Source organism: Ziziphus jujuba, chromosome 2 (genome assembly GCF_031755915.1).
Source record: "Ziziphus jujuba cultivar Dongzao chromosome 2, ASM3175591v1".
Classification (NCBI taxonomy): Eukaryota; Viridiplantae; Streptophyta; class Magnoliopsida; order Rosales; family Rhamnaceae; genus Ziziphus; species Ziziphus jujuba.
In genome coordinates this window covers 22,060,533-22,132,621 of record NC_083380.1, presented here as the reverse complement: position 1 = coordinate 22,132,621, position 72,089 = coordinate 22,060,533, and the positions used below count along the sequence as shown (strand labels likewise).

Below are 72,089 nucleotides of genomic sequence, written 5' to 3'. Positions count from 1 at the left end.
CGGCAACATTTAAAAAAAAAAAAAAAAAAACTACACATTTTTGTTTATTTGGAGGTCACGGGTTTGATGAATTTTTGGAGTTGGAATTGCGTGTTGATTATTTATTCCGTATTTGGAGTTTCTGGAGAGTTATTTTTGCTGCTGGATTAAAATTAGTTAAAGGATTTGATACAAAACTTGAATTATAAGAACGACAACCAACACTTTTCTATATTTTTGTTCTCTTTGATTCTTGTTCATATTTGAATTTCTTTTTCTGGAATTTTATTCTTGAATTCATAATCTATTACCATCTGGTCCAGTTCTTCAAAATTCCAAAGTTTTCTCATTAATTTGCTTTATTTTTCTTAGAAAAGTCGTAACTAGGTTTTGTTGAATTCTTTCGGTATTGCCTACTTTTTAGCTACTGTTTTATTGATAAGTTTAATTAAAACATACTTATGATCTAAATGTTGTTTTGTGGGTGTTTTAATTAGAACTTTGAGTTAATTCTTTGAGTGAAAAAAGCCAAGAGAGTGTGAGCTTAAAAGAGGGTAAAAGCCGAAAGTAGTGTGCAAACACGAGTGTCGAGACATTGTTTGAGTGAAACACGTGAGGGGGTGAATATTGTGAGGATTTATTTTATTTTTGCACTATTTTACTAACATGGCAGATTCTAGTATAAGAAGAGAAGACACACCATTGAGAATTAATGAAGAAGAGTCCGTAGGATTTCATGGTGATCCACAAGCTACCGGGAGTGGTGAGCAAACGGAATTGAAAGCTGTTTAGAACAATTACAGCGAGTGAGTGCTCAAGTTGAGCACATGAATCAAAGGATGGGAAGGCTAGAAGTTTCCCAAGAAATGCCGAACACAAGAAATAGGCAAGAATTCCATGAAGGTCGAGGTCGAGGACGAGGGGGCCGTGAGAGACCGAGAGAGGAATTTAAGGAGGAGAATTTCGGTGGAGACTTTGAGGAAGGCATGGACGAAACCTTTGCTGTCCAAGAGAGAGCTAGTTTTGGAAGGTATAGGAGGGAAGAAACAGATGATAATCTTAGCAATATCAAGATCAATATCCCACCATTCATGGGAAAAAGTGATCCCGAGGCATATTTGGAGTGGTAAGAAAAGATGGAGATGATATTCGACTGCCATAATTATTCAGAGGGTAAGAAGGTGAAGTTGGCAGCAATGGAGTTTGGCCATTATGCACTCTAATGGTGAACAAATGAGCAAGGCACCCGGAGGAGAGTTGGTGATGACTTGATCACTACATGGCGCCAAATGAAGGGAGCCACGAGGAAGCGGTTCGTGCTATCACATTATCATAGGTTGCTGCATCAAAGGCTTCAATCCATATCTCAAGGAAGTATGTCCGTGGAGGATTATTACAAGGAGATAGAGATGCTTATGATGAGGTTAAACATGAATGAGGATAGAGAAGCAACCATGGCAAGATTTCTTGGTGGTTTGAATTGTGAGATAGCCAACCAACTAGAATTGCAACAATATGTGAAATTGGAGGAGATGTTGCGTGTGGCTATTAAATTGGAGCATCAATTCAAGAGGAGGGGTGTAGGCTCACGGTTTGGAGGAGTTTCCAACAGCGGAAGATCAATTCCAAGTGGCTGGAGAGACAATCCTACCTTTGAAAACAACCCAAAGCCAAAAGTGGGAGAAGAAAGTTCAAATCAGCCAAGGAGAGAGACTAGAACCGAATCTGTCCAAGCACACAATAGTGAAGGTAAATATGATCCTAAGCCTTCTAAAACTCATGAAATTGTGTGTTTTAAGTGCCAGGGAGGAGGACACATCGCTAGCCAATGCCCGCATAGGAGGATTATGGTGTTGAAAGGTAATGGTAAACTAGAATCCGAAAGTGAAGAAAGTGATGCTAAAACTGAAATTGAAGATCGAGAAGTCAGAGATGATGAGCATGAGGAACCCAAAACACTCCAACCTTCAAGGGATGACTTGAGCTTGGTTGCAAGGACAGTCCTTACTGTATACAAAGATGAGGAACAAATTCAAAGAGAAAACATCTTCCACACCCGATGCGAAATTCAAGGTAACATATGTAGTATGATTATAGATAGTGGAAGTTGTGCAAATGTAATTAGTAGCATGGTAGTTGATAAATTAGTCTTAACAACTATTAAACATCTAGAACCATATAGATTACAATGGCTAAATGATAGTGGTGAGATAAAAGTAAATAAACAAGCCAAAGTAAAATTCAGCATTGATACATATGTGGATGGTGTATTGTGTGATGTTGTTCCTATGCATGTGGGTCATTTTTTTTTAGGTAGGCCATGGCAATTTGATAGGGATGCTATCCATTATGGTATAGAGAATAGCATTGTATTTAAATTTGAAGGGAAAAAGTTTAATCTGGAGCCATTAACTCCAAAGGAAGTATTTAGCGATCAACTTCAAATGCAACAAATGAGGGAAGCCAAAAGGCTCAAGGAGAAGGCTAGTATGGCACCAACGGTTCCACCATCCATTCAAGAGGAGAAAGGTGAGCTTGCTGTCCAAGGTAAGTCCTCTAAAACCCAGGTTGAGTGGAAATATTTTAACAAACCCGAGAGAGAGAAAGTGAGAGAAAAAACCGAGTGTGAGAGAAAACAAATGCAAACCGTGAGTGGGAAAGAAAAAGAAAGGAAAGAGAAGAAAAATAAATTTTTTTATCTTAGCTTTGATGATAATAAAGTAATTATGAATAAGAAATCATTGCTGCTCATGAATTGTAAAGATACTTATATAAAGATGTTTGTGTTGCGTAGAACTTTCTCTGCATTGTTGAGAGCTTTACTTAGTGGAAATTCGAAAATTTGGGAAATACTGTTTGCTAACTTTAAAAAGTGTAATTTTTACCATAATGAGCATGTATTTCTAGATATTTTTGTAATAGTGTTTGACCTGGGAGAATTGGTTTGGTTACACTTATGAAAGGAAAGGTTTCCTAAACAAAGAAAGTCAAAGCTCATGCCGCCTATTTATGGACTTTTTCAAGTTTTGGAGTGAATTAACGAGAATACCTACAAACTTAATTTAATAGGTGAGTATAGTGTTAGTGATGCATTTAATGTTGCTGATTTAACTCCTTTTACTTCAGGTGATGATCTTGATTTGAGGACAAATCCTTTTCAAGAGGAGGGGAATGATGTGATTCCGCCCGAGCCCGTTCAACCGATAACCCGCTGGGGTGCTGACCTGACACGGATGAAGACTAGGCGAATCACAAGAGCTCAAATTAAGAGATTTAAGGACAACTTGAGAACATTTATACAGGGGGTAATCAATTTCAACAGAGCTTGTCCATACTTGAAGATACAAAGCCTATTCTAAGCATCCAAGTGGTGGAAGCCAATACGGACCCGGATAGCAGTTTTGGTGCAAATATGGACAACGGGCAGCATGAAATGGTTCCAACTCTTTATGGATTCAATACATATGTCTAAGAGGATATGGAATCAAGTCAAGGCAGCTTCAAAGGCATTCAAAAGGGGTTGTACGGACAGCTTCAAATTTGGCCTATTTTTTTACTATATTTTGTGCTGGCTTTACTGTATTTTGTTGAGTGGGCTTTTTCTTCCTCTTCCAAGCATGGGTAATATGTGGGTCTTCATATTTAGCTTACTTGGTATCCTAAAAAGCATATTGAAGATGATTTGGAGTTCAAATTGGTCAAAGATTGGTCAAAGTCAACTTAGTCAAAAAGCTAGTATTTTAGTTTCTTAATTTGATGCTACTTTTTGTTTTAGGAAATTATCATTACTTTTTAGTTTTTGTTTATTTATTTTCTGGAAAAATAAGTTGAGGAAAGTTATTACTTTTTTATTTCATTGTAAATTAATTAATTCCTAATTCAAAATAAATGAATTAATTAATCCAAATTAGATTAGGAAAGGAGTGAGAATTTCGGCCACCATAGGAAACTACTTTGTATGGCCGATTTTCCCTTTGTTTTTAGGGTTTTATTTTGTGGCTTTGTAGCCTATTTAAAGGCTTATTTTTCAATAAGAATGAAGCTTGAATTTTATACAGAAAATTATTTGTGAGATTGAATTCTCTTTGTTCTTTTGAACACCAAAAACACCATTAGTGAATGAGTCTTTTAGTTTGACTTATCAATAGGCCTTCCATCACCTATTGTGGCGTCTTCATTATATACCAAGGTTTCTAATCACCGGTTGGTTAGGGGTCAAGGTGACCATTAGAACTTGAACATAATTAGATCCGGGCTAATATAATACGGGTTTAGGAGCAGGTCGTCCTAGGCTCGTATCAATAAAGAGAGATTACCATTGCATCTTCATGTGTGTTAGCTTTGATGTAGAGGGTAGGCTCATTATCACTTCTAGAAAAGCCTTCATGAGTGAGGTAGTCATCAATTCTTGCATACCAAGCTCTTGGAGCTTGTTTGAGCCCGTACAAAGCTTTATGAAGCTTGTACACTTTCTCCTCCTCTTCTTCTATGATAAATCCTTCAGGTTGCTCAACATATACTTCTTCTTCTAATATACCATTTAGAAAAGCTGATTTTACATCTAAATGGTATATTTTCTAAGATTTGTTGGCTGCATATGCAAGTAGAAGTCGAATGGTTTCATGTCTTGCCACCAGTGCAAAAGTCTCCATATAGTCTACACCATATTGTTGAACGTAGCCTTTAACAACCTGATGGACATGACCAAGAGCCCTTCAAAGATGGAGCCCAGATCCACTTCAAATGTCTACAAGACCCATAACCCGAGCACGAGCAAAGAGATTGAAAGAGGCACTAAATGGTTTAATCCAAAAGGTGTTTTCAACCCAAGGAAGCAAGTTAATTAGTGAAGATGAACTAAAATTGGTCCATATGATTGGGATGGTGGATGCCAACGTGAAAGAGAGTTTAATGCATGGACTTCTACAACATGGTGATGTGGCATCATATGGTGACATGGCATCCAACTAAGCTTGGCCAAATTTTATAATTTGGAAAATATTAATTTTTATTTATGTTTTGATTGAATTTTGGCATGTTGCCTATTTACTTTCCTAATTTAGTTTTTATTAGGTTTTTAAATTACTTTCCTAATTTTATTGGAGTTGAATTGGTCAAAGAAGTAAAGGCCATTCCAATTAGGAAACTAGGCGCTAAATTAGGAAAGAAAAAAGAAAGTTTTTATGCAAAACAGAGTGAGATGGAGAAGCATATATGAATCATTTAACTAACCCTGATGAATTTGTTTTGCCTAGTTCTATTGTTTCTCTTTTGCAGCAGTTCGATGATGTCTTTCTCGAGGAGATTCTAAAGGGGTTACCACCGATTAGAGGGATTGAACATCAAATTGATTTTGTTTCGGGATCAACACTTCCTTCTCATCTTTATACATAGTTAAAGCTCTTCTAGCAACCAATGACAAGTCCCCACTAACTGGATACTTGTATTCTCCTTCATCTTCATCACCAACATCCTCCAATGGTGGCATGGAATCATTGTCCGACTCTTCCTCTTTAGTTTCAGCGTCTCCACTTTTCTGAATCATCATGACCCTTTTATTAGGACATTAACATGCAATATGACCCCTGCCTTGACATTTAAAGCACATGATATCTCGATATCTAATTGAAGATGAGTCGGATTTACTTGCTTGGATGAGGATGGTCCGACTCTTCCTCTTTAATTTTATTTAGTTAGTAATATGTTTTGTTAATAAATCATTGGTATGCTTAATGCTTTCATAGGCCGGAAGGAATGAATGATTTTAATAATATTTGAGCTTGGAAAAGGATAATATTATGGATCTCCAGTCATTTACATGAATGCATAATTGATTGGAAAATAATTATGTCTCATGCCATATTATTTGCTTAATCTATGCTTAATGAATTTGCATGATTTAATTTATAGGCTAGAAGAAATAAATTAGGTTATGTGAATATTATCAATTGTGAGTGGAAACTACTTATGATTAATTTTGTGATTAAGTGTGGTTAACAAAATTACTAGTAAATTAAATTCACATATTTAAGTAATTAAATTGGAACAGTTAGTGGTGAAATCAAATGCCCTAGTATTCATAATTATTAAACTCACTTTCTTACTTGAAATTGATCTAATTTTAATTTCTTGTTTTTGTTTAATTTAGTTTATTTAATTTTCAATTGCCATCTTAATTGCTAGTTCAAATATCACTAAAACCTAATTATCTTTGGCACTTAATTCTTAATCCCTTGGGTACAACAACCCTATTTTTCCACTTTATTACTTGAAAACGATTCATGCACTTGCGAGTTGATTTTACACATCAAGTTTTTGGCACTGTTGCTGGGGATTAAGGCATTAATATTAATTCAAATTGGGCTTAGGGGTCAAGGTGATCATTAAAACTTGAACATAATTAGATCCGGGCTAATATAATACGAGTTTAGGGGCAGGTCGTCCTAGGTTCTTATCATTTGGTATCAGAGCCAAATTTTGTTCAGGTTTGATCTATCTTTATTTGCTTTATTTGTTTTTGTGTTATTCTATAATTTTAGCATTAGCTTAAGGTTGCATTTATCCGATACACATTCTGCATATTTAAAAAAAAAAAAAATTCATTCCTAGTTGAATTAGGATTTTCTAGTTTTATCGTATTTTTGTTTCCTAGTTTGTTGGTTGTCTTTTATCATTGTTCTTGTTAATTTTGTTTTTGTTGATTTTTCTTTGCTGTTTTAGTTTTCAATATTTGCATTCATATATTCAAAAAAAAAAAAAAAGGAAAATTCGAACAGATATTAAGAAAAAAAAAAACTACACTTTTGTTTTTGTTGGGGGCCAAGGGTTTGGTGGATTTTTGGTGTGGAATTGCAATTTTTGGTGTTGATCTTTGCTACTGCAGTTTTTTTATGTTCTGTGAGTGAAAAAAAAAAAAGCTGAATTAAAAAAAAAAATTCGGTTTGTTGAATTTTGTGTCTTGGAAATTTCTTTAAACTGCTGCATTGTTGACTATTCGTTACATATTTGCAATTGCTGGAGAATTATTTTTGCTGCTAGATATTTGGATTTTGGATGCTTAAATTATTTGGATTAAAATTAGTTAAAAGATTTGATACAAAACCTTGAATTACAAGAACAACAACCAACACTATTCTATATTTTTGTTCGATTTGATTCTTGTTTGAGTTTGAAATTCTTTTTCCTAAATTTTATTCTTAAATCCTTAATCTCTTACCATTTGGTCCAGTTCTTAAAAATTCCAAAATTTTCTCATTGTTTTGCCTTATTTTGCCTAGAAAAGCTGAACCTTTTGCTACTATTTTGTTGATAAGTTTAATTAAAATATACTTGTGATCTAATTGCTGTTTTTTTTGTGTTTTAATTAGAACTTTAAGATAATCCATTGAGAGGAAAAAGACAAGAGAATGTGAGCACAAAAGAGGGTTAAAAGCCGAAATTAGTGTGCAAACATGAGTGTCGAGTTTTTGTATTAAGTGAAACATGTGAGGGAGTGGATCTAGTGAGAATTTATTTTATTTTTGTACTATTCATACTAACATGGTAGATTCAAGGGTGAGAAGAGGAGATCCACCTTTGAGAATTAATGAAAAGGAGTCCGTAGGATTTAAAGGTGATTCCCGAGCTACGGGGAGTGGTGAGCAAACGGATATGAGGGCTATATTGGAGCAACTGGGATGAATGCCCAATTTGACAATATAGATTGTTAGGTCTAAAATATTGATAATTTTATGCCATATTTATAGCTTAATATTTGTTAGTTTGTGTTAATTTGTTATGGAAAGATACTTAATTATGTATTTTTCTTAATCTAGGTAAAAGAGGAAGAATTTTAAGAAAACAACCATAAAAATGGATTCCTTGGGTCGAATTATGGTGGGAAGCAAGATTTGAGCTCGAACGGACTAAGCATTAAAAAGATTCCAAAAAGATACCTTGAAGATTTCATAAAGATTCTATCGGGAATTTCATGATGGAAGTGGATGTCATATGAATCATCACGATCTGAGGATTTCAAATGTCTCATTATTTTTGGATTTCGAGGTGCGAGCAAAGAGTTATCATCATTTAAAGTTTAGAATTTATAAAAAATAATATTCTAGTTAAATCTCCACCATTGATCAAAAGAGAGAATCAAGGCAATTTGAGGGCCAAGATAAAAACAAGTGGCAATAATTGGTTAATTTATCATTAATGAGGCACATGTCATGTCACATGCTTCATTAAGGGTAAATTAGACTAATTAACAATTTTTTTAGGAGGAATTAGATAAAAGGAAAGTAGTAGAGAGCAAGTAATATACAGTTTCCTTTTTACATATGAATTTCGTCCAACCCCTTTTGTGGCCTAAAAAAGGTATCTTCCAAGACTCCCATATTGAAAATAAAGAGAGAAAAAGATTCCCAAGGTCCTATATATATAGCCCCCACCACATTGAAGGAAGATATACAAGTTTAGAGAGTTATTTAAGAGCTTTTAGGAGGCTTAAATAGAAACAAACCAAATTTTGGGAGTTTCTAAGATTCTCTTAAAGGTTCTAGGGTTTTAAAGTTTTAGAGTTTTAGAAGATCAATTATTGGAGAGCTTGGAGGAGGCAGAGAGACGTGGGCTTGCTTGGAGAAGAAGGCTACGACTTTGAGAGCTTTTGGAGGAGAATTTCTTCAATAGTTTTTATTCTCTTTTCCTTTCTCTTTAATTGTGAATCTTATTATTTTTAAATTATGGATGTTGAAATTACTTTTACCATGAACTAATTTTCATAGCTAGGGCTATGATGTAGCCTTAACTATGAAGGTTTAATTATTTTAGCATATGTTGAGTTTTATTTAATTAGTAATATGTTCTGTTAATAAATCATTGGTATACTTAATGCTTTCATAGGCCGGAAGGAATGAATGATTTTAATAATATTTGAGCTTGGAAAAGGATAATATTATGGATCTCCAATGATTTACATGAATGCATAATTGATTGGAAAATAGTTATGTCTCATGCCATATTATTTGCTTAATCTATGCTTGATGAATTTGCATGATTTAATTTATAGGCCGGAAGGAATAAATTAGGTTATGTGAATATTATCAATTCTGAGTGGAAACTACTTTTGATTAATTTTGTGATTAAGTGTGGTTAACAAAATTACTAGTTAATTAAATTCACATATTTAAGTAATTAAATTGGAATAGTTAGTGGTGAAATCAAATGCCCTAGTATTCATAATTATTCAATTCTCTCTCTTACTTGACATTGATCTAATTTTAATTGATTGCTTTTGTTTAATTTAGTTTATTTAGTTTTCAATTGCCATCTTAAATTTTAGTTCAAATATTATCAAAACCTAATTATCTTTGGTACTTAATACTTAATCCCTTGGGTACGACAACCCTATTTTTCCACTTTATTACTTGAAAACGATTCATGCACTTGCGAGTTGATTTTACACATCATAGATCAAAGGATGGACATGATAAAAACATCACAAAGGGGGCCGAATATAAGATTGGATGCTCATGGAGGACGAGGTCGAGGTCGAGGAGGTCAAGGGCGACCAAGAGAGGAGTTAGAGGAAGAAAATTTCGGAGATGACTTTGAAGAAGGAATGGATGAAACACTTGCTGTCCAAGAGAGACTAGGCCATGGGAGGCATAGGAGAGAGGATGTAGATGATGATCTTGGCAATATCAAGGTAAACATCCCACCATTCATGGGTAAAAGTGATCCGAAAGCATATTTAGAATGGAAAGAGAGAATGGAGATGATCTTTGATTGTCATAATTATTCGGAGGCTAAGAAGGTGAAATTGGCAGCAATGGAGTTTGGCCATTATGCACTCCAATGGTGGACCAATGAGCAAAATACCCGAAGGAGAGTTGGTGATGACTTGATCACTACATGGTGCCAAATGAAGGGAGCCATGAGGAAGCGGTTCGTACTATCACATTATCATAGGCTGCTGCATCAAAGGCTTCAATCCCTATCTCAAGGAAGTAGGTCCGTGGAGGATTATTATAAGGAGATGGAAATGCTTATGATAAGATTAAACATGAATAAGGATAGAGAAGCAACCATGGCAAGATTCCTTGGATAAGATTAAACATGAATAAGGATAGAGAAGCAACCATGGCAAGATTCCTTGGTGGTTTGAATCGTGAAATAGCCAACCAACTAGAATTGCAACAATATGTGGAATTGGAGGAGATGTTACATGTGGCTATTAAATTGGAGCATCAATTCAAGAGGAGGGGTGTAGGCTCACGGTTTGGGGGAGTTTCCAATATCGGAAGATCAATTCTAAGTGGCTGGAGAAGCAATCCTACCTGTGAAAGCAAGCTAAAGCTGAAGGTGGGAGAAGAAAGCATCAGTCGACCAAAAAGGGAGCCTAAAGCTGAATCTGTCCAAGCACATAAAAATGAGGTAAAATCTGATCCTAAACCTTCAAGATTAAGAGAAATTATTTGTTTTAAGTGCCAGAGATAAGGACACATCGCTAGCCAATGCCCGAATAGAACGATCATGGTGTTAAAAGGCAATGGTGAGCTAGAATCTGAAAGTGAAGAAAGTGAGTGTGAAACCGAGCAAGAGGAGGAGGAAGAGCTTGAAGGTGAGGCCGAAACTTTGAATGCTTCCCATGTTGAATTAAGCTTGGTTTCTAGCAAAGTGCTGGCTGCATACGAAGATGAGGATGAAATACAAAGAAAGAACATCTTTCACACCCGATGTGAGATCCAAGGTAAAATTTGTAGCATGATTATTGATAGTGGAAGTTGTACTAATGTAATTAGTAGCATGGTAGATGATAAATTAGGCTTAACAACTATTAAACATCTAGAACCATATAGATTACAATGACTTAATGATAATGGTGAGATGAAAGTTAATAAAAAAGCCAAAGTAAAATTCAGCATTGATAAATATTTGGATGTGGTTTTGTGTAATGTTTTGCCTATGCATGTGGGACATATTTTACTTGGTAGGCCTTGGCAATTTGATAGAGATGCTATTCATTACGGTAGAGAGAATAGTATTATTTTTAGATTTAAAGGTAAAAAGGTCAAGCTGGAGGCATTAACTATTAAAGAAGTGTACAAAGATCAAATTCAAATACAACAAAGGAGGATGGCTGAACAACTCAAGGAAAGGACTAATATGGCCCCCACGACAACAACACCCATCCAAGGAGTCCAAGCCATGAAAGACCAACCAGGTAAGTGTTCTAAAACCCAACTTGAGTGGAAAAACCAAGAGAAGGCCGAAATTGGAGTTAAAAAAAATGAGAAACCGGAGAGATATAGCAAGAAACCTGTGAGTGAGGAAAAGTGTGTTATGGCCGAGAGAGAGAGAGGGAAAGAAAGGAAAGAAAGAAAGAATAAAAATATTTATTTGAGTTTTGGAGATGTAAATAAAGCTATCTTGAGTAAGAAACCATTGCTGGTCATGAATTTTAAATATACTTATTTAAAGATGTTTTTAATGCATAGAACTTTATCTGCATTGTTGAAAGCTTTACTTAGTGGAAATTTGAAAAACTGGGATAGATTATTTGCTAATATTAAAAAGTTTGATGAACTTGTATTTTTAGTATTTGTTATGATAGTGTTTGACCCAGGAGATTGGTTTTGGTTTCAACTAAAGAAGGAGAGGATTCCCGAACAAAGAAAGTCCAAGCTTATGCCGCGAGGAGATGGATATTTTCAAGTTTTGGAAAGGATCAATGAAAACGCCTACAAGCTTGATTTACCGGGTTAGTATAATATGAGTGCTACATTTAATGTTATTGATTTGTCTCCTTTTGCTGCAGGTGATGACTCTGATTTGAGGGCAAATCCTTTTCAAGAGGAGGGGAATGATGCGAATCCGCCGGAACATTCTCAACCGACAACCCGTTTGGGTGCCGACCCGATACGGATGAAGACCGGGCCGATCACTAGGGCTCAAGCTAAGAAGTTTAAGGACAATCTTGTTGTCTTTATCCAGGAGGAATTCATATTCAAGAGGGTTTGTCCATACCTAGAGATCTAATACCTATCTTAAGCATATAAGTGATGGAAGCAAGTACGGACCCGAGTAGCAGTTTTGGTGCAATTATGGAGGCCAGGAAGCATGAAATGGTTCTAATATTTCATGGATTCAATACATATATCTAAGAGGACATGGAATCAAGTTAAAGCAGCTTCAAAGTCATCCAAAAAGGGGTTGTAGGGACAGTTAGTAAATTTGGCCTGTTTTCGCTGTATTTTATGTTGGCTTTACTGTTTTGTACTGAGTTGGCTTTTTCTCTTTCCTCCAAGCAAGGGAAATGTGTGGGACTCCATAATAAGCTTATTTGGCATCCTAAAAAGCATATAGAAGCTGATTTGCAGCTCAAAGAGGTTAAAAATTGGTCAAAGTCAAGTTAGTCAAAAAGCTAGTATTTTAGTTTCCTAATTTGATTCTACTTTTTGTTTTAGGAAATTACTATTAATTTTTTGTTTTTATTTATTTATTTTCTGGAGAAATAACTTTAGGAAAGTTATTATTATATTATTTTCATTGTAAATTAATTAATTACTAATTCAAAATAAAGGAATTAATTAATCTAAATTAGATGAGGAAAGGAGTGAGAATTTCGGCCACCATAGGAAACCACTTTGTATTGTCAGTTTTCCCTTTGTTTTTTAGGGTTTATTTCGTGACTTTGTAGCCTATTTAAAGGCTTACTTTTCAATAAGAATTAAGCTTGAAGTTTACACAGAAAATTATTTGTGAGATTGAATTCTTTGTGTTCTTTTGAACATCTAAAACACCATTAGTGATAAGTGTTTTAGTTTGACTTATCAACAGGCCTTTCATCACCTATTGTGGCGTCTTTATTATATATCAAGGTTTCTAATCATAGGTTAGTTAGGGCTCAAGGTGACCATTAGAACTTGAACATAATTAGATTCGGACTAATATAATACGGGTTTAGGAGCAGGTCGTCCTAGGTTCGTATCAGTTGTATCCTGGGAAATGCTCGTCACAAAATTCTTGCACCAGTGGGGGAAAACATCTTAAGAATACTGTAGTACCATACAAGTATCGGTCAGTTTTACAGAAAGTAGAGCAATTACAAAGAGCTACAGATTCTAATATGTTTAATTATTTTATGTAATTTTATTTATTTTGTATTAATTTTTTTTTCACATGTATTTACATATATATATATATATATCCATTACATTTTTTTTAACAGAAAACAATCCCTCCTCTCTCATTTCCCGTATAATCCCATTTGTTTTTATTTAGTAGAGAAGTAATGAGGAAGGTAAATAAATAAAAAAATTACAATAAAATTCATAGAAAAGAAGTAAATGCGAAGGCCGTAAAGAAGTCAAAAATAAAAGAAAAATATATTGAACCAAAAATGGCAAAAATAAAAGCAGAGCATTTTTTAATTTTTCAGTCCCCGTGCCCCGTTTGGTTACGTAGAAGGTGGTCACATGGTGTCATGTGCTGGGGCCTTTCCCTTTGCCATTGTCTTTTTTCCCTCCCCAAGAACCAGACACATGCTGGTTTATTCTGAAAATTTCACATTTGAAAGCCTTAAAAATCTTCACTCTCTCTCTTAACACTGTTCTTCTCAGATCACCGTCACTCCCCCCTGTTATTCCCGATTCTTTATTGTTGGTTTCCTTTTTCGATTGAGCTATTATAGACAGTTTGATTCTTGCCCCTCAATTCAATTCTTGTAGATTCGGGGTGCGCAGCTGAAAAAAAACAAAAGCAAAAGGAAGAGAGGGGGAGAGAGAGAGAGAGAGAGAGGAGGGAGGGTGATATTCATTCAAAGTTGTTGTTTGATTGTATAGAGCATAGCTTCAGTTTCATATCATATTATTAATATTATTACTATTATTATTTGGGGTTTCTTTTTTATTTTTTATTTTTTTTTATTTTTTTTTTTTGGGTATAGGTTCTAATAGAAAATAAACATTTATGTCTAACCCAAGTGAGACAAATAAGGATGATATTGTGCGAAGAGGCTTTGTCTGGTAGTTTCTTGGTCGAATCTGGGATATGGGTCGGTGTGAATTCTTGATTTGGTGGTGAATTGTGGAAGGAATTGGTGAAAGATGCGTCGGCGGGCTGCCGAGTACCGGCGGCCGGTTCGAAGGAGGTTTCCGTACTGGATCTGGGTTCTTCTTGGATTGTTCTCTATTGCTGGCTTCTTCTTGTTTGTACTCCACCATAACCAGAATGAAGATCGGATTGAACAGCCAACACGGGTAAGGATACGTACAACACTTTTGCTGCTTTATCGTGTTTCTCGAGTCAATATGTCTTTTAAAAAGGATAAAATCTTTGAATTGACTACACGTTTCTGAAATATTATGAAAATTTATGAATTGGATGTTTCTTATATTGTTTAAATTTTTTTTTTTTCCGATTTTGATTTTGAAACTTTTGCAATTTGATGTTTTACTCTGTGCAGTAGGCTTTGTTATTTTAATCTCATAAGAACTCAAAGTATATGGAATTCTGTTGAATTAGATGTTTTGAATAACTATTTAAATTGGAAATTCTAAATATATTTCTAGTTGGTTGAGATTAACTAACTGATTGTTTTTGTAAACATGGTCATTTGGATGGGCTTCATATGATTGAACCTTACCCTGTTAGTTTTTCCAAAGACAAAAAGGCAGCCAATAATGATAATTGAAAACATCGTAAAATAGCGTAGGATACCTCTACGAGTCTAAAGTCCTTAGCTTCAGATATTGTACGAACTTGATCTTATAGTAGTTTCTTTTCCTACCTGTTGTGGTTCTTAATGCACAAATTTTGCATTTGCATTTTTGTACATATGCCGTCTAAGTTGTACACAAGATTTCTGTAATAAATTTTAGGTTTGAGTTTCCTCTTTTCTACATTGCTCTGTTTCAAAAACTTCATGCATTTATTTTTAATAAAAGGAAAAAATAAAAAAAATGTGTTCCTACGATTCTAGTTTGTAACTCTGTGCAAATATATCCCGTCATGAGGAGAAAATGAACAATCAGATGCCAGTTTCTTGAGCATGATTCCAAAACATAACTTTTTACTATGTCCTCTATAACCTATAAAGGTGCTTTGTTCTCCTGAACTGTTTTGTCCTCTTATTTCTTTACGTGTTCATCATTTTGACTGAGGAAAATGAAAATTTGAATGTCTTCCTTATTATCCTAAAATATTAGTTGTTACTTTTTCCATTATCATGTATAAAGGTTCAATTATTCTCCTGAAAACTGTTTTATCCTTTCATTTCTGTTTTGGCAAGGTCCTACTTCTGTCATAATTATGTCATCTGTTATGTTGCCACATTCATTAAACTTATTATCCTGGGATCTACTAATTAATTATGTGACTATCAATCCTCCATGTCTATGGTGGTATAGGTTTTGAATTAATGGCGTCTTTATCTTGCAATGTAATTGAACTTGTCCTATAAAATCTCTGCTTCCTTTCTGCAAGCTCAGCTAGAGGTCTGTTTTTAGGAAATTTCATGTTAGACGCTCCTAATTGTTAGAGGTCTACATGTGAAGCTTGTGCAGGTGTTCTTCTTTTTGCACACGTGGCTATTCCCCTCATGCCAGGGCGTTATGTTCTTCCCCTCTACCAAACTTAAGTAGTGTTTTAGATGACTAATTGTGAATTATTGATTTTTGATAATCTTTTGTCAATTTGTATAATAGCATCAACACCATAGAGCTACATGAAGTGGTGTACAAATGACAATAATTACTGTTACTTATTGTGCATTTCTGAATAGTAGCCATCTTGAGGAAGCTTCATTTCTAGAGATATGGATGCATATTCATATGGTTTCCTTATGTGTATATATGTATGTATTGTATGTATTGTATGTATATATTCTTAATTAAATTGATATAATGATCCTCAGGTAGGTTAATTAGTGCGAAAGTGAAGCTCTTTGTTTTGAATTTTGTGTTTGGGGTTCTTTAGTAATGGGCTTATATTTGAAGTAAAAAACTTATGTTTAGTCTTAAGGAAATGAAGCTATCTTCCTTTCTTGTGGCACAATAATGATATTGATGGAATATTTGTTTTGAACGAGGGGGGAAGGAAAAAATGAAAAATCAATTAGGGTGGGAAAAATAAAATAAAAAAGAAAACTACATTTATCTTTTAAAAATGACTTCCAGGTCAGTAAGTCACTACTTTTGACTGCTGTTCACCAGCATTGTATCTTTGTCTTAGCATCATTGCCAAACTACTATAACCACTGCCACCACCACAGATTTAGACCTTTCTCTAATGCGAATGACCTTCCATTTATCTGTAACCATCCTTGATATGGATCCTCACAAATGTTCACTACTGCTTCTTTAATCAGTAACTATGTCTGATTATAGCCAAGTGTAATTGTATGACAACATGTTGAGTATCTGTTTTTACGTTGACTTGTAATAAAGGAGGTATTTTCAATTTCTGGAGTAAAATAATATTTATCATTGTCAGTTTTCTTTGTTTATGTGGAACTTCGCTATTTGTCTTCCATTTAAGAGGAGCCAAAAAGAATAAAAATGTGTTTTGTAGATGATACAAATAAAAACTTTGTTATTGCTGATTTAATATACCATTAACTCCTTTCAGATGAGAAATGTAAGAGAGTTTAGGGTTCCGCCTTGACTTTGGCTACTCATTTTCATAGTTTTCTGGATGGTTAGGTTTTCTTATCTCCATTCTAATTTGTATTACACTATAGAAATAGTATATTTTTGTACATTATACTTTAGAAATAATATATTTTATGCGAGGAAATTGTCTTATGTGACTATTAAATTTGTACTGTTAAATTGATATGTTGTGTTCCTGTGCCAGGAGAGAAACACAGGAATCGAACGGATTGCACACGAAGATTTAAATTTTACTCAAGAAATACTGAGTGCTACCTCATTTTCCCGGCAGTTGGCCGAGCAAGTTACACTTGCTAAAGCATATGTCATTATCGCCAAAGAGCACAACAATCTTCATCTTGCTTGGGAGCTTAGCACCAAGATCAGAAGTTGTCAGCTTTTGCTTTCAAAAGCTGCTATGAGGGGTGAGTCCATCACATTTGAGGAAGCAGAGCCAATAATTAAAAGTCTATCATCTCTGATATTCAGGGCACAAGATGCTCATTATGACATTGCAACCACAATAATGACAATGAAATCTCATATTCAAGCCCTTGAAGAGCGTGCAAATGCAGCCACTGTTCAAAGTACAGTGTTCGGGCAACTAGCAGCTGAAGCATTACCCAAAAGCCTTCATTGCCTAAATGTGAAGCTCACAGCTGATTGGCTTAGTAAACTACGTCTACAAGAACTTGCAGATGAGAAGAGAAACTCCCAGCGAGTTATGGATAATAATCTCTATCATTTTTGCATCTTTTCGGATAATGTGTTGGCTACCTCAGTGGTTGTCAACTCTACGGTCTCCAATGCTGACCATCCAAAACAACTAGTATTCCACATTGTCACAAACAGAATCAACTATGCTGCGATGCAGGCATGGTTCCTTCTTAATGACTTCAAAGGGTCCACTATAGAGGTGCAGAACATTGAGGAATTTTCATGGTTGAATGCTTCTTTTGCTCCCATTGTAAAACAACTACAAGATGAAGATTTGCAGGCCTCTTATTTTGGGGGATACCAAGATTTGAAAATGGAGCCAAAATTTCGAAACCCCAAGTATCTGTCTCTGCTGAATCACCTCCGGTTTTATATACCACAGATCTATCCACAGCTGGAAAAAGTAGTTTTTCTTGATGATGATGTCGTTGTCCAAAAGGATCTGACCCCACTTTTTTCATTGGATTTGCATGGAAATGTGAATGGAGCAGTAGAAACTTGTCTTGAAGCATTTCATCGTTATTACAAATATCTCAATTTCTCAAACTCAATCATCAGTTCAAAATTTGATCCGCAGGCATGTGGATGGGCATTTGGTATGAATGTGTTTGATTTAATTGCATGGAGGAAAGCAAATGTAACTGCCCAGTATCATTACTGGCAGGAGCAAAATGCTGAGGGGACACTTTGGAAGCTGGGAACACTTCCTCCTGGACTTCTAACATTTTATGGGCTGACAGAGCCGCTTGATCGGAGATGGCATGTATTAGGATTGGGTTATGATTTGAATATTGACAATCGATTGATTGAAAGTGCTGCAGTTATTCACTTTAATGGGAATATGAAGCCATGGCTGAAATTGGCAATTGGCAGGTATAAACCTTTGTGGGAAAGGTATGTAAATCAAAGCCATCCTTATCTCCAAGATTGTGTTGCAACTTAGAATATGCTACTTCTTGATTACCGGTTATTTATGCGATCTTCACTCCTTTTAAAAGCCAATCTGTGATCGCATAATCATAGAGTCCGAAGTAGAAAGTTTTGACTTTGTTAGGAAGTTATCTTTTTACTTTTTTCTTTCTCCATTATAGCAATTTTAAGAGAAAACACATTTGTTCTTATACATTAGAAAGTTTGAATGTACTAGGCAAAGAGTTGTGGGAGATTCATTTTTGTTTTCATTTTCCCCTCCTGCAAGTTGTAGAATTATTTGTTCTCGAGTAATTATTCTTGTAATAATCTACCAGCTTGTCTAAACTGAACCTCCTTTTTATTATTTGTTTATTTATTTTCTCTCTGTCTCTCTCTAGATCTGTGTATTCTTAAACAGCCAACCGAAAATCTGGTTGTTATGGTGAGATAAATTTCAGAATGTTTTAATTTTTTTTTAGATTACATTTCTGGATCCATCTTCAATATTCTTAACTGGTTTTTGACAGTTCATGAGAGGTTTCTTTCATCATGTTTGAGTTTATTCTAAGCTGCACAAGTGTGGTTAGAATGGAGAAAACCATGGAAATTTTTATTTCATAACAATTTGGACAAATAAAGAAGAAAACACTTTAAATTACAGCTTTCAACATGGAAATGCATTTCAATACCAAAAAATAGATGGAAATGCGTTTTCCTGTTGAATGAAAACCGGACAATTTAAATTGGATACAGGGTCCAGACAGGAGTTGGGTCAAATTACAATTATTCTTTATTTTGTGTACCAACTTACTTTTGATAATAAATAACTTTTCTTGTTGAAGATTTATAATGGTAAATCTTTCTTTTGTTTAAACTTTAAGCTAACTTTGAACTTGACATATGGAATTACCATCTTACTTTTCATCATTCTGTATTTCTTATAAGATGATAATTACAACTGTGTATTGAATTTTTTTGTGAAGCACATGACTCTTAAAGATTTTGCTAGATTGTGTTACAATTTTAGACAATGGTTTTGCCAATACCAGCTAAGTTTTTGCATTAGATTATTGATCCATTGTTATTTCCATTTTGTTCACATCCAGAGATATCCAAATGAGATTTGATACATACAACAAAACAACCACGAGTTTTTATAGTTACTACACCTTGTTGGGTAAGGTGTCATTGGGTAAAGCCTTGGTTATTTTTGGTTTATCATGCTCGTGTGTAATTTATTTCAAATGTCAGTTAATCTCAGTTAGCATTTATTAGGTAAGGTGTCATTTGGTAAAGCCTTGGTTATTTTTGGTTCTATTTAATTGTGTGTAATTTATTTCAAATGTTAGTTAATCTCAGTTAGCATTTATTAGGTACATTAAATATAATAAACTGAAAGAGACCAATTTACCCAAATAAAATAAAGAAAAAGAAAAGAAAAGACCTAAAACAAAAAATAAAAAAAACTCAGGTACGTACCTAATTGCACCAAACTGAGCTAGCTCTCATTTCATGGTGTTATTAAAATTTTAAAGGAATGGTTGAACTTGTGGAGAAACCATTTTTCCATGGTTTTCCTATACGCCTGGATTCAAACCTTCGGGCCAATTCGAGTTAAACAAGACATTCAAATCTGTATCAATTTGAAGATGAAAACACATCATTCTCAAGAAAACCTCACATGATCCGACTTTCTTATGGCTGTATACACCTTATACACAAGGAACAAGGAACTAATATATATGTGTGTGGTTTTATATTAATCTATATTGATTATCTTATGAGGTCCTTTTGGCTGTATCTATTAACTAACATAATAAATAATACAACCATATCAAGATTATCAGAATCAAATCATATAATTAAGATCACTGTCAGTGAAACATTAATCCTTGGGTTCTGCAATGTCAAAGCTAGCTTTCAATTCAACTTTATTTGCAAGCATACTTGAAAAACATTTCTTTCTTGAGTCATCAACAACCTCTAAGCTAGGTTTGGCAAAATCTCACACGAACCCATATGATAATTTACGGGTTTGGATTGACGATATTGTGTCGGGTTCATATCAGTGTCATCCAATAAGGCCCAATAAATTAACGGATTTAAATGGGTGAAACATGATAAACCGATTAGACCCATTAAAAATGGGGTATTTTGGTAATTACATAAGTTTTATAATATTAAAATTACTTAATTTATCGTTAAACATGTATTAATTTGTTCTTTTTTAGTTTAATTTTTAAAAAATCTAAAAATAAACAAGAATTTTTGTAATTTTTTTAAAAAATTATTATTTTATTATTTCAAAACTAAGTAAAATTTCAAATTTCAAATTTGTATTTATTATTAATGGGTTAACGGGTTAGATGATGGGTTATACGATAATTTATCGAATGGGTTCGGGTTGATACGAACCTAGGACGACCTGCTCCCAAACCCATATTATATTAGCCCGGATCTAATTATGTTCAAGTTTTAATGGTCACCTTGATCCCTAACCAACCTGTGATTAAAAACCTTGGTATATAATGAAGACACCACAATAGGTGATGGAAGTCCTATTGATAAGTCAAACTAAAACTCTTACTCTCTAATAGTGTTTTAGGTGTTCAAAAAAACAAAAAAAAATTCAATCTCACAAAATAAATTTTGAATATTATTAATGGTGTGTTCTTCCTAAAAAACAAGCCCTTTTATAAGCTAAGAGAAAACAAAATAAAATCTTAAAACAAAAAGGAAAAACCGGACATGCATTGAAGAATCCTAATATGGCCGAAAGTTTCCTCCTTTCCTAATCTAATTTGGATTAATTAATTTCTTTCTTTATTTTGAATTAGGAATTAATTAATTTACAATGAAAATAATAGAATAATAACTTTCCTAAACTTATTTGTCCAGCAAATAAAAAAAAAAAGTAATGGTAATTTCCTAAAACAAAAAGTAGAATCAAATTAAGAAACTAAAATACTAGCTTTTTAACTAAGTTGACTTTGACCAATTTGAGTTCCAAATCAGCTTCTATATGCTTTGTAGGATGCCAAATAGAATTATTATGGAGTCCCACATGTTGTCCTTGCTTGGAGGAAAGAGAAAAATCCAACTCAGCAAAATACAGTAAAGCCAGCAAGCAATACAGCAATTTTTGGCCAAACTTTGAAGCTGTCCATACAAGTTGGTTTTATTTCTGCCTTGACTTGTTTCCAGAACCTTTTAGTGATATTTATTGAATCCATAAAGAGTTGGAACCATTTCTTGCTGCTCAAACTCCATAAATGCACCAAAACCGCTACTTGGGTCTATATCCGCTTCCACCACTTGTATATCCAAAACAGGTCTTGGATCTTCGAGTATGGACAAGTGCTCTCGAGAATGAATTACCCCCTGGATAAAGGCAGCAAAGTTGTCCCTAAACCTCTTAGCTTGAGCCCTAGTGATTGGCCTAGTATTCATCCGTATTGGGTTAGCAACCTAGCGGGTTGTCGGTTGATACGAACCTAGGACGACCTACTCCTAAACCTGTATTATATTAGCCTGGATCTAATTATGTTCAAGTTCTAATGGTCACCTTGACCTCTAACCAACCTGTGATTAGAAAACCTTAGTATATAATGAAGACGTCACAATAGGTGATGGAAGGCCTATTGATAAGTCAAACTAAAATACTCATTCACTAATGGTGTTTTAGGTGTTCAAAAGAATAAAGAGAATTCAATTTCACAAATAATTTTCTGTATAAAATTCAAGCTTGATTTCTCATTGAAAATAAGCCTTTAAATAGGCTAAGATTACAAAGAAAAAACCCTAAAAAATTAATTCAAAACCGGACTCAAAGTGTGGAGAAAAAGAAAGTAGAGAAAAGGAAAGTGGCTAATTTTTCCTAGTTTCCTAAACTAATTTGGATCAATTAATTCCTTTATTTTGAATTAGAAATTAATTAATTTACAATTGAAATGCTAAAATAATAACTTTCCTAAACTTATTTTTCCAACAAATAAATAAATAAAAAACCAAAAAGTAATGGTAATTTCCTAAAACAAAAAGTAGAATCAAATTAGAAAACAAAAATACTAGCTTTTTGACTAAATTGACTTTGACCAGTTTTTGACCAATTTGAGCTCCAAATCAACTTCAATATGCTTTTTAGGATGCCAAGTAAGCTAACCATGAAGTCCCACACGTTGCCCATGCTTGGAAGAGAAAGAAAAAGCCAACTCAGCAAAATACAGTAAAGCCATCACAAAATACAATAAAAAACAGGCCAAATTTGAAGCTGTCCATACAATCCCTTTTTGAATGCCTTTGAAGCTACCTTGACTTGATTCCATATCCTCTTAGACATATGTATTGAGTCTATAAAGAGTTGGAACCATTTCATGCTGCCCATTGTCCATATTTGCACCAAAATTGCTACCTAGGTCCGTATCGGCTTCCACCACTTGGATGCTTAGAATAGGCTTTGTATCTTCAAGTATGGACAAGCTCTGTTGAGAATTGATTACCCCATGTATCTTACTCTCGGATTTGTTTAAATTTTTTCCACTCAACTTGGGTTTTAGAGGACTTACCTTGGACATCAAGCTCACCTTTCCCCTTTTGAATGGATGGTGGAACCCTTGGTACCATACTAGCCTTCTCTTTGAGCCTTTCGGCTTCCCTTCTTTGTTGCATTTGTAGTTGATCTCTAAAAACCTCCTTCGGGGTCAATGGCTCCAGCTTGACCTTCTTACCTTTAAATCTAAAAACAATACAACTCTCTTGACCATAATGAGTAGCATCTTTATCAAATTGCTATGGTCTACCTAATAGAATATGTCCGGCATGCATAGGCACAACATCACACAAAATAACATCCACATATTTATTTATACTAAATTTTACTTTGGCTTGTTTATTCACTTTCATTTCACCACTATCATTAAGCCATTGTAATCTATAAAGTTCTGGATGTTTAATAGTTGTTAAGCCTAATTTATCAACTACAATGTTACTAATTACATTTGTACAACTTCCACTATCAATAATCATACTACAAATCTTACCTTGAATTTCACATCGGGTGTGGAAGATGTTCTCTCTTTGAATTTCATCCTCATCTTTGTATGCAGCAAGTACTCTCCTAGAAACCAAGTTTAATTCAGCATTGGATGCTTTCAAAGTTTCGGGTTCATCCTCCAAGTCCTCCTCCCTAGGCTTATATAAAGCGTTGGGTCACTAACAGACAAAAACTGGGGACTGGCTTGGACACTGATTTAAAACTTCTTAGAACCATAACTTTTTATTCGTAACTCAGAATTTGGCGTGCCGCTAGTCTATGAACTCGTATCGATGAGATCTATACCATGGTACCTTAGTCAAACCAAAAATATTGGATATTGAAAAAGTCAACTTGAACCCATATATTGTTCACTTGGTCAAGCTTGGTCAAACTTGTTTAATCATGTATATTTTTTTTTGGTACGGGGTATTACAACCTACCCCCCTTAAAGAAATTTCGTCCATGAAATTCATACTTTAGTTTTGGAACAGGTAAGAATACTCCGCATTTGATACTCTCGCTCCCAAGTCGCCTCCTCGACAATTTGGTTTCTCTAAAGAACCTTCACCAAAGCTATAATCTTGTTGCGAAGCCTTTTCTCTTCCCTTCCTAAAATCTGCACTGACTGCTCCTCATAAGATAAGTCATCCTTAAATTCAATCTCCGGTGTCTCCAACACATGTGATGGGTCTGAGATATACTTGCGGAGCATGGAGATGTGAAAAAAAAAACACATCATGGACTCGAGAAAGCTCCTCCGACAAGTCAATCCTGTAAGCCATTGGACCTATCCTCTTACTATCTCATACGGTCCAATGTAGCGAGGACTTAACTTCCCTCGTTTTCCAAAACGTACTACACCTTTCCAAGGAGAGAGCCTTAAGAATATTCGATCGCTAACCTCAAACTTGAGATCCTTCCTACGCACATCTGCATAGCTCTTTTGCCTGTCTTGTGCTGCTTTCAACTTGGCCCGTATAATATTGACCTTATCCACTATCGCCTGTACAATCTCAGAGTCTAGAAGTTTCCTTTCACTAGTCTCATTCCAACATAATGGAGTCCGACATTGTCTCTCATACAACGCCTCATAAGGTGACATCTTCAATGTTCGAGTGATAGCTATTGTTGTAGGTAAACTTTGCTAAAGGTAGAGATACTCATTCCAATTGACCTTGAACTGTAGCACATATGACCTCAACATGTCCTTTAAGGTCTGAATAGTCCTCTCAGATTATCCATCGGTCTGAGGGTGAAAAGCAGTACTCAAATTCAACTTGACACCAAGTTCATTCATTAATCTTCGCCAAAATCTTAAAGTGAACCATGGATCTCTATCAAATATAATCAATATTGACACTTCATGCAAGCTCACTATATGATTCATAAAGAGTTCCGCTAACTTTTGAGGAGAAAACTTCTCACGAAAGGGTAGGAAATGTGCAGACTTAGTGAGTCGATCCACGATCACCCAAATACCGTCATGCCTCTGATCTGTGGGGGGAAAGCTTGAATACAGAATCCATCGTAATGCGCTCCCATTTCCATTCTAGGATGGGTAAGGGTTGTAGAAGTCCAAAAGGCTCTTATCTCTCTACTTTCACTTATTGGCAAATGAAACACTTGGATACATAATCAGCAACTTCTCTTTTCATCCCTACCCACCAATAATGCTTTTTCAAGGTATGGTACATTTTGATGCTACCAGGGTGCATGGCATACGCAGAACTATGCGCTTCATCCAGTACTTGCCTTTTCAGCTCTTCATTTGTGGGAACACAAAGCCTAGAACCAATCACCAATGCTCTATTGTCTCTGATAGTGAAATCTGACTTCCCCCTTATTTAGCTTTCCTTCTTATACTCATTAAGTAAGGGACTTCAAATTAGACCTCAAAAACACAATCCATAAGTATTGGTCGTAGTCAAAAGCTAGTAAAAAGTCTTCATGAAATATGCATGCACAAATTAACACCCAACTGTGCAACTCAAACATCAAAGAAATAGTGCAATCATAATCTTTGAGCAATCTATCCGTCTCCTTTGCATTAAGTTCAACTCCTTCTGAGGAAACAAATACTTAGTGCTCCTATGATCAGTAAGGGTCCGACAAGCAACTCTATACAAGTAGTGCCTCCAAGCTTTCAATATAAAAATCATTGTAGCAAGCTCTAACTCATGAGTCGGATAATTCAGCTCGTGCTTCTTCAACTGTCTAGAAGCATAAGTAACAACTCATAACTTTCTAAAAGAAAATCCATCCATCAATTAAAAAAGAAGGCTTAGAACTTAAATCTAATTTCCTCAAACCAAATACTAGTGTCACAAAGTTAAAATGTAAATTATTCTCTTTGCCTCCGATTACACTCTTAGTACTTGCAATTATAAGATCCATGTTCCTCATTGACTATCCAATTTCTTTAACCTTGACAAACACCTTTCTTTTAACCAAATTCATCAAAGTCATAAAACAAAGTTCCTTATATTTATTCCAATGGAGAGCTTTAGATTGCTTATAAAGCCTAAATAAATCCTCAAGATTGTCAACACCAAGAAATATGAAGCCAAAAGATCAAGTCCGAGTCCTCTCATCATCTCAAATGTCATTCTTGAAGATACCTCAAATTCGTCCAATTTCAAACAAACTCCAAGAATACATACCTCAAGCAATAAGGAAACTTAAATCTTAATTCTATTATCACAACCAAATACTATAAACTAGTTACTAGATTCTCAAATCATAAGAAAACATTCATTACTTGCTTATATTCTAGTTATGCCCCAAAAATCATATTCCTTAGGAGATTATGTTACCATCAAGAATATCAACCACCTTAGATCCATAAAACATCATCGATATAAAACCCTCAGTCTTCAAGAAAACAAAATATCAAAACCAAGATCTAAAATCATCATCCAAAAGCAGATGCTACAAAACCAACTTATGAAATTCACCACTTAATTCCCAGCAAATTGTCCAACACAAGATCACCAAAATGCATAAATAAACTTTACCTATACTAGATTCTAATATTAAGAACCTTAATTTCCATGCAACGAAGATAACTACTCTTAAATACCTAACGAGGTTAGAAGAATCCTCCTATGGATGTGGAACCTTTCAGGTAATACCCCTAACGAACTTGAGTCATCTCGACTAGTGTAACATATTCACGTAAAAATAAAGAGTGTGTGGTCCTTGAGCCAATAAAATATGTCCGTCACTACCAAGCATAGATAATGTATCTGTCACAACATCAGAGTGATCCTCCTAATTGATCATAGCATATACCTTACCTCTGGTAAGTTGTCATCCCTTCTGACAGAGTGCCTTTGGCTGTGGATGAAGACTGTTGTCCAGTGTTGGTAGAATCTCTTGAAGTCTGGCCTATTTATGTATCATATACTTTGTACCCATCAATCAGTTGAAATTATGCACTCGGTCGTAAAGCTCTAGCATGACCATATTCTCGATAAGGTTAATCATTTTTAAAGTGTTCCGACTGCTTGTAATGAAAGCATGATCCATCCTATTGGCACTACCCATCATCAAACCTACCACATAAGCTACCTCGAACTGCAGATCTCTAAAAAAAAAAAAAAAAAAAAAACTGCTATCGTTGTTCACTATCCATTGTCTTGAACCCTGAGTGGTGTCTTAACTTTAACTTCTTAATCTTAATAAAGGTTGGAGAACAAAGCTCAATGTGAAATGTAGTCTTAAACTATGTTCAAGGGTGATGTCTCCTAATCCTTTCATACGTCCACCACTTCCTCAAGTTTCCTTCTAGCATAAAGCTAACTAATGGGACCTTGTTCTCATCCGGACATTGCATAGGATCTATGGAGCCATCGCAACCAACTGCTCCAAGTCTACAAGCCTACTTAACAGAATACCTAATAAACCCACTCCTCTCAAGTGATCAAGCCAGACGCTCGACAAGATGTTCCTCATAAGTGGGTGCATCCGTACTTTCGGCTGAAGCTTGCTGAGACCTACATCTACCTCTGTGCGCCATAAGGAAAAAAAAAGGGAACTATTTCCACGAATAAAAGAAATTAAATCAATGTTAAGAAATAGGTTAGGAAACTATGCAAAACACAAGATGAGTTGCACAGCAATGCGCAACCCCGAGGAATTTAGAACCTAAAGCTCTGACACCAAGCTGACAGTACCCACCCCGGGAACCCTCTCAAGACCTCCCGGGCGATCCCGCCTAGTGAAGTCCCACTGGACAATCCGTAGAAAATATCCAATGGAACCTCGCATTAAAACGTAGATAATCAAACACCAGCATTAACATTAATACCTCAATATATATATATATATATATAAATAAGTCCGCAACCAGCCTACTATACTACAAGCCGTAACTACACACATGAGTACCATGGTCTCTACTGAGTCCCATAATTAAAATTAGAGCATTCTAAGAGTGTCAACAAAGTTTATGAGTACAATAGGTGAAGAAATGATAAATACGGCTGCTGTAGTGGAAGGAAACAAGCGATAAGCTATACGCGAGGTAGACTGCTACTAGCTGACTGGGCCAAGGGGAACGAATTTAAAACAATAAAACGTGAGATAAAGAAATCTCAGTGAGTGGCATAGTATAATAGAAAAATAATGATTTATTTCTGAAAAATCTTTCTCTCAAGACCTCTCATTCCACTCGTTGAAAAGTTTCCCGTTTAAAAATCATTTCACAAAGCCCAAACTTGTACCCCAATTAATATCATAAAAATCGATGCTCAAAAGTATGAATAAACGATCATTGTAATATTATGAAATGTCTCAAATCCAGATATAAATATTTGAGCATAAACTATAATAAATAAAGTTCCATCAAATAAATTTGAAAATGTAGAAATCACCGCAATATTTGTAAATCAACAATATATACAAACATATACAATATACCATACGATGTGCCAATCTGTAAACCGTGGGATACACCCACCTCACGACCTTCAATATATGAATGGTGTCGTGGAAATAATAAATAACCGTCGGGACATACCCAACCTCATGGTCCGTGGCAATAATAAACCATTGGATGATACCAACCTTACGGCACCGTGGTGATAATAATAAACCGTCGGATAAACCCGACCTCACAGTCCGTGGTAATAATAGATAACCGTTGGATGAAACTAACCTCACGACACCATGGTAAACCCAGCGCGCGGTAATATAATATAATATAATACTGATCCAAGGTATTGGCATTATATGGTTACATCAATTTAAAAATAACCAATACAATATATATGAAACAATCTTGTAAGATTATATATATACTTTTCTAAACGATACTGTATCATAAATCATAATGTAACATTTAAACTTCCACCTCTTAATTAAATACTTCAAAATCTCAAAATATCATTTCATACGAAAACCAGAAATACCACAGTGAAATATATTCACCATAAACCAATTTTAAGCACATAAAAATATAAAATATTTGGTCATGCTTAAAATCATATGATTTTCAATCTGGTTTCTCAAACCAAATAGTTTCCAGAATGATTTAAAATCTCAATTTAATTACCAAGATATTTAAATATCACAAGTCTGTTTATGGACCCATTAAAATTGAAAATCACTTAAAATATTATCAAAAGTCATATAAAATGATAACACATATATGTGAAAGCAAATATTTATATATGCATAAAACAACATTTCAAACAAATGATATATATGTAAAATATTTAAACCACATATATACTATACTATATACCCAAATCATTTAAAAATGATATAACCACTCATAGTACTGTAGATGCTCATGCGTTCTCCTATACAGGATTGCCTCCAAGCTCAACTTGAATGCCTGTAATATAATAAAATATTCCTCAGGCTCCAAACAACTAAACCAGAGACACTTGTATAACCCAAATGTCTCAAAATGATTTATAGTACTACAAAATTGCATAAATTGGATACCGGACAGTCCAATTATACCGCGTGTCATTAGGACCCGGTACCCAAAATTGGGGATTTTTACCCGAAGCCTAATATTTCGAAATCGAACCACCTAATGGGTCCTAATAATATCCAATTTTACTAATTCAACTCCAATTTTAACTAATTTGACTAATTTTGTCCAAATACAGTCCCCAACTTATCCGAAAATTAACTAATTGATCCAAAAATGGAAAAATTATCAAAGGAACTCCAAAATTCACAAACTTTATATTGGCAAAAAGCCCAAGAGACAAGGAACCCATCAGTATGCTCACCTTGGTCCAAAGTTTCCTCCGGTGGCCGGAAAACACTATTAAAGCATCGGCCGAACTTCTCGTTATCGGATCTTTCAAACGGTGAGGAATCTAGACAAAATAACCACGGAAATGAGTTCAAAGGGGTCGAAAATAGTGGAAAAGATGTATGGGTTGGCCTGAAACGGCCAAAAAATGAGAAAATCCGACGACCCACCTCACCGGCCGCTGTGGACTTCGCCAGCCCGATCTAGGCGCATCCGGCCGCTTTTTGTCATGAAATTTCATGGCTAAGCTCGCCTTCAGGTGACCTTCCTAGGTGGCTGGCGCATGTAAGTGGTGGTTGGCCGAAAATGGGCAAAACAGCGGTGCCGCCAGTCTATGAACTCGTATCGACGAGATCTACATCATTGTACCTTAGTCAAACCAAAAATATTGGCTATTGAAAAAGTCAACTTGAACCCATATATTGTTCACTTGGTCAAACTTAGTCAATTTGGTCAAACTTGTTTAATCATGTATATTTTTTTTTTGGTACGGGGTATTACATTCTCTCCTATGCCTCCCACAGCCTAGCCTCTCTTGGACAGCAACTGTTTCATCCATTCCTTCTTCAAAATCATCTCCAACATTTTCCTCCCCAAACTCCTCTCTTGGCCGCCCACGGCCTCCTCGACCTCGGCCTCGGCCTCCATGAGCATCTATCCTTATATTCGGCACTCCTTGGGATGTTTCTAACCTATTCATCCTCTGATTTAAATGGTCAAATTGAGTATTCATCCACTATAGTTGCTCCAAGACAGCCCTCATGTCTGTTTGTTCACCACTTCCCGAAGCTCGGGAACCACCATGGAATCCTACAGACTCTTCTTCATTGATTCTCAAAGGTGGATCTCCTCTTCTCACCCTTAAATCTGCCATGTTAGTATAAATAATGCAAAATAAAATAAATTCTCACCAAATATCACTCCCTCACGTGTTTCACTCAATTAAGAACTCGACACTCGTGTTTGCACACTTGTTTCGGCTTTTAACCCTCTTTAGTGCTCACACTCTCTTACCTTTTTTCTCTCAATGAATTATCTCAAAGTTCTAATTAAAACACCCAAAAAACAGCAATTAGATCACAAGTATGTTTTAATTAAACTTATCAACAAAACAGTAGCAAAAAATAGGCAATACTGGAGGAATTCAACAAAACCTAGTTTTCGACTTTTCTAAGTAAAATAAAGCAAATTAATGAGAAAACTTTGGAATTTTGAAGAACTGGACCAGATGGTAATAGATTATGATTTCAAGAATAAAATTCTAGAAAAAAAAAATTCAAATACGAACAAGAATCAAAGAGAACAAAAATATAGAAAAGTGTTGGTTGTTGTTCTTGTAATTCAAGTTTTGTATCAAATCCTTTAACTAATTTTAATCCAAATAATTTAAGCACCCAAAATTCAAATATCCAACAACAAAAATAATTCTCCAGCAACTCCAAATATGTAACAAATAGTGAACAATGCAGCAGTTCAAGGAAATTTCCAGCAAACACCAAATTCCAACAACCGATTTTTTTTTTTAGTTTTTTTTTTTTATTCAGCTTTCCTTCTTCTTTTTTTTCTTTTTTTTTTTTCACTCTCAGAACATAAACAACTGTAGTAGCGAAGATAAACACTAAAATTTGCAATTCCATACCAAAATCCGCCAAATCCTTGGCCTCCAACAAAATACAAAAGTGCAGTTCTTTTTTTTTTTAATATTCCGCAAACCCCACTCTTCAAATTTTATTTTATTTTTGAATATATGAATGCAAATATTTAAGACTAAAATAGCAAAGAAAAATCAACAAAAACCAAAATTAACAAGAACAATGATGAAAAACAACCAACAAACTAGGAAACAAAAATACGATAAGACTAGGAAACCTAATTCAACTAGGAATGAAATTTTTTATTTTTATTTTTAATGATGCAGAACGTGTATGGGATGGATGCAACCTTAACCTAATGCTAAAATTGCAGAATAACACAAAAACAACTAAAGCAAATAAAGATAGATCAAACCTGAACAAAATTTGGCTCTTATACCAAATGATACGAACCTAGGACCACCTGTTCCTAAACTCGTATTATATTAGCCCGGATCTAATTATGTTCAAGTTCTAATGGTCACCTTGACCCCTAACCAACCTGTGATTAGAAACCTTGGTATATAATGAAGATGCCACAATAGGTGATGGAAGGCCTATTGATAAGTCAAACTAAAACACTTATTCACTAATGGTGTTTTAGGTGTTCAAAAGAACAAAGAGAATTCAATCTCACAAATAATTTTCTGTATAAAATTCAAGCTTGATTTCTCATTGAAAATAAGCCTTTAAATAGGCTAAAATTACAAAGAAAAAACCTTAAAAAATTAATTCAAAATCAGACTCAAAGTGTGGAGAGAAGGAAAGTAGAGAAAAGGAAAGTGGCTAATTTTTCCTAGTTTCTTATCTTAAACTAATTTGGATTAATTAATTCCTTTATTTTGAATTAGGAATTAATTAATTTACAATTGAAATGCTAAAATAATAACTTTCCTAAATTTATTTCTCCAGCAAATAAATAAATAAAAAATCAAAAAAGTAATGCTAATTTCCTAAAACAAAAAGTAGAATCAAATTGGGAAACTAAAATACTAGCTTTTTGACTAAGTTGATTTTGACCAATTTGAGCTCCAAATTAACTTCAATATGCTTTTTAGGATGCCAAATAAGCTGACCATGAAGTCCCACACGTTGCCCATGCTTGGAAGAGAAAGAAAAAGCCAACTCAGCAAAATATAGTACAGCCAGCACAAAATACAATAAAAAATAGGCCAAATTTAAAGCTGTTCGTACAACCCCTTTTTGAATGCCTTTGAAGCTGCCTTGAATTGATTCTTTATCCTCTTAGACATATGTATTGAACCCATAAAGATTTGGAACTATTTCATGCTGCCCGTTGTCCATATTTGCACCAAAACTGCTATCCGGGTTCGTATCAGCTTCCACCACTTGGATGCTTAGAATAGGCTTTGTATATTCAAGTATGGACAAGCTCTATTGAGAATTGATTACCCCCTATATAAATGCTCCTAGTTTGTCCTTAAATCTCTTAATTTGAGCTATTGTGATTAACTTGGTCTTCATCCGTGTCGGGTCAGCACCCCAGCGGGTTATCGGTTGAGCGGGCTCGGATGGAATCACATCATCGGTTGTGCGGGCATGGATGGATTCACATCACGGGTTTATCTATTTTCACACGAAAGCTTAATGGGTTGTGTTTTCGTTAACCTAATTCCTTACGAACACGACATAATATGACATGAAAAGGATTTAACACGACACATTGGTAGGCCTACTCTAAGCCAAGCCTATTCCGAGTGGCTTCCAAAAAAATGGAACTTCATCGAGGGCATGCACTTTATATATAATTATATTTAGCATTTAACCTTATCAGATGCCACTACAAGAAAAACAATGATAGAAGACACAATTTAGTTGTTGTGTAAAATAAAAACCGACATTAAACAATGCATCGCCTGATCCAGCATCTTTAAATTTACCAAAAGAAAAAAAAAAAAAAAAGCTGACTTTTTTGAAAGCGTTGCCTAAATTAAATGATGAAGCTGTCAAAAGCATTACAAAAAATATTATAAAGTACAAAAACAATGTATGCACGACCTTCAAAGAGTGGCACCTGAAGCTATATTTAGCAATGCTTTTTAAGCAAAAACGTCGTTTAGTTATAAATTCGCAATGATTTTTTGAATAGAAGCATCGTTTAAAGAGGAATAAGCAATGCTTTTAATTAGAAAAGATTCTCTTGAAGTTACATTGGCAACACTTTGTTAAAAAGCATCGCCTGATATATTATTTAGTGACGTTTAATTTAATTAAGTGTCACATGATCTTGAAGGCAGAAGCATCATGTGAAATTATTAGCAACATTGTTTTATCAAAGTGTCACTTAATGTTATTGTTTAGCGAAGTTTTCAAAAGAAAAGTGTCTCATAATATTGTATTATTAAACGACATTTTTATTTTAAAAGCATCTTTTATGGTTTTATTTATTATTTTTTAAATAAATATTGTTTTTAATTTTACCAAATCATAATTGTTTAATAGTTTCATGCATTATAAATAACAGACAACAAAATTCAAATATAAGTTTAATAAATATTTGCATAACAAAAAATATTCTAATGAACTAAAAATTAATTTAAATAATAATTATACTATTTGATTAACTAATATATATAGTTATGTATGATTTTTAAACAAAAACAAACTACTTTATTAATTGAGATGAAAGGTTTGAAATCATAATTGATGCCCATTCAGCTCTAGACTAGTTGACATCATTTCATGACCAACTAATACCCTCATATTGCACATGAAAAAATTATATTAAAAAATTATTAAAACATAAAATAATTAATAAAGTATTAATTAGTAGAAAATAATTACTAAAATGTTATAATTATTATTGTTTGTAAGTTTTCATATGGTACATTTCTCATAATGATACCCCTTATTATCATCATAATATAATAACTACATTCTATGCTTCTAGAATGTTTAAGAGTCTAAATTTGTAAACATAATTTAAATATATTATTAGATAACAAGGATGTAAAATAACCAAAAAAAAAGAATGAAATAATGCACACTTTAAAGATAATAATTACCTTAGTGTTGTTTTTCCAGCGAAGCTTTTTTCTATTATGTTTCCTTTATTCCAATCAATGAATGCACTATATAAATATTAATATTTAAATTAAATTTAAATATTATGAAAAGTTATTATACATTTAATTTAATAAAATATTATTTAATTAACTTACTCATCGAGCAAAGATCTAAAATCCATTTAATTTACTAAAATATTATTTAATTAACTTACTCATCGAGCAAAGATCTAAAATCCTTAGGAATATGATTCTTCAATGAATCATAAAACTATACTACTGCTTTGTATAGATCAATAACACCTAACATTCAACAATTGCTAAAAACCCATAAGTTAAATGGTTAATATGTCATATAATTAAATTAATTATGCAACAAAACTTATAATAACTTAACAAAACATACTTTGCACAATATGAAAAGAACTATAGATGACATTGTCTGACATGTTGCCATTTACTCAATATTTTTATAATTCTCTCATGAGAATTTGCCTCTTGATCAATTGGTGCAATACTAGTAGGATGAACAAAACAATAATTTCCTTCTTCTTGTGTGTGCCCTCATGATCAAATTACAAGTGATATAATTTTATATAATTACAATTATAATTAATTGCTTTAAAAAATTAAAAGTAAACGAAATTAAGTTTAAGTTACCTTATGTAGAATAAGATGCATTCGAAAGATAATTCATGTATGTAGCAAAATTCAGTTATGTCCTTCTTTGATATGCACAAATCTTGTTCATACCCCATATTTCTTTCTATCAAATGAAATGTTCATAAATAATTCATATGGACATTATCAATTCAATGTAACAACTTGTGGATTGGTGAGGAAACTATTGATAAGACAACATTATCATCACAAGGTGCTTCCGACATGTGAGACTTAGGTGTAACATTCAAATTAGTTGTAATCGATTCTTTACCTATAGTATGGTTTTTCTTCAAACTTCCCGACAAATATCAATAAACAAAGTGTTAATATAATAATAAAAAAAAATCATTACATACATATACATATAGTTGAATCACAAGGTGCCTCGTCCGATGATAAAATAATAAGATGTCTAGATCATTCAATAAATACCCTTTCTACATCACTGATACGTCTAATATCAAATAATGGTACATGTAATAGGGAAAATCTATCAATCACCTCACCACCAATGACTTCCAAATTTTCATGACCTAACATAACACCATGATACACATCCTATGGGATAAAAGGAATCATAGTATTATGTGCTCCTATATTTTCAACACTTTCTTGTGTAAGATTGCATTTAATACCTGAATTTTAAATAAAGTTAGAAAAACTAATTAATATGATAAACTTCAATAAATAACATTTATTTATTAATTGTAATATATATATATATATATTTTTTTTTTTCATGGCAACAATAAAAATTAAAAGCAATAAAATATATTTATATAGTTCTCATGGCAGTAATGATAACAAAATTAAACATAAAAAATGAACGAAAATAATAAAAATTAAACATATTTATTAATTGTAAATATATATTAATTTTTTGTTATAATACCTCTGAAGATATCATAGGTGATGGATCAATAGGTGGACATCAAGTCTAGTAGCAGGTGGGGTCCATAGATAACATGGTCATCATGTGTATGGTTTTTATGTGTTACCCGAGTATGAGTATGAGAATGTGAAGCACGATGTACTCGAGTATGAATGGTGCTTCTTCATGTGAAGATTATTGTCTAGGTGTATGGTGTTGATGCTATATATTAATACCACGTGTAGATACTGCTCACTAATCTTTTCAATATTGCCTCTTTTTAAAAAAAATGATCTCCAAAAGACCACTAATAATACGTTATAACTTTCTAATCCTCTCACTCTGCACAATTTATTCTTTTTTTTATTTATTTTTTTTTATGAACTTTGCCTAAGTGTATGGAAAAAATTAGTCACTGTATAATCTTTACCTCTACCCCTATGCCGATCTCCACACTCATCGGTCTCCAAATCTTTTACAAGTATTTTATCTAGAGGCAAAGACTCAATTTCTTCTTTTTTTGTCTTCTTCTTTAGCACATTCTACAAAATATGTATATATATATATACCTATAAGTTGCTAGCTCATTCTTCAACAGGCACATGGTTAGAGCCCTGGTCTCCTTCCACTGCTTGGGAGCTTATGGTTTCATATTCTATTTCACTCCCCGATGGGAGTTCTTATATTAAATGATTAGAAAATTACAATATTTAACTAAAAACAAAACAAAAAGTATTCATAGATTGTGCATGGTAATAATGATAACAAAATTAATCATAATTAAGTGAATGAAAAAACATAAACTAAAAACTAAAAAAATAAATATCTATATTTTTATCATAACAATATATAAATTATAAAATTAATCATATATGGTAAAAACTAATAGTTAAACATTATAGTTAGACATTTTTATGTAAATAGATACTCACAATTTTTTCTACAAGATTTTCAATTTCCTTATTATATTTTCCATTTTTTCCCATCCGTACCCATGTCCATAGATGTATTCATTAGTGTCCCTTTCAATTTGCTGCAAAGTTGACAAATAAATATTAATAATACGATGTGAATAAAACAAAAAAAATACATATATACTTAAAATCAAGTATAAAATAAAATTTATCATAGTTCTTTCCAATCTTATATATCCCAATGCACCCATTTTATGGGGATATTTATTTAGTTTTCTTCTTTGTGATTGTTGCTTACTTAGTTCTTGTAAAATTATAAACACACGTACACATTAGATATATAAGTAACTTAGCATTTGAAAAAAATACATATAAATATACCTTAAACTCTTTAGTCATTTTGTTTTAGAAATCTATTCCACTTCTCTTGGGTTATGGATTGATACATCTCGGGTGGATGCTTAAATGCTTAGAGTATCACTAAATATGGACGAACAAATTTAATATACAAATAACTCTAAAAATTTTTCCACTTTACCCCACAATCTTTAAGAGTTTTCTTCTTAAGTGACTTATCTTTATTAGAATATTACTACACATTGAAAACAAATTTAATAACATTAACTAACAAATGAAATATTGCGCAAATTAGAAACTAAACAAAATGCATATGTTTTAAATTAAAAAAATTACAATAAAATTAAATATAAGTTAAATCAATGGAAATAAAAAAATAATTATTCATATATTTTTAAAGAAAAAATAATGGAAATAAAAAATTATCATAAAAATTAATGACAAAAATTACCAATAAAATCAATTATAAGTTAAGTTAAAAAAGGAATAAAATTAAGAACTAAATATGCAATAAATAAATAATGTATTACCTTCATTGAATCCCATAGGTTCTTTTTCAATTATTTTGTCACCACTTTCTAACTATGTATACTAACTAGTATCATACTTTAGACTAGTGAACCTTCCAAATTGTTCATTTGCATCGTTGCCCAGTTGAGAGCAACTCCGAATTCATTATATTCAAGTTTTAAATTTTTTCTTTCTCCAACATCATTCCTAAGACCTTGCATCATTGTAGGCCCTCTTGTTTAATATTCTTTAATCATAATGCTCGGTCTGGCCTCATCACTTGATAGGAATCGATCATCATCATCACCTGTGAGGGCATGTTGATAAAATGGATCCATAAATCTAAGTCAAAGGACCGAGAACAAAAAATTAAATCAAATAACAACATGACAACACTAACAATAATTTAATGGAACAAAAATATAATAAAAAATAATACATGTGCTTATATAACAATAATAACAACAATTCCATGAAATTAATTAACAAAAAAATTAATTAAGCATAAATTAGTTAACAATAATAACAATAAAATTAATAAGCATTAGTTAATGTACACATAAAAAAAATATAATAAAAACTAATACATGTATTTATTATGACAACAATAACAATAATTCCATGAAATTAATTAAAAGAAAATTGATTAAGCATAGATTAATTAACAATAATAACAATAAAATTAATTAAGCATAAGTTAATGTACACATAAAAAAAATATAATAAAAATTTATACATGTATTTTTCATGACAACAATAGCAATAATTCCACAAAATTAATTAGAAAGAAAAATTAGTTAAGCACAAATTAACAATTAAATTAATTAAGCAATAAGTTAATGTATACATAAAAAATTAAAATGTATTTAAAAAAATGTTCATATAATTTTCATACCAATAATTAAAATGCATCTAATTACTAATTTATGTAGAAGGTGGTAGGTTTTTTTATCCAAATCCCTCGCAATCATTATGAACATAACCATCTTCACATTCTTCCTTATTATCACTTTTAATCACACTTGGCAACTGAAAGACAAATGGGGTATGAACCATCATAATATCTCGAAGGACATATTCTTTAACCTATTCATCTTTCACAGAACAGCATTTGTGGTGGACCTAATACTATATACCATTTATAATTAAGTTAATCTTCAACATAAAACACTTGTTGCACTTGTGAAGCCCTAGTGAATGAGTCAGATTTATATCCAATTTATTTAAGTTAACACATGTAAAATCCATCTCATCAATTTTCACACCATTGTTATCTGCCTAATCACACTTGAGTATTGGAATGTGAAACATATTGTAAATGACATCCCATATTTTTCTTATTACCCCATAGTATGCCATCTTAGCTAGAATAGGGTTATTGTCCTTTGTACTAGTAAAATGCTAACTTTTAGCAACTACCTCACACCATTATTCTGGGTGATATGATTATTATCCTTATTTGAATTGTTGAATTGAGCACCTTTAATTTCATATCTTTCATGCTTCATTACTATCCGTTGCAGATCATGTGCAATATCTTAAAGTTTTTGAAATAGTATGATTTGGTTGACTTTGCTCATGTTCAATCTAATTATTGAAAAAATATATATAAATTAATTATTTACTAACCTAAAATTAAAACATTGATGTTACTGAATTATTTTTAGCATACCTTATCACGTAACAAATACATAAATGTGTGCTTGTGTTCATCTTGAAGCCATTTTGCTTTCTTCCTCGATTTTTTTTGTGTAACTTTAGGGCTTCTAAATGAATACTAAAACAAAGAAAAATTATCCAAATTAATAAATATTTACAAAATAACTACTAAATTGTACTTTAACAAACTATATGTACCTCATATATGGTTCCACTTTTGGTAAATTTGAAATACACATCTATAGACTTGCTCCTAAAATTGTTGATCAAGTGATTAGGTTTTTCCACCCTTAGTAGGGGCACCAACATCATCCTTGTCATTCAGTTTTTCATATCTACAAATAGAGTTTCCAATTGCATCTAACCCTTTTGATATTCATTACAAAACTAAATTACATCTTCACAAATATAACTCTCAACAACATAACCTTCTAGGTGATTTTTGTTCCAAGCATAAACTTTCATTGCTTTGATATATCTCTCAAATAAGTACATCCACCTGAAATGTATTGGTCCACACAATTTAACCTCTTGTACCAAATGCATAGTTAATTAACCATTACATTGAAAAACAATGGTGGGAAGAATTTCTCCAGCAATCTATCATTTTGGATTGTGTCCAACTCAGCATGAATGATGGTCTTCTTACTAATAGCATTGAAGAATAAACAAAGTCTTGCAATTGCATGTCTCACATTTGTAGGAATGATTGAGCGAATTGGAAGAGGCAATAGTTGTTACATCAATATATGACAATCATGAGATTTCAATGTTACCAATTTTAACTCCTTCATGGAAATTAGATTCCTAAAGTTCGAAAAGTAAACATCTAGAAACTTTAATTCTACCAAACACGTACAAAATAATTTCTTATCTTGCTTTGATATTGTATAGCAAGCATGCAGTAAGAAAGTTTGATTTCCTTATGGCTTAGGGGCCATTTCTTTTAAATCTAACCAAGCATTAACTCTCACCTTTGTCTTACCAGGAATATTGAGTAATGTATTATATATGCTCTCACAAAATTTTTCTCAATATGCATGACATCTAAGTTGTGTCACACATGTAGAACTTTTCAATACTCCAATTCGAGAAAAAATGAACGTCTTTTTCCAACACTCATTTGAATAATTATTTATTTATTTTTTTTGTTTGTTTGTGTTATCAAAACTCATTCCATTAAACTTAGTTAAGATTTCCTCTTCAGTCAATGGTATTGTGTTAGGTCTAAAATATTGATGATTTTATGCCATATTTATAACTTAATATTTGTTAGTTTATGTTAATTTGGTATGGAAAGATACTCAATTATTTATTTTTCTTAATCTAGGTGAAAGAGGAAGAATTTTAAGAAAACAACCATAAAAATGGATTCCTTGGGTCAAATTATGGTGGGAAGCAAGATTAAGCTCGAACGGATCAAGCATTGAAAAGATTCCTTAAAGATTCCATAAACATTCTGTCGAGAATTTCATGATGGAAGTGGATGTCATATAAATCCTCACTATCTGACGATTTCAAATATCAAATTAGTTTTAGATTTCGAGGTGTGAGTAAAAAGATATTATCATTTGAAGTTTGGAGTTTATAAAAAGAAATATTTCTAGTTAAATATCTACCATAGATTAAGAGAGGGAATCAAGCCAATCCAAGGGCCAAGATTAGGACAGGTAGAGATAATTGATTAATTTATCATTAATGAGTCACATGTCATGTCACATGCTTCATTAAGGGTAAATAAGACTAATTAACTATTTTTTTTAGAAAGAATTAGAGAAAAGGAAAGTATTGGAGAGCAAGTAATATCAAGTTTTCTTTTTACACATGAAATTCGCCCAATCGTCTTGATGGCCTAAAAAATGTATCTTCCAAGACTCCCACATTGATAATAAACAGAGAAAAAGGCTCCAAGGTCCTATATATATAGCTCCCACCACATTGAAGGGAGATATACAAGTTTAGAGAGTTATTTAAGAGCTTTTAGGAGGCTTAAATAGAAACAAACCAAATTTTGGGAGTTTATAAGGTTCTCTTAAGGGTTCTAGGGTTTTAAAGTTTTAGAGTTTTAGAAGATCAATTGGAGAGTTTGGAGGGGGCATAGCGACGTGGGCTTGCTTAGAGAAGAAGGCTACGACTTGGAGAGCTTTTGGAGGAGGATTTTACTTCTCTTTCTCTTTAATTGTGAACATTATTGTTTTTTTCTTTATAATTATGGATGTTGAAATTATTTTTGCCATGAACTAATTTCATAGCTAGGATTATGATGTAACCCTAACTATGAAGGTCGAATTATTTTAATATATGTTGAGTTTTATTTAGTTAGTAATATGTTTTGTTAATAAATCATTGGCATGCTTAATGCTTTCATAGGCTGGAAGGAATGAATGATTTTAATCATATTTGAGCTTGGAAAAGGTTAATATTACAGATCTCCAATGATTTACATGAATGCATAATTGATTGGAAAATAGTTATGTCTCATGCCATATTATTTTGCTTAATCTATGCTTAATAAATTTGCACGATTTAATTTATAGGCCGGAAGGAATAAATTAGGTTATGTGAATATTATCAATTGTGAGTGGAAACTACTTTTGATTAATATTGTGATTAAGTATGTTTAGCAAAATTACTAGTAAATTAAATTCACAAATTTAAGTAATTAAATTAGAATAGTTAGTGGTGAAATCAAATGCCCTAGTATTCATAATTATTAAACTCACTCTCTTACTTGAAATTGATCTAATTTTAATTTTTTGTTTTTGTTTAATTTAGTTTATTTAATTTTCAATTGCCATCTCAATTGCTAGTTCAAATATTACCAAAATCTAATTATCTTTGGTACTTAATTCTTAATCCCTTGGGTATGACAACCCTATTTTTCCACTTTATTACTTGAAAACGATTCGTGCACTTGCGAGTTGATTTTACACATTGTTAGCTCTAAAATATTGATGATTTGATGCCATATTTATAGCTTAATATTTGTTAGTTTGTGTTAATTTATTATGGAAAGATACTTAATTATGTATTTTTCTTGATCTAGGTTAAAGAGGAAGAATTTCAAGAAAACAAGCATAAAAATGGATTCCTTGGGTCAAATTATAGTGGGAAGAAAGATTTGAGCTCCAACGAACTAAGCATTAAAAAGATTCCGAAAAGATACCTTGAAGATTCTATAAAGATTCTATCGGGAATTTCATGGTGGAAGTGGATGTCCACCAAGATAGGTTGTATCTCTATCAAATTGCTATGGACGTCCTAAAAGCATATGACCAGCTTGCATTGGCACCACATCACAAACTACCTTATCTTCATAATCACCAATTGAAGATGCAATCTTCACTTGCTTGCTCACCTTCAACTTTCCACAATCATTAAGCCATTGTAGCTTATATGGTTCTGGATGCTTCATAGTGGGTAAACCTAGCTTTTCAACCATAGTAACACTAGCAACATTAGTATAACTCCCACCATCAATAATCATACTACATACCTTATCCTTGACTTTGCACCTAGTATGAAAAATGTTCTCCCGTTGCACTTCCTTCTTATATTTGTATACAGTTAGAGCTCTCCTAGCAACCAATGATAAGTCCCCATGCCACAGATACTTGTATTCATCTTCATCTTATCACCAACGTCCTCCAATGGTGGCATGCATTCATTATTTGACTCTTCCTCTTCAAATTCAACGTCTCCACTTTCCCGAATCACCATGATACTCTTGTTTGGACATTGACTTGCAATATGACCCCTACCCTAACATTTAAAACATATGATATCTAGATTTCTAGTTGAAAATGAATATAGTTTATTTACTTGCTTGGATGAGGATGGTTCGGCCTTGACTTCGAATTTAGGCCGTGTGGTGGCCCTTTCTTCAAACTTGGGCTAACTTGGTTTCCATGTGGATGGGCTTGCTTTCCATGTGTTTTGAGTAATACTAGGTCTTGTGGTACCCCTTCTCTTGAGTTGTTGCTCTACTTTGATGGCCATGTGCAACATCTCCTTAATCTCCACATAATGATGTAAATCCACTTGATTGGCTATTTCCTATTCAAACTCACCAAGAAACATGCCATAGTAGCCTCCCTATCCTCCTCAACATAAGTCCTCATCATAAGGATCTCCATGTCCTTATAATAGTCCTCGACACCCCTACTTCCTTGACACAAGCTTTGTAGCTTTTGAAAAATGCTCCTATAGTAATGGCTAGGTATAAAACACTTCCTTATCAAAGCTTTCATCTCCTCCCATGTATCTATGGTTCTTTGTCCCGCTCGCCTTCTAGAAAGTGTCTCTTTGTCCCACCATCCAATAGCATAGTTTGTGAATTCAACTGCGGCTAATTTAATGTTTTTAGCCTCCCAATGGTTCTGACAATCGAATACCATCTCAATCCTCTTCTCCCACTCAAGATAAGCTTTTGGATCACTTTTTCCTTGAAATGATGGTATTTTCATTTTAATTCCTCCATAATCATTGCCTTGGTCTAATCTCTCTCTCTCCCACGGAATTGGTTAGTACTCGAACCAATGTCTTCTTCTTCTTCCTTATAGTCATCTCCAACTTGTTGCAAATCTTCCCGTGATGGAGAATTTCTTCCTCTACCACGACCATGAGTGAACCTTTGTGGTGGTTGTTGCTGCGGTGTTTGGATTGATGATTCCATTCTATCGAACCTATCATGGATATGCCCGATCTCCATCCATTGTGCTCTTTGGAGTTCTCCCACCATGGCTTGAATGTATAACTTCGGATCAACTACACCTAGAGTTCCTTCCACACTTTCTTTGCTTTGATCTTGTGACATGATTTTTCTGCAGAACTTGTTAGTAAAAAGGACCTCACAACACTCCCTCACGTGTTTCACTCAAATTTAAGGTCTCAATTCACTTGTGTTTACACTATAGTTATTTTTGGTTTTTACCCTCTATAATTCTCATCTCTCTTGTCTTTTATCATTCTAGTAATTCTATTTGGTTCTTTGCAAACTAATTTCAAACTAAATCAAACTAGCAAGTAACAATCCAAATAGACCTACCAAACAGTTAAGAAAGAAAGGCTTATTTGCAGTATTATTTTTGGCTTGGTTTTGGTGCTCTTCAAATCAACGAAAAAAATTTCACTGCCTGTTTTCTCTTGAAATCTCACTAATTTAATGCCACAAACCACCAGAACAAGAAAAATTTTAAGAACGAATTTTTTTTTTTTTGGCGTTCAAGCAACGAGAACAATCTTTATCAAACTAAAGTAATCATAACTGTACCAAACTTCAATGTAAATAGACCAATCCGTCGACCTCTGAGGGTTTGAAAACAAATTCGGCTAATAAATTTTTTATTTTTATTTTTTATGCTCATTCGGTTTGGTATGATCGGATGAGTGAAGTAGAACAAATAACCGAAAAGATGCAAAGAAGAATGCAGTGATCAAATGGATGATACAACCAAAGAAATAAAAAAAAACGAAGAACAAAAAGAAATAATGACAACAAAGATAGATAGATCAAACCTATGATTAGAAACTAGCTCTGATACCAAATTGATACGAACCTAGGATGACCTGTTCCTAAACTTGTAACAAGATTGATTTAGGCCGTCTAATTACAATTATCAATGGAAGACCTCGACCTTCTACCTATATTTGAGATAAGAACCTTGGTATAGTGAAGACGCCACAATAGGGTGCGGAATAACATATGGATAAGTCAAATTTGAACTCCACAGGCAAAGCTTGAAAAGTTCGATATAGTTCTTAGAGAACCAAGAGAATCACTCTCACTTTGAATCAATATTGTAATCTGATTTATATTCATGAATTATGTGCCTTTAAATAGGCAAAATAAATTACATAGCTTTCCTAAATTTGCTAAAAGTAAAGGTGGCCTAAAATTAGGTTTAGGAAACCTAAGGTTTAGGAAACTTAATTTGAGTACAAGTTTCCTAATCTGAGTGGCCTTTAATTCTTTGACTAATTCAACTCTAATAAAATTAGGAAAGTAAATTAAAATCCTAATAAAACTAAATTAGGAAAGTAAATAGGCAACATGCTAAAATCTAATCAAGACATAAATAGAAATTAATGTTTTCCTAATCATAAAATTCGGCCAAGCTTAATTGAATGCCATATCACCCTCCACGCAGCAAAATGCCATGTCACCACATGGTACCACATCACCATCCATGTCATCATAACGTGCCACATCACCATATTGTTGGATTCCATCTGTTAGGCTCTCTTTCATGTTGGCATCCACAGTTCCAATCATATAGACCAACTTTGGTTAATCTTCAGTAATGAACTTGCTTCCTTGGGATGTGAACACCCCCTGGATTAAGCCATTAAGTGCTTCTTTAAACATTTTTGCTCTTGCCTTGGTTATTGGTTTCGTGGAGATTTGAAGTGGCACTGGACTCCCTCTTGGGGTGCTCCTGGTCATGTCCTCATCACTCATGAAGATCCTAACATGCATATTTCTAGTTTTCTTTGATTGTGTATCAATGTTTAAACAAAATGGTGCTTCTGATGATGCTTTCTGACTAAGAGTTTTTCCTTGGTCTCTTAGAGACAAGGCAAAAGTGTGGTTAAATTCTTTACCTACAAGTACTATCACTACATGGGATGCTATGGAGGCAAAATTCCTAGACAAATTTTTTCTTCCATCAAAGACCGCGAAATTCAAAAGTGATATAAATAATTTTTGTCAATGGGACCAAGAGACTTTGTATGATGCATGGGAGCTCTTCAAGGAACTATTAAGAAGATGCCTACACCATGGATTTCCAACATGGATACAGGTGCAGATTTTCTATAATTGTTTAGATTATGGTAATAAACAATTGGTAGATGCAGCTGCAGGAGGTTCTTTAATGAAGAAGAGGCAATCTGAAGCATTTGAATTAATTGAATAGATGGCCCATAACTACCAATATCTAAGTGAGAGGAAACTAACTGGAAGAAGTTAAGTATGTTAGAGAATCATGGCAAGTGTTAGCCATGAAACATGCAAAACCAAGACCAAGGCAAGGTAAAAGCTGAAATGCCTTGGCCGAAATCATTAACTGAGTTTGCTTCATATTTGGTTTGTATTTTAATTCTAACAAATTGTGTAATCTAGGCTAGATAAGTTGGTGCACAAAGACACCAAAATATGTTGTTTAAAGTATACTAGCCAAATTAGGGTTTAAGGAAAACCAAGCACCTAGATGACATGGAAAGCACCTTGGTGACAAGGATGGTGACATGGAAGCTACTTGGTGACATGGAGCTTCACCATTCAGCCTTTCTCTCAACCAATGCATGGAAGGACATGTGTCATCATGCATGAGGACTACTTCACCATGAAGCAACTAATGAGGCAGCAACACTTGTCAACCAACCATGATGCATGTGGCAAAGTTACTTTACACATGTGGTTTTGCTTCACCATGAAGGACTTGTTTGTATTGGTCCTTAAAACCGGTCATGGTGTGCTTTCACACCTATTTTGTATGCTATAAATATGTATTACAGTTCAATGAATGAATATATTGAATTTTGGAGAAATATACCTTAGTTTCCATTTGAAACCAAGAGAACACTAAAACCGGCCTTGTTACAAATTTTCAGCAGCTTATTACATCAAAGCCGAGATACACCTTCACTCCAAATCAATTTCAATCCTTCATACCTTGTTTTCTTTTGATTAACCTTGCCCTCATTCTTTCAAATTGGTATCAGAGCTTGTATTTCATCAATCCCTCAACAAAAACCGATTCAAAACTCAAAAAACACCAACCGGTTTAAATGGCTTCCTCACATTTTTCAGCACCTTCACCTCCCATGTTTGATGGCCACAACTATCCTGTTTGGGCAATCAAAATGAGATCTTATCTTCAAGCTTATGACCTTTGGGAGCTTGTTGAAGTTGATTATGAGGTAGAACAATTGAGAGCAGGTGCTACTGTAAATCAAATCAAACTTCATAGTGAAGAAAATGCAAGACCTTACAAAACTCTTACAGCAATACAAGCTGCTGTGACCGATGACATCTTCATTAGAATTATGACTTGTACAACTCCTAGACAGGCATGGGAAAAGCTTCAAGAGGAGTTCCAAGGAAGTACAAGATCAAGACAGATGCAGCTGCTCAACCTTAGAAGAGAATTCGAAAATATGAAGATGTTGGAGCATGAAACCGTGAAGGAGTTTTCCAACAAACTTATGAAGATTGTCAACCAAATCCAGTTGCATGGTGAGTTTTTACCAGATCAAAGGATTGTTGAAAAGATCCTTTTATGCCTTCCAGAGAAGTATGAAGTAAAGATCTTAACTTTGGAGGAGACAAGAGACCTTACACAACTCACAGTTGCTGAATTGATCAATGCCTTGCAAGCCACGGAACAAAGGAGGAGTCTTCGGCTACAAGGTGAATCAAGCTCAGGTGAAGCAGCCCTTGTAGCAAATAACAAAGGTAAAAATCAATCCAGCAACCAAGGCCTTTCCAAAGGCAAAATAGAGGCAAGGAAACAACAAACCAAAGAGAGAAAAAGATGAGATATGGTCCTTGCATAATTTGCAAAAAGCAAGGACACATGGCAAAGATATGCTGGTGGAGACCAACTGCTCAATGCAAAATTTGCAAGCAATTCGGTCACATGGAAAGAGTTTGCAGGCAAAGGAACCAAAGGCAAGAAGCTAGACATGCTCATGAACCCGAAGAGGCAAGTGGTGAGCATGCACATACCTTCACAGCAACTTGCAACCTTGCAAGCTCAATTGAAGACTCATGGAACTTGGATAGCGGGTGCACAAATCACATGTGCAACAACCGGGACTTGTTTGTCAAGTTCAATCCAAGAATTGCAACAAAAATCAGGGTAGCAAATGGACAAATCATGGAGGCACAAGGAAAAGGAGATTTGGTCATTAAAACACCAAAAGGTACAATTCAAATTACTAATGTTTTATTTGTACCAAATCTGTCCTAAAATTTACTTAGTGTGCCTCAACTTATGAAAAAAGGATATACTTTGAAGTTCTTAGATAAATGTTGTGAAATATCTAAGGATGAAAAAATTGTATTACTTGTCCATATGAAAGATAATAGCCTTGTAATTAATTTTAATCAACAAAATCAAATGGTTATGAATACCAAAATCCATGAAGAATCAAAGCTATGGCATAGAAGGTTCGGCCACTACAACTATGCCACCATGAAGTAGATGCATACTCAACAAATTGTTGAGAACTTACCACAAATCCTGGGAGATGATGCTGTTTTCCAAACATGTCAACTTGACAAAATCAAAAGACAACCATTTCCTTTGACACAATCGGCAAGGCAAAGGAAAAATTACAATTGGTGCATTCGGATTTGTGTGGACCTATGAATGAAGTAACACATGTTGGGAGGAAGTATTTTATCATATTTATCAATGATTATTCAAGGAAATGCTGGATCTACTTCCTCAAACTTTTGTCAGAAGCTGCAGCCACATTTGAAGAGTTCAAGACACTTGTTGAAAATCAAGCACAAACAGCCATCAATGTAATTAGAACCAACAATGGTGGAGAGCACATATCCAAAACTTTCCAAGATATTTGCAAGACAAATGGCATCATATATCAATTTACCACTCCATACACACCATAACAAAATGGAGTGAGTGAAAGGAAGAATAGAATAATCATGGAGTTGTCAAGATGCTTGCTGCTTGAGAAGTGCTTGCCAAAGAAATTTTGGGCCGAAGCAGCTAATACAAGTGTAAAGCTCCTAAACCGACTTCCAAGTAAGGCAATTGCATCCAATTGCTCATTTAAAAGTCTTTGGAAGTATTTGTTACATGCATGTCCATGACTCCAAAAGAACCAAACTTTGATGTATCTTTGATGCAGGTTGTTGTCTCTCGAGATATTATAATAGATGAGAACTCATATTGGAGTTGGAAGGAGCATAAAGTGGAAGCAAACACTTATATTCAATCAAGAACTCCTTCCACCGATCAAAGTGATTTTGATGTTGAAAATAATGATGAAGATGATGATGACCCGGCCAATGAAGATTATGTGGGAAAGAGAGGCACAAAATCAATTGAAGAACTTTATGCAAGTGCAAGGATGGCAACACCTGATCCTACAACATACAGTGACGCTTCACAACACAAAGAATGGCAAGTTGCAATGGAGGAGGAGCTTCACATGATTGACAAGAACAAAACTTGGAGTTTGGTGTCGAGACCAAAAAAAGGATATGTGATAGGTGTTACATGGGTTTTTAGAACCAAACTAAACCTTAATGGCACCTTGAACAAACACAAAGCAAGGCTGGTTGTGATATGAACCTAGAGCGACCTGCCTCTAAACCCGTAACAAAAATTGAATTAGGACCATCTAATTACAAGTTATTAATGGAAGACCTCGACCCATTACCTATATTTGAGGTAAGAACCTTGGTATAGTGAAGATGCCACAATAGGGTGCGGAATAACCTATTCATAAGTCGAATTTGAACTTCACAAACAAAGGTTGAAAAAGTTATTAAACTCACTCTTTTACTTGAAATTGATCTAATTTTAATTTCTTGTTTTTGTTTAATTTAGTTTATTTAATTTTCAATTGCCATCTTAATTGCTAGTTCAAATATTTCCAAAATCTAATCCCTTGGGTACGACAACCCTATTTTTCCATTTTATTACTTGAAAAAGATTCGTGCACTTACGAGTTGATTTTGCACATCAAATACTAAGGAGAAGTAGAAACAAGCTAAGAGAAAAAAAAACTGACCCTTTTAGCTTCAAACATGCCTTGTTCCTGTTAGAGAATCATGGCAAGTGTTAGCCATGAAACATGCAAAACCGAGACCAAGGCAAGGTAAAAGCTGAAATACCTTGGCCGAAATCATTAAACTAGTTTGTTTCCTATATGGTTTGTATTTTAATTCCAACAAATTGTGTAATCTAGGCTAGATAAGTTGGTGCACAAAGACACCAAAATATGTTGTTTAAAGTATACTAGCCAAATTAGGGTTTAAGAAAAACCAAGCACCTACATGACATGGAAAGCACCTTGGTGACAAAGATGGTGACATGTAAGCTACTTGGTGACATGGAGCTTCACCATTTAGCCTTTCTCTCAACCAATGCATGGAAGGACATGTGTCATCATGCATGAGGACTACTTCACCATGAAGCAACTAATGAGGCAGCAACACTTGTCAACCAACCATGATGCATGTGGCAAAGTTACTTTACACATGTGGTTTTGCTTCACCATGAAGGACTTGTTTGTATTGGTCCTTAAAACCGGTCATGGTGTGCATTCACACCTATTATGTATGCTATAAATATGTATTACGGTTCAATGAATGAATATATTGAATTTTGGAGAAATATACCTTAGTTTCCATTTGAAACCAACAGAACACTAAAACCGGCCTTGTTACAAATTTTCAACAGCTTATTACATCAAAGCCAAGATACACTTTCACTCCAAATCAATTTCAATCCTTCATACCTTGTTTTCTTTTTATTAACCTTGCCCTCATTCCTTCAGTTCCAATTTGTTCGCATCACTAAAGTCCAAACTATTTACACCTCTAACAAGATGGAACAAAGTTATCTGAATTTCATCAAAATTTTAGTAAAAAATGCTCAAAAAGATAAATCAAACTTAAAGAAGCTAAATCAATTTTTAAAGATACATTTTGCTTGAATTAAAAGATGGGTATTTTGAATCAAAAAAAGATTTCGATTAATGGCTTTAGTTTGTTTCAAATTTCAAAAACCCAAACTCAAAAAAGTGCTTACAGATGCAATAATAATAATAATAATAATAATAATGAAAAATTGAAAAATTCCCAAGCTTCCTTAAAATAATCAAATGTGGAGTAAATGAAGAAAAAAACTAAGAAAAAGAGAAACCTGAGACTTAATTGTCCATGGATTTAAGCCACCTCTTTGACCCACTTGAAATTCTTCAACAAACTCCACTAATTTGCACTTCTTCTACAACCTAGATCTACCCACTTCTTCTTCTACCCACTCATGGAAGGAAATTTAGAGCCAAATAGATGGAGTTCTCCGTTCGTGGTGTGCTTCAGATATGGTATGGCTTACTCCTTAAGGTTTACGAACAAGACATGTTAATCAAAGATAAAACATATGCAAAAAAAGTGAATTTACCCTTTAATCTGTTAATAACAATGTGTAACTAATGGTAGGAGCCGAAATTGTAATGTATGAAAGTTAGGGAATCAAAATTGAATTGTGGTAAACCTCAGGGAATGCAGTTGAAATTTTCCCTTTATGAAATGGTTTTAAAATGAAAAGTTTTCAAAAGAATAGATTGCAAGATTTTTAGAGAATGATTTACAATAACAAATTATTGTTTTTTTATTGTACCATGTCACTCATCAAGATATTTTTATCTCATATTTTATTTTTTTATAATTTATTCCCTTAGGTTTAGACAATTATTGGACAATTTACCTCGTACATCACTTGACAATTTATGTATTTCTACGGTAGTAGTATTTATCTTTTTCTTATTTATCGTTATTTTTATTTAGACTTATTTGCATTAATTGAATAACTTAAATATAGAAACTCTTAAAATTCTTTGATATAAATTACGGACACAATAATAACTTTAATATGTATGTAGGGTTATAATCTATAATCTAACAGACTGTAATTATTGATCATAGTTAGGAATTTACATGTTGTTATGGCTCTATCTATATATATTGAGGTATTACTTTACATTGCAAGAGTTTAGTTGTCCACGCTTCAAGTGACGTTCCATTGGAGTTTCTATATGATTACTCAGTGGAACTTCCTTAGACTAGGCCACCTGAGACTATTGAGAGTTTTCGAGGCAAGGCCTATTAGTCCATAAATTGTATAATATATTTATAGGTGAGTATCGTAGTCCATAAAATGAATGATGGTCCATTCATTACATAAAATGATAATGCTACCCATAAATTGTGTAACAGGTCTATAGGTGAATAACATGGATTCAAAAATTATCATTTTATAAAGTGTGAACTTTGTCCATAGATGTCCATAGATAACATGGTCTACAAACTAGTAACGTTCTTGAAAGCTGTAACATGTACCTAATTTTGCAACAGTTCCATAAGTTAGTAACATGGTAAATGATAACATTGTTCATAAATTATGTAACATATCGCTAGGTAATTAGTAGCATAGCTAAAAAAATGAGTAACATTTCATAAAGTGGTAACAATGTCCATAGATTGTATAACATATTTATAGATGAATAACATGGTTCCAAAAATAAATAACATTCAATAAAGAGGTAAATTCGCTCATAAATGTAAAACATATCCATAGATGAGAACATGGTTCCAAAAATAAGTAATATTCCATAATTTGGTAACATGTTCATAATTGTGTAATATATCCATAAATTAACAACGTGGTTCATAAAATGAATAACATTTCTAAAGTGGTAATATTGTCCAAAATTGTGTAAAATGTCCATTAGGTTAGTAACATGGTCTATAAATGGGTAGTGTTGAAGTGGTAATATTGTTTATAAATTGTGTAACATATCAATAAATTAGTAACATGGTGTATAAAATAAGTAACATTGCAAAATATTCTTTTTATATTTTCTTCTTTTTAATATTTTTAATATTTTTAGCAACTCTTTCTACTAATTAATTTAATTTAAAATAAAAATTAAGCATTATTATGATTTTTTTCCATTTCAAATTATGGTTATATAATATATAATATTTAATTACCAAAGAAAAAAAGTTTTTAATTAAATATAAATTATAAGAATAAAAAATAAAACCAAAAAATGGGATTCCGGCCCAAATTAGGCAATTTCTGCCTATCAGCGATTCTGCCACCTAGCTAAACCTTCAGGGGTTATTTGTTTTACTGGATTGGACCAGTCAGGACAGGACTATGTTCCTGTCCTATGTTTGGTAGCAACATTTTGAGAATGGGATAGTTTGGCCTTTACAGTGAATCAATCCCACTTGAGCAGGATTAAATTGACCCGTCTCTCCCCCTGGCTCAGTTTTGTCCGAAGCTCACCAAAGGCTGTTGTTAGGTCTAAAATATTGATGATTTTATGCCATATTTATAGCTTAATATTTGTTAGTTTGTGTTAATTTGTTATGGAAAGATACTTATTTATGTATTTTTCTTAATCTAGGTGAAAGAGGAAGAATTTTAAGAAAACAACCATAAAGATGGATTCCTTGGGTCGAATTATGGTGGGAAGCAAGATTTGATCTCGAACGGACTAAGCATTAAAAAGATTCCAAAAAGATACCTTGAAGATTCCATAAAGATTCTATCGAGAATTTCATGGTGGAAGTGGATGTCATGTGAATCATCACGATCTGAGGATTTCAAATGTCTCGTTATTTTTGGATTTCGAAGTGCAAGCAAAGAGTTATCATCATTTAAAGTTCGGAATTTATAAAAAGGAATATTCTAGTTAAATCTCCACCATTGATCAAAAGAGGGAATCAAGGCAATTTGAGGGCCAAGATAAAAACAAGTGGCAATAATTGGTTAATTTATCATTAATGAGGCACATGTCATGTCACATGCTTCATTAAGGGTAAATTAGACTAATTAACTATTTTTTAGGATGAATTAGATAAAAGGAAAGTAGTAGAGAGCAAGTAATATACAGTTTCCTTTTTACACATGAAATTCGTCCAACCCTTTTCATGGCCTAAAAAAGGTATCTTCCAAGACTCCCACATTGAAAATAAAGGGAGAAAAAGATTCCCAAGGTCCTATATATATAGCCCCCACCACATTGAAGGGAGATATACAAATTTAGAGAGTTATTTAAGAGCTTTTAGGAGGCTTAAATAGAAACAAACCAAATTTTGGGAGTTTCTAAGATTCTCTTAAGGGTTCTAGGGTTTTAAAGTTTTAGAGTTTTAGAAGATCAATTGGAGAGCTTGGAGGAGGCAGAGAGACGTGGGCTTGCTTGGAGAAGAAGGCTACGACTTTGAGAGCTCTTGGAGGAGAATTTTTTCAATAGTTTTTATTCTCTTTTCCTTTCTCTTTAATTGTGAATCTTATTATTTTTAATAATTATGGATGTTGAAATTATTTTTACCATGAACTAATTTTCATAGCTAGGGCGATGATGTAGCCCTAACTATGAAGGTTTAATTATTTTAATATATGTTGAGTTTTATTTAATTAGTAATATGTTTTGTTAATAAATCATTGGCATACTTAATGCTTTCATAGGCCGGAAGGAATGAATGATTTTAATCATATTTGAGCTTGGAAAAGGATAATATTATGGATTTCCAATGATTTACATGAATGCATAATTGATTGGAAAATAGTTATGTCTCATGCCATATTATTTGCTTAATCTATGCTTGATGAATTTGCATGATTTAATTTATAGGCCGGAATGAATAAATTAGGTTATGTGAATATTATCAATTGTGAGTGGAAACTACTTTTGATTAATTTTGTGATTAAGTGTGGTTAACAAAATTACTAGTTAATTAAATTTATATATTTAAGTAATTAAATTGGAATAGTTAGTGGTGAAATCAAATGACCTAGTATTCATAATTATTCAATTCTCTCTTACTTGAAATTGATCTAATTTTAATTGATTGCTTTTGTTTAATTTAGTTTATTTAGTTTTCAATTGCCATCTTAAATTTTAGTTCAAATATTATCAAAACCTAATTATCTTTGGTACTTAATACTTAATCCCTTGGGTACGACAACCCTATTTTTCCACTTTATTACTTGAAAACGATTCGTGCACTTGCGAGTTGATTTTACACATCAAGTTTTTGGCGCCGTTGCCGGGGATTAAGGTATTAATATTAATTCGGATTGGGTTTAGTAGTACTTCGATCATTGTTTTCTTATTTTAAATTTTTATGTTTGTTTCTTAATTTTGGTTTTAGTGTTGCATGCTAGGGTTTTAATTCTTTGCTTGTTTGGCCAACTTGCTTTGAATTTTTAATACTTATTTTATGGTACTTGAAACCAAAATCGTGTTTTTAATTTATTGGTGCTTAGGTTACAAGTCTAGCATACTTAGGGATTTTATTATTATTTTTTATTTGTTTGGTGGAATAAGATTAGGTTTAGCTTACTTTTAGTTGAAATTTTAGTTTGGCATAATTGTTTACTTTAAAAGCATACTTGCACAAAAGGGTTTAATTTTTTGCATTCAATTCGTTTGGTTCATTATTTCCTAGAGTTATTTTCATTTATCTTTTAGTTAAGTGTTAGTTTGTTTTTCTTTATTGCTAATTGATTTTAATTGTTAGATTAGTTAGCAACATTAGAATTCTAACAAAATTTTTTTTTTTTCTTGTTCAATTTTCTAATTTTCTTTCTAATTTATTTTCCTTGCTCTCTTTTTAGGAATTAGGTGTTGTGTATGAGTCATAGTGGTGATCAAGAGTTCAAGGAGGAAGTTGACTTAGAAAATAAACCAGCACCTAGAAAACAAGCCATAAGGGGTACTTGGGTACGTATAGACCAAGGAACTCAAGAAGGTGCAATGGCCAACCAAAGAGAAGATAATTTGCCCATATGCAAGTATGCTGCTCACAAGAAAGTTGGTGATTTGTCTTGCATAAGGAGACCACCCATTGAAGCAAACAATTTTAAAATTGAAGCATCTACTACTTCTTTGCTTAATAACGTTCAATTTTGTGGTTTGCCTCATGAAGATCCAAACATGCATATTTCTAGTTTTCTTCAATTGTGTGATATGTCTAAACAAAATGGTGTTTCTGATGATGCTTTTCGATTAAGACTTTTTCCTTGGTCTCTTAGAGACAAGGCAAAACTGTGGTTAAATTCTTTACCTGCAGGTACTATCACTACATGGGATGCTATGGAGGCAAAATTCCTAGACAAATTTTTTCCTCCATCAAAGACCACAAAATTGAAAAGTGATATAAACAATTTTTGTCAATGGGACCAAGAGACTTTGTATGATGCATGGGAGCGCTTCAAGGAACTATTAAGAAGATGCCCACACCATGGTTTTCCAACATGGATACAAGTACAGATTTTCTATAATGGTCTAGATTATGGTAACAAACAATTGGTAGATGCAGCTGCAGGACGTTCTTTAATGAAGAAGAGGCAATCAGAAGCATTTGAATTAATTGAAGAGATGGCCCATAATAACTACCAATATCCAAGTGAGAGGAGACTAAATGGAAGAAGTCAAGTAAAGGCCGTGGAAGACGTTGATATTAACAACTTAGGAGCTCAACTTGCAACCCAATTCATGAAGACCTTGAACACTCAATTTGGTCAAATAGGGGTGAATTCTATCCAATCTACTAATAATTTTTTATTTTGTGATTTATGTGGTGCTCATGATCATAAAAGTGTGGATTGCCAAGTTGGAAATCCCTTTGCTTCTGATGATGTTAATTTTGTAGGGAACTTCCAAAAGCAACAAAACAATCCATATTCTAACACATATAATCCAGGATGGAGGAACCACCCAAATTTTTCATGGTCTAACAACAACCAGCAAGGGTCTAATCAAGGACAAAGTGCAGGGTTTCAAAGACAACAATTCCAATCTCCATTCTACCAAAAGCCGCAACTTGCACATCAAAATCAAAATTCTTCTCAAGCTCAAACTCAATTTTCTTCACTTGAACAATCCTTGCAAGAGTTATCTAATAATACTAATTCTTTCATGCAGAGAACTGAGCAACAATTGACAAACCATAGTCAAATGTTCAACAACCAAATGGCTGCAATCAAAAGCTTGGAGAACCAAATAGGTCAATTAGCAACTCAATTCCAAAGAAGTCAAGGAACTTTGCCAAGCCAAACGGAGAAGAACCCAAAGGAGCAGGTTCAAGCCATTACATTAAGAAGTGGAAAGCAAGTAGCTGGGCCTAAAGAAAGTGACAAAGGGATGGTAATTCTTGATGATGAAGATGAAGAGAGCCCTATAGACTCAACATCACACTTGGTCACACATGACAACTCAAAATCAAATGTGGAGCATAATGAGGCTTATAGGAGAAAAGATGAAGGTTTAAGTGATGCCATGAAGTCTCCACCAACAAAGTACATACCACCACATGTAAGAGAGGCCGAGAGCTCACCAACTGGATCAAAGAAAGTTGAACCAGCACCTTACCTAACCAAACCTATTGACAAGCACAACGAAAATGAGGAGAAGAATCAAGCCTACAAGAAAACCCCACATCCACCTTTCCCATCTAGGTTTAGGAATGCAAAGTTAGATAATCAATTTAAAAAGTTTCTTGATGTATTTAAGCAATTGCATGTAAATATCCCTTTCATAGATGCCTTAGAACAAATGCCTTCCTATGTTAAATTTTTGAAGGAGATATTGTCAAACAAGAGGAGGTGGGAGAATTATGAGTTAGTAGCTTTGAGTGAGGAGAGTAGTGCTAGGTTACACCATAGGATTCCACCCAAGTTAAAAGATCCAGGAAGCTTTGATATCCCGTGTAACATTGGACATTATAATTTTATGGCTCTTTGTGATTTAGGTGCTAGCATTAATTTGATGCCATATAGCATTTACAGGAAGCTTGGAGTGGGAGATGTGAAGCCTACCACAGTGACTCTTCAAATGGCAGATCGAAGCATAAAAAGGCCAAGGGGAATATTGGAGGATGTACTTGTAAAAGTAAACAAGTTCATATTCCCTGCAGACTTTGTGATACTTGATATGGAGGAAGATGACAACATTCCAATCATTCTTAGAAGACCATTTCTTGCAACCAGACGTGCCCTAATTGATGTACAACAAAGGCAAGTAACCCTTAGAGTACTCAATGAGGAGGTAAGTTTTCAAATCCCTAATGTTGTTAAATTTCCTAATCTTGATGAAATTTCTTGCTGCTTTCTTGTTGATGCATGTGATGAATTGGTAAATGATATGGCAAAGGAAAGTAATTTAGATCCCTTAGGATTGAGTGAGTTATTTGGACTATGTACAGAAGAAGAAAAACAAGATTGTAACATCATAGATATAGCCACCCACTGTGAGGTAGATTATGTTGGAAAGTTTGAGGATTTAGGTGAGAGTGGACCTAGAAAGATGCCGAGTGTGGAGCACCCACCTATAATTGATTTGAAGCCACTACCTAGTCATTTAAAATATGCTTTTCTAGGATTTAATAATACCCTTCCGGTAATAATTTCATTCGCCCTTAGTGAGGACCAAGAAGCCAAACTTTTAGAAGTTCTAAGAGAACATAAAAACTGCACTAGGTTGGACTATAGCTGATATTAAGGGTATTAGCCCCTCTATTTGTATGCACAAAATACTTATGGAGGAAGACCATAAACCGACTGTAGAACATCAAAGGAGGCTTAATCCTAATCTTAAGAAAGTGGTTCATGGTGAGATTTTAAAGCTTTTAGATGCCGGGATTATCTATCCTATTTCGGATAGTAATTGGGTAAGTCCTATTCAAGTAGTTCCTAAGAAAGATGGGATGACTGTGCAAGAGAATGATAAGAGTGAGCTTATTCCTACTAGGTTAGTTACTGGGTGGAGAGTGTGTATTGATTATAGGAAGCTTAATAAGGCCACTAGAAAAGACCATTTTCCTTTGCCATTCATTGATCAAATGTTAGAAAGGTTAGCCGGTAAGGAATATTATTATTTCCTAGATGGTTATAGCGGTTACAATCAAATAGCTATTGCCCCTGATGATCAAGAAAAGACTACTTTTACTTGTCCTTATGGAACTTTTGCCTATAGAAGGATGCCTTTTGGTTTATGCAATGCACCTGCAACCTTTCAAAGGTGTATGATCTCCATCTTTTCGGATATGGTAGAAGATATCATTGAAATCTTTATGGATGATTTTAGTGTATTTGGTGATTCTTTTACCTCTTGCTTGCAAAATTTATCTAGGGTTCTTCTAAGGTGTAAAGAAACGAATCTTGTGCTTAATTGGGAAAAATGTCACTTTATGGTTCAAGAGGGCATAGTTTTAGGTCATAAGGTTTCTAAAAGGGGAATTGAGGTAGATAAAGCTAAAATAGAAGTTATAGAGAAATTGCCTCCACCGACTTCAATAAAAGGTATTAGGAGTTTTCTTGGGCATGCGGGCTTTTAGAGGAGATTTATTAAGGATTTTTCCAAGATAACTAAACCTCTTTGTAACTTGTTGAATAAAGATGTTCCCTTTGTTTTTGATGATGAATGCATGCATGCTTTTAATCTTTTGAAAGAAAAATTAATATGTGCTCCCATTATGTGTACTCCTAATTGGAATCTACCTTTTGAAATTATGTTTGATGCTAGTGATTATGCTATAGGAGCTGTTTTGGGACAAAGGAAAGATAAAAAACTGCATGTTATTTATTATGCTTCTAGAACTTTGAATGATGCTCAACTTAATTATGCTACTACTGAGAAAGAGATGCTTGCCATTGTCTTTGCTTTTGATAAGTTTAGAGCATATTTGTTAGGTTCTAAGACCATTGTCTATACCGATCATAGTGCAATTAAGTACCTCATGAGTAAGAAAGAGTCTAAACCTAGGTTAATTAGATGGGTTTTGTTACTTCAAGAGTTTGACTTAGAAATTTTGGATAAAAAAGGAGTAGAAAACCTAGTAGCTGATCACTTGTCTAGGTTGGAATTGAGTGAGGAAAAAGAAGAAAGAGATATAGAAGAGTGTTTTCCAGATGAGAAAGTGTTTAAGGTTGATGGTATGTTTGATGTACCTTGGTATGCTGACATTGTTAATTATTTGGTTACTAATGTTATGCCGCCTAGTTTGGAAAAACCATATGAAAAGCATAAGTTTCTTAAGGAAAGTAGGTATTACTTTTGGGATGACCCCTATCTTTTTAAGAAGTGTGCCGATGGTATAATTAGGAGGTGTGTTGCTAGAGAAGAGACAATGTCCATTATTAAAAGTTGTCATTCTAGTGAGTATGGGGGGCATTTTGGGACTAGAAAAACCATAGCAAAAATTTTAAATTCTGGATTTTATTGGCCATCTATGTTTAAAGATACTAATATTTATGGGCAAGGGTGTGATAGGTGCCAAAGAACCGGGAACATATCAAGGAAGAATGAGATGCCTTTGAAGAATATCCTTGAGGTAGAATTGTTTGATGTTTGGGGTATTGATTTCATGGGTCCTTTTCCTTCTTCTTGTGGTAATAAATATATTTTGGTTGCTGTGGATTATGTTTCTAAATGGGTTGAAGCTAGTGCACTACCTACTAATGATGCACGAGTTGTAGTGAAATTTTTTAAAAAATACATTTTTACTAGATTTGGTACACCCCGAGCAATCATTAGTGATGGTGGCACTCATTTTTGCAACAAACAATTTGAATCCCTTCTTGCTAAATATGGTGTTAGACATAAAATTGCTACTCCTTACCACCCACAAACTAGTGGGCAAGTAGAAATTTCAAACAGGGAAATAAAGAGGATTTTGGAGAAGATGGTCAATGCTTCAAGAAAGGATTGGAGCTTAAAGCTAGATGATGCACTTTGGGCATACCGGACTGCCTACAAGACCCCCATTGGTACTTCTCCGTATAAACTGGTTTTTGGTAAGGAATGTCATCTTCCCGTGGAATTGGAGCATAAAGCATATTGGGCAACCAAGTTTCTCAATTTTGATCAAGAGGCTGTGGGCAAGAATAGGCTATTGCAATTGGATGAACTTGAAGAATTTAGGATGGATGCTTTCGAGAATGCAAAGATTTACAAAGAAAAGACAAAGAGATGGCACGACAAGATGATTAAAAAGAGGAACTTTCATGTTGGACAAAAGGTACTTCTTTATAACTCTAGACTTAAATTGTTTCCAGGTAAATTAAGATCAAGATGGAGTGGACCATATGATATTGTACAAATTTTTCCAAGTGGAGCAATTGAAATCACCAAACTGGGACATGAAAGTTTTAAGGTGAATGGGCAGCGGTTGAAGCCATATTATGAAGGTGGAGTGCTTGAGACTAGCCTCTACTTGGATGATCTTAATTAAGTTAAAGAGAGGAGTCAAGCTAATGACTTTAAACAAGCGCTCTTGGGAGGCAACCCAAATTTCTTTCTTTACCTTATATTTATCTATTTATTTTAGTTGTTTTTAGTGGTTTTCTTGTTTTTAGGTTGTTTTGATGTGTTTTGTTTGAGTTTTTGCAAGGTTTTAAGATGTTTAGGTGTAAAAGAGCAAAAGACGAATGTTGAGAATTTCAAGTCTAAAGTTAGGTTTTGGAGTATAACCACCTTGAATATGCATTGGAGTACATCAAATTTTTTTCACATTACGAGGAACATTCCATGTCTTCAAAGGGGAGTATTCCTTACCTTTTATTTACTTTTGCTTTATTTTATGTTTTTCACAATGAGGACATTGTTCATTTTAAGTTTCGGGGTGAAAAGCATGCTTTGCATCTTTTAAATCTTATCCATTTAAGTGTTTTTATAAGTTTTCAAAAATGTTAGTTTTAGTTTTTATTTTCCTTCATTATTAAAAAAAAAAAATTGTTTTTGTGGTGTTTTCTTAAGTACTTTAATGAGCCAATGATAAGACTATGATTGAAAATAAATTGGTTTTTAGATGGTGGATTTGTTTTTGTGTATGCTTAAATGCTTGAATTTATATTCACATATTGTTACTTTCAATAAATTTTGAGCATATAATCAATAATGCATAATTTAGATTGTGTTTTGAAGGAGGTTTGCATGAATTAGAGTACTTTATTATTAATTGAACTCTAGAACTTGCTTGATTATTGCTTGAGGCGAAATCCTAGGTGAATGCATTACTAAGAACATGATTTAGGCCATCTTTGTTTAAGTTTGAGCCTTTCAAGCCAACCTAATACATTATCTTCCACTAGTACCTTATTTGAGCCTTTAGGACGCATAAAGATGTATTAGAGCATTTTCTTCATTAAAGCACATTTACTTACCCTTTTTGAGCCTTAAATTTCTTTTTCCTACCTTGAACATACTACAAAGAGAGCTTTAATTGAATTGATATATGCTTGTGAGCTTGTTTGAGTGTTGAAAAAAAAAAAAAAAAAGGAAAAAAAATAAAGTTTGGAGGTTAAGTATTTGGTGAATTTGGCTCTAGTATGCATTTTTGTGTAAATTGGAGGTTTGAATGTGCAATAAGAAGAAAAATAAGTTTGGGGGTTTAGTGGAAAAGAAAAGAAAAAAAAAAGAAATAAAGAAAGAATATGTGTGATTTGAAGAATATATGCACAATAAAAAGGAGAAAAATGATATTGAAATTGAAGTTAAAATAATAAAAGAAGTTCTAATAAAGAAACAAATTTTACAGTAATTTATTCATTGATATTTAATTTTAGCTTTCTTTCTTTGATTTATTATATCCTATCCTTTTCTTTCTTTAGCCTTATCCATTACCCTTAACAATAGAAACCATGAAGTCCTAATGATTTAAGGTGGTGCATTAACCTACATTAGTGGAGAGTGATAATTAAGTCAAGCATATGGTAGTTCATACGTTATTATCAATCTCTAATTCTTGTAAATTTATTCAAGCACATGATAATTAAGTGTATAAATTGATTTCCACACACACACATTGGAAGTATCATATATGTTGGATAGAATATAAGGTATTGAGTTACATAATTACTTTGAAACCATTTGAAAAGTCATATGTTATACAATCTTTGAGGCACCTCATTAAAGTATCTTATGTTCTTTAAATAAAATTTCATTTTCTTATTCTTTTTTTTGCTAGGGACTAGCAAATCTTAAGTTTGGGGGTATTTGTTAGGTCTAAAATATTGATGATTTTATGCCATATTTATAGCTTAATATTTGTTAGTTTGTGTTAATTTGTTATGGAAAGATACTTATTTATGTATTTTTCTTAATCTAGGTGAAAGAGGAAGAATTTTAAGAAAACAACCATAAAGATGGATTCCTTGGGTCGAATTATGGTGGGAAGCAAGATTTGATCTCGAACGGACTAAGCATTAAAAAGATTCCAAAAAGATACCTTGAAGATTCCATAAAGATTCTATCGAGAATTTCATGGTGGAAGTGGATGTCATGTGAATCATCACGATCTGAGGATTTCAAATGTCTCGTTATTTTTGGATTTCGAAGTGCAAGCAAAGAGTTATCATCATTTAAAGTTCGGAATTTATAAAAAGGAATATTCTAGTTAAATCTCCACCATTGATCAAAAGAGGGAATCAAGGCAATTTGAGGGCCAAGATAAAAACAAGTGGCAATAATTGGTTAATTTATCATTAATGAGGCACATGTCATGTCACATGCTTCATTAAGGGTAAATTAGACTAATTAATTATTTTTTAGGATGAATTAGATAAAAGGAAAGTAGTAGAGAGCAAGTAATATACAGTTTCCTTTTTACACATGAAATTCGTCCAACCCTTTTCATGGCCTAAAAAATGTATCTTCCAAGACTCCCACATTGAAAATAAAGGGAGAAAAAGATTCCCAAGGTCCTATATATATAGCCCCCACCACATTGAAGGGAGATATACAAATTTAGAGAGTTATTTAAGAGCTTTTAGGAGGCTTAAATAGAAACAAACCAAATTTTGGGAGTTTCTAAGATTCTCTTAAGGGTTCTAGGGTTTTAAAGTTTTAGATTTTTAGAAGATCAATTGGAGAGCTTGGAGGAGGCAGAGAGACGTGGGCTTGCTTGGAGAAGAAGGCTACGACTTTGAGAGCTCTTGGAGGAGAATTTCTTCAATAGTTTTTATTCTCTTTTCCTTTCTCTTTAATTGTGAATCTTATTATTTTTAATAATTATGGATGTTGAAATTATTTTTACCATGAACTAATTTTCATAGCTAGGGCTATGATGTAGCCCTAACTATGAAGGTTTAATTATTTTATTTTATGAGTTTAGTTTTATTAGGTTTTTAAATTACTTTCTTATTCTTATTAGGAAACTAGGAGATAAATTAGGTTTCCTAAACCTAAACAAATTAGGTTTCCTAAACCTAATCACATTAAGTTTCTTAAACATATCAAAATTAGGTTTCCTAAACCTAATTTTCGTCAATAATTATTCCATAATTATTTTTAGCGAATTTAGGAAAGCTTTGTAATTTATTTTGCCTATTTAATGGCACACAAGTCATGAATAAAATTTAGATTACAATTTTGATTCAAAGTGAGAGTGATTCTCTTGGTTCTCTAAGAACTATAACGAACTTTTCAAGTTTTACTTGTGGAGTTCAAATTTGACTTATCAATAGGTTATTGCGCACCCTATTATGGTGTCTTCATCATACCAAGGTTCTAACCTTAACTATAGGTAATGGGTCGAGGTCTTCCATTGACAACTTGTAATTAGACGGTCTAATTCAATCTTTGTTACTGGTTTAGAGGCAGGTCGCTCTAGGTTTGTATCACACACATAAGTCACAAGTTCTAGAAAAACTTATGGAATTCAAGAAGTTGGTTGAAAATCAAAGTAGGTCCACTTTGAAGTGCTTAAGGATCGACAATGGTGCTAGCCTAGCTCTTGAAGATTTGTGCAAGGAAAATGGAATAATTCATCAATTTACCACACCATATACACCACAACAAAATGGTGTGTGAGGGAGGAAGAATAGGACATTAATGGAGATGGCTAGGTGTAGGATGCCTGAAATGAAAATGCCAAAGAAATTTTGGACCGAGGCTATCTATACTAGTTCCTACATTCAAAAACGATGCTTCACCAAATCCATTGAAGGCCAGACACCCTATGAGTTGTGATTTGGAGAGAAGCCATCTTTAGAGAATGTTAAAGTGTTTGGTAGTGTGTGCTTTCTCCATGTTCACTCACACATGAGGGATAAGCTTGACAAAAAGGCTAATGTTGGTGTCTTGGTGGGATATAGTGAGGTTACCAAAGGTTTTAGGGTTTATAACCTAAAGACCAAAAAGCTTGTGGTAACAAGAGATGTGAAGATTGATGAGAATGCAAAATGGGATTAGAGTAAGGAGGAGCGATTGGTGAATGAGGATGAGCCACGGTTTGAAGAAGAAAATGAAGAAAGAAATGTTCAAAATAACAATGATGAAGATGACAATGATGAAGACAATGAGGAGGATGATGATCTGTTCCAAGAAATCACTGGAGCCGAGAATTATGAAAGGTGTAATGTTGCACTTGGTGACCCTACATGTGTGCAAGAGGCCTTGATGAAGAAAAAGTGGAAGGAAGCAATGGATGTGGAAATGGAGATGATTGAGAAGAATGAGACTTGGTCCTTGACCTAAACCGAAAAACAAGAAAGCAATTGGTGTCAAATGTATCTTTAGAACTAAATATTATCCGAATGGCACCATTTGCAAACACAGGGCAAGGTTGGTGGCAAAGGGTTATGCATAACAAGCCGGAGTTGACTATAGGGAGACGTTTGCACCCGTAGCAAGGATGGAAACCATTAGACTCATCCTTGCTCTTTCGGCTACCAAGCAATGGAGTGTGTTTCACTTGGATGTGAAATCGGCATTCTTGAATGGTGTATTGCAAGAAGAAGTGTATGTGAAACAACCGGAGAGTTATGTGATTGAAGGACATGAAGATAAGGTTTATAAGCTTCACAAAGCCTTATATGGTCTTAAGCAAGCACCTAGGGCTTGCTATGGAAGGATAGATGGCTACTTGCTTGGACATGGCTTTAGGAGGAGCCAAAATGAACCCACTTTGTCTGTGAGGGTTAAAGGAAGCATGATAGTGGTTTCTTTATATGTGGATGACTTATTGGTCGCCGGTGAGGACCTAAGGAATATGGATAAGCTAAGACATGAACTTGAGAAGGAGTTTGAGATGTCTACCTTGGGTCTCATGAATTACTTCCTTGGTGTGGAAGTAATGCAATGCCAAAGAGGAATATTTATATCACAAGAAAAGTACATCAAGGATCTTTTGGAGAAATTTAATCTTGAATAATACAATCCAATGAGCACTCCAATGGTCCAAGAAGAGAAGTACCAAAAAGAGGATGGCACATCAAAGGTAAATCCTACTCTTTATCGATCCTTAATTGGTAGTTTGCTTTATGTGTGCTCATCTAGACTTGATATTATGTATGCCGTGTGTGTGCTTTCAAGATACGTGCAAGCACCCACCCAAACTCATCTTAAAGGTACCAAAAGAGTTATTAGGTATCTTAAGGGCACTAGTAATTATGGAATTTGGTATGGAGCAAAAGATGAGTTAAAGCTTGGCTTTCCGGATAGTGATTGGGCAGGCTGCATTGATGATATGAGGAGTACTTCAGAGCTACTTGTTTTCACTTGGGAGTGGTCCTTTCTCATGGAATGCAAAGAAGCAAAGCACAACGGCTCAAAGTACCGCGGAAGCCGAATACATTGCTTGCTCATCTTGTGCAAACCAATGTATTTGGTTAAGGAAGTTGATGGGAGATCTTGGTCATACTCAAGAAAGTCCAACCATCATCAAACGTGACAACACTTCAGCAATTTTAATAGCCAAGAACCCAGTACAACATGGAAGAACAAAACATATTTCGGTGAAATATCATTCCTTTAGGGAGTTTGAAGATCTTGGAGAAGTCTCTTTGGAGTATGTGAATTCGAAGGACAACCTTGCTGATTTTTTCACAAAGCCACTTGGAAAGAATAGATTTGAGGCATTAAGGACTCTCCTTAATGTCTCTAGTAAGATTACCAAGCAGGAGTGTTGAAAAGGTGGTAATCTTGCCACCTTGTGCAAACCAAAATCCACCAAGATTTCATCCTTGATATTTCAGCATAGCATATGCCAAAATTTAAGCAATTTGGATGAAGATATCCCAGCCTTCCATCTGGTTAAAGTAGTGGTACAGGATTAGGTGGAGACAGTTTTTTGAACGGTTATCTATTATAATTTTGAGTGGAAAATGTGTAAATTTTGAATTTTAAGGACTTCCATTTGGTCCCACACACACCTCACATGTATGAGACAAATTTTGGATCTATATATACAACAAATGAATGAAAAGCAAAAATGAATTAGTGTGCTGTCTAGTTTTGTGTGGCCTACTCTAACATCTCTTCATCTTCTTTTTCTTCTTTCAAAACAAAGACCCTAATAATCCTAAATATCATCATACCAAAGCCAACACAAAAATCACTTAAACATCAAACCAAAAACTGGATTAGGTTGTGCACAAGACTAACACCTTGTGTACAACACTCTTGGCCAAGTGAACATAAAACCACACCAAACTCCAACAATAATAATAAAATGTTGGATAAATCCAACCTCACGGTCCGTGGTAATAATAAACCATTGGGTGAGATCACGACACCACGGTGATACGTTCACGGATGCATGTATGGTAGTGAGATGATGATTTTGAGTTAATGAAATGAAAGTGAATAGCTAGATGGTGATTGGATATGGAGATGGGATGAAAAACAATTGCAAGGAAGTTAAAAAAAGGAGGAAAAATAAAATAAAATAAAATATATCCAACCAAGACCCACACTACCTATTTAGAGGTAGGAACCTATGGTATTGACTTATGACCCTTTATCTATGGAAGATAAGAACCATAAGTATAAAGATACTCTCAAGTGAATAACCTGGAGGTCCAAGAATAATGGTGAAAACCCAATTCTCAATGAGAGAAAATTTCATTTAAAAAGAACCAATCTCCTTACAAATGGAAAAATACAATCCTTAAATAGAGTCTAAAACTCTTTAGAAACCTTAGACAAAGCATTAAAGATTATTTTGAAATGAAATGAGCCATTTTTGAAAATCTATCTACTACCACAAAGATAGAATCCTTTCCTTGGTAGACCGTGGCAAACCTAAAACAAAATCCATTGAAATATCTATCCAAGGGGCATTTGGAATAGGTAATGGAGTGTACAAACCAAATTTTGGATTTGGCCATTTCGCAACTAACGCATCATTGGCAAACCCTCTCCACATCCTTTCTTATGTGTGGCCAAAAGAAGTGCTCACCTAAGATGTCTAATGTTTTAACAACATCAAAATGCCCTATAAGGCCACCCTCATGTGACTCTCTAACTAGTAATTCCCTAAGTGAACATTGTGGCACACAAAGTTTGTTTTCCCTAAAAAAATATCCATCATTTCTATAAAACTTATCAAAAGCAATCTTTTCACATGCAGCAAACACATTTCCAAAATCAGGGTCTTTTGCATACAATTCTTTAATTTGTTCAAATCCTAACATCTTAGCATTTAAGGTTGAGATTAGGGTGTACCTCCTTAACAATGCATCTGCCACTATGTTCTCCTTTCCTTGCTTGTACTTGATGATGTACGGGAACGATTCTATGAACTCCACCCACTTGGCATGTCTTCTTTGCAACTTGCTTTGCCCTTTGATGTGCCTTAAGGAATCATGATCTATATGGATGACGAACTCCTTGTGCCAAAGATAATTTTGCCAAGTCTCCAAAGTTCAGTACAAAGCATATAATTCCTTGTCATACACTAGGTAATTCAAAGCAGCTTCTCCAAGTTTTTCACTAAAGTAAGCTATGGGCCTCCCGTCCTGAATCAAAACACCTCCTATGCCAAGACCAGCAGCATCACATTCGATTTCAAAAGTTTTTGCAAAATTAGGTAAAGCAAGAACAGGTGCGTTTGTTAGCTTATTTATAAGAGTATTAAAAGCCCTCTCTTGTTCTTCTCTCCAATTTAAAATTACATTTTTCTTAACAAGCTTATTTAAAGGTGCAGAAACGGTGCTAAAGTCCTTAACAAACCTCCTATAAAAGTTAGCTAACCCACGAAAGCTCTTAACCTCACTTGCACTTTTAGGTGTTGGCCACTCTTTAATGGATTGGACCTTTGACTTATCAACTTTTACTAGGTGCATTAATCTCATGAATATACTAGGTGCATTTGTCAAGCCAAATGGCATGACCAGCCACTCATATGAACCTTGCTTGGTTTTGAAAGTTGTTTTCCACTCATCCTAATTTGGTGGTAACCACTCGTAAGGTCTATTTTGGAGAAAATTTGGGAACCACACAACTCATCAATGTCATCTAATCTAGGGATAGGATAACGATACTCTACCAAAAGTTCTTCACTTGTTTTTGTAGCCCCGTTGCTTCTTCCAGATTGGTTTTATAAGCTGGATGATTTGGTATTGTAACTCCCGGAATGAAATCTATTTGGTGCTCAATCCCTCCTAGTGGTGGCCATCCACTTGGAACCTCCTCGGGAAATATATCTTCATATTCCTGCAAAAGAGATACTATTGCACTAGGCAAGGTATTATTAGTATCAAGGTTTTCATCCTTGTACAACATAAGAAAAATGGGTTTTTCAGTTATAAATGCACTCTTCAAGTCACTCATTTTTGCATAAAAACTCTTTTGTTATCTCTCTTTTTCTTGGTAGTCATTCCCTTTTCTCTCTATTTCTGATGAGGACATGACCAAGAGCCCTTCAAGATGGAGCCCAGATCTACTTCAAATGTCTACAGGACCCATAACCCGAGCACGAGCAAAGAGATTGAAAGAGGTACTAAATGGTTTAATCCAGGAGGTGTTTGCAACCCAAGGAAGCAAGTTCATTAGTGAAGATAAACTAAAATTGGTCCATATGATTGGGATGGTGGATGCCAATGTGAAAGAGAGTTTAACACATGGACTTCTACAACATGGTGATGTGGCATCATATGGTGACATGGCATCCAACTAAGCTTGGCCAAATTTTATAATTAGGAAAATATTAATTTTTATTTTTGTTTTGATTGGATTTTGGCATGTTGCCTATTTACTTTACTAATTTAGTTTTTATTAGGTTTTTAAATTACTTTCCTAATTTCATTAGAGTTGAATTGGTCAAAGAATTAAAGGCCATTCAAATTAGAAAACTAGGAGCTAATTTCCTAAACCTAACCACATTAGGTTTCCTAAACCTAACCGAATTAGGTTTCCTAAACCTAACCACATTAGGTTTCCTAAACCTAACCACATTAGGTTTCCTAAACGTATCAAAATTAGGTTTCCTAAACCTAATTTTCGTCCATTATTATTCCACCTTTACTATTAGCAAATTTAGTAAAGCTTTGTAATTTATTTTCCCTATTTAAAGGCACATAAGTCATGAATAAAGGGGAGATTACAATTTTCATTTAAAGTGAGAGTGATTCTCTTGGTTCTCTAAGAACTATATCGAACTTTTTCAAGTTTTGTTTGTGGAGTTCAAATTTGACTTATCAATAGGTTATTCCATACCCTATTGTGGCGTCTTCACTATACCAAGGTTCTTACCTCAAATATAGGTAACGGGTCGAGGTCTTCCATTGATAACTTATAATTAGACAGTCCTAATTCAATCTTTGTTACGGGTTTAGAGGCAGGTCGCTCTAGGTTTGTATCACTAACTCCATATTTGATGCTCTCACTTCCAAGTCACCTCCTCAACTAGGTTATTTCTTCAAAGAACCTTCACTGAGGGCATGGTCTCGTTGTGAAGTTTTATTTTATTTTATTTTTTTCTCTTTTCCCTACTTAGAATTTGCACTGGCTGCTCCTCGTAGGATAGGTCATCCTTTAACTCAATCTCTGGTATCTTTAACACATGTGATGGGTCTGAGATATACTTGTGAAGCATGGAGATGTGAAAAACATCATGTACTCCAGAAAGCTCCTTCAGCAAGTCAATCCTGTAAGCCACTAGACCTATCCTCTCAACTATCTTATATGGTCCAATGTAGTGACGAATTAGCTTCCTCATTTTCCAAAGTGTACTACGCCTTTCCAAAAAGAGTGTTTCAAGAATACTCGATCACCAATCTCGAACTCGAGATCCTTCCTACGCACTTCCTGTACAATCTCAGGACCTAGAAGTTTTCTTTCACCTGTCTCATTTTAACATAATGGTGTCCGACATTGTTTCCCATACAATGCCTCATAAGGTGACATCTGAATGCTCAAGCGGCAACTGTCATTGTAGGTAAACTCTACCAAAGGTAGATACTTATTCCAATGTCATTTAAATTGTAATACATATGACCTTCACATGTCCTCCAAAGTCTGAATAGTCCTCTTAGAATGCCCATCGGTCTGAGGGTGAAAAGTGGTACTCAAATTAACTTGACACCTAGCTCTTTCATTAATCTCCACCACAACCTCGAAGTGAACCGTGGATTTCTGTTAGATACAACCAATACTGGTACCCCAGCAACTCACTATATGATTCATAAAGAGCTCTGCTAACTTCTGAGGAGAAAACCTCTTACGAATGGATAGTAAATGTGCGTACTTGCTGAGTCGATCCACTATCACCCAAATACCATCATGTCTCTAACCTGTGGGGGAAAGCTTGAATATAAAAACCATTGTAATGCGCTCCCATTTCCATTCTGAGATGGGTAAAGGCTGTAGAAGTCCAAAAAGCTTTTATCTTTCTGCCTTCACTTGCAGGCAAATGAAACACTTGGATACATATTCAACAACTGCTTTTTTCATCCCTTTTTAGCTCTTCATTAGCCAGAAAACAATGCCTAGAACCAATTACCGAGACTCCATTGCCTCTAATAGCAAAATTTGACTTCCCCCTTGTTTAACTTTCTTTCTCATACTCGTAATAAAAAGCTAGTATTGGTTGTAATAAGAAGCTAGTAAAAAGTTCTCATGAGGTATGCATCCACAAATTAACACCAACCTGCTGCAACTCAAACATCAAAGGAATAGTGCAATCATAATCCTTGAGCAACCTCATCCATCTCCTTTGCCTCAAGTTCAACTCCTTCTGAGTAAACAAATACTTAAGGCTCTTATAATTAGTAAAGGTCCGATAAGCAGCTCCATACAAGTAGTGCGTCCAAAGCCTTCCATATAAAGATTGCTGCAGCGAGTCCTAAATCATGAGTTGGATAATTCAACTCGTGTTTCTTCAACTGCCTAGAAGCTAACAACTCATAA

General features: G+C 34.0%; 2 protein-coding genes and 2 non-coding genes across 4 annotated transcripts; 1 reads left to right on the top strand and 3 right to left on the bottom strand.

The window, feature by feature from the left end:
- Positions 1-13,379: 13,379 nt before the first annotated feature.
- LOC107419051 (hexosyltransferase GAUT11) lies at positions 13,380-18,620 on the top strand. The gene is made up of 2 exons (XM_016027773.4): positions 13,380-14,219; positions 16,816-18,620. Exons 1-2 carry the CDS (start codon positions 14,067-14,069, stop codon positions 18,268-18,270), a joined length of 1,608 nt encoding a protein of 535 aa, XP_015883259.2. The 5' UTR covers positions 13,380-14,066; the 3' UTR covers positions 18,271-18,620.
- A 5,207-nt stretch (positions 18,621-23,827) lies between these two features.
- On the bottom strand, positions 23,828-24,376 carry LOC132800751 (uncharacterized). Its single transcript, XM_060815011.1, has 2 exons — positions 24,074-24,376; positions 23,828-23,974 (listed from the first exon to the last, which is right to left on the bottom strand). The coding sequence occupies exons 1-2, from the start codon at positions 24,374-24,376 to the stop codon at positions 23,828-23,830; spliced, it is 450 nt and encodes a 149-aa protein (XP_060670994.1).
- A 21,483-nt stretch (positions 24,377-45,859) lies between these two features.
- LOC112491887 (small nucleolar RNA R71) lies at positions 45,860-45,966 on the bottom strand. The gene has a single exon (XR_003056224.1). It is a non-coding gene; the product is annotated as a small nucleolar RNA R71 (small nucleolar RNA).
- Positions 45,967-56,102: 10,136 nt separating this feature from the next.
- LOC112492437 (small nucleolar RNA R71) lies at positions 56,103-56,209 on the bottom strand. Its single transcript, XR_003056821.2, has one exon. It is a non-coding gene; the product is annotated as a small nucleolar RNA R71 (small nucleolar RNA).
- Between the last annotated feature and the right edge of the window lie 15,880 nt (positions 56,210-72,089).

Coding starts and splice junctions, on each gene's coding strand:
- LOC107419051 (XM_016027773.4), top strand. CDS start 14,067: ATGCGTCGGCGGGCTGCCGAGTACCGGCGGCCGGTTCGAAGGAGGTTT. Junction 14,220..16,815: donor GGATTGAACAGCCAACACGG/GTAAGGATACGT, acceptor TTCCTGTGCCAG/GAGAGAAACACAGGAATCGA.
- LOC132800751 (XM_060815011.1), bottom strand. CDS start 24,376: ATGTCACCTTATGAGGCGTTGTATGAGAGACAATGTCGGACTCCATTA. Junction 23,975..24,073: donor ACATTGGACCGTATGAGATA/GTAAGAGGATAG, acceptor ATGCTCCGCAAG/TATATCTCAGACCCATCACA.